The sequence below is a fragment of the Amphiprion ocellaris genome, chromosome 9 (genome assembly GCF_022539595.1).
Source record: "Amphiprion ocellaris isolate individual 3 ecotype Okinawa chromosome 9, ASM2253959v1, whole genome shotgun sequence".
Lineage (NCBI taxonomy): Eukaryota > Metazoa > Chordata > Actinopteri > Pomacentridae > Amphiprion > Amphiprion ocellaris.
In genome coordinates, this window is record NC_072774.1 from 21,745,741 (window position 1) to 21,806,719 (window position 60,979).

General features: G+C 38.4%; 8 protein-coding genes across 10 annotated transcripts; 4 read left to right on the forward strand and 4 right to left on the reverse strand.

Annotated features, from left to right (window-relative positions):
* The first annotated feature begins 1,691 nt into the window (after window positions 1-1,691).
* cxcr3.1 (chemokine (C-X-C motif) receptor 3, tandem duplicate 1) lies at window positions 1,692-4,492 on the forward strand. 2 transcript variants are annotated; one of them, XM_023261770.3, is made up of 3 exons: window positions 1,692-1,746; window positions 2,884-3,258; window positions 3,377-4,492. In XM_023261770.3, exons 1-3 carry the CDS (start codon window positions 1,726-1,728, stop codon window positions 4,112-4,114), a joined length of 1,134 nt encoding a protein of 377 aa, XP_023117538.2. In that variant the 5' UTR covers window positions 1,692-1,725; the 3' UTR covers window positions 4,115-4,492. The 2 variants fall into 2 exon arrangements, with proteins under 2 accessions (XP_023117538.2, XP_023117539.1); XM_023261771.3 differs by having other exon boundaries at window positions 1,721-1,831; window positions 3,377-4,491.
* Window positions 4,493-13,630: 9,138 nt separating this feature from the next.
* Window positions 13,631-19,107, reverse strand: LOC111562957 (C-X-C chemokine receptor type 3-like). The gene is made up of 3 exons (XM_023261773.3): window positions 18,551-19,107; window positions 17,726-18,073; window positions 13,631-17,417 (listed from the first exon to the last, which is right to left on the reverse strand). The coding sequence occupies exons 2-3, from the start codon at window positions 18,062-18,064 to the stop codon at window positions 16,650-16,652; spliced, it is 1,107 nt and encodes a 368-aa protein (XP_023117541.2). The 5' UTR covers window positions 18,065-18,073; window positions 18,551-19,107; the 3' UTR covers window positions 13,631-16,649.
* A 2,253-nt stretch (window positions 19,108-21,360) lies between these two features.
* On the reverse strand, window positions 21,361-23,867 carry cxcr3.2 (chemokine (C-X-C motif) receptor 3, tandem duplicate 2). Its single transcript, XM_023261772.3, has 2 exons — window positions 23,472-23,867; window positions 21,361-23,206 (listed from the first exon to the last, which is right to left on the reverse strand). The coding sequence occupies exons 1-2, from the start codon at window positions 23,574-23,576 to the stop codon at window positions 22,103-22,105; spliced, it is 1,209 nt and encodes a 402-aa protein (XP_023117540.1). The 5' UTR covers window positions 23,577-23,867; the 3' UTR covers window positions 21,361-22,102.
* Window positions 23,868-29,719: 5,852 nt separating this feature from the next.
* Window positions 29,720-31,671, forward strand: cnfn (cornifelin). Its single transcript, XM_023261755.3, has 4 exons — window positions 29,720-29,876; window positions 30,244-30,379; window positions 30,471-30,607; window positions 30,772-31,671. Exons 2-4 carry the CDS (start codon window positions 30,256-30,258, stop codon window positions 30,859-30,861), a joined length of 351 nt encoding a protein of 116 aa, XP_023117523.1. The 5' UTR covers window positions 29,720-29,876; window positions 30,244-30,255; the 3' UTR covers window positions 30,862-31,671.
* Window positions 31,672-31,808: 137 nt separating this feature from the next.
* Window positions 31,809-35,903, forward strand: tlr21 (toll-like receptor 21). Its single transcript, XM_023261756.3, has 2 exons — window positions 31,809-32,383; window positions 32,769-35,903. The coding sequence occupies exons 1-2, from the start codon at window positions 32,204-32,206 to the stop codon at window positions 35,859-35,861; spliced, it is 3,273 nt and encodes a 1,090-aa protein (XP_023117524.2). The 5' UTR covers window positions 31,809-32,203; the 3' UTR covers window positions 35,862-35,903.
* A 306-nt stretch (window positions 35,904-36,209) lies between these two features.
* Window positions 36,210-41,219, reverse strand: si:dkey-250k15.4 (uncharacterized). The gene is made up of 4 exons (XM_023261758.3): window positions 41,168-41,219; window positions 38,793-40,093; window positions 37,186-37,262; window positions 36,210-36,992 (listed from the first exon to the last, which is right to left on the reverse strand). The coding sequence occupies exons 2-4, from the start codon at window positions 40,078-40,080 to the stop codon at window positions 36,447-36,449; spliced, it is 1,911 nt and encodes a 636-aa protein (XP_023117526.2). The 5' UTR covers window positions 40,081-40,093; window positions 41,168-41,219; the 3' UTR covers window positions 36,210-36,446.
* A 41-nt stretch (window positions 41,220-41,260) lies between these two features.
* Window positions 41,261-46,994, forward strand: pafah1b3 (platelet-activating factor acetylhydrolase, isoform Ib, gamma subunit). 2 transcript variants are annotated; one of them, XM_023261760.3, is made up of 10 exons: window positions 41,261-41,299; window positions 41,829-41,922; window positions 42,417-42,506; window positions 42,645-42,761; window positions 42,915-43,037; window positions 43,446-45,974; window positions 46,083-46,133; window positions 46,282-46,362; window positions 46,461-46,535; window positions 46,759-46,994. In XM_023261760.3, exons 2-6 carry the CDS (start codon window positions 41,842-41,844, stop codon window positions 43,704-43,706), a joined length of 672 nt encoding a protein of 223 aa, XP_023117528.1. In that variant the 5' UTR covers window positions 41,261-41,299; window positions 41,829-41,841; the 3' UTR covers window positions 43,707-45,974; window positions 46,083-46,133; window positions 46,282-46,362; window positions 46,461-46,535; window positions 46,759-46,994. The 2 variants fall into 2 exon arrangements, with proteins under 2 accessions (XP_023117528.1, XP_023117527.1); XM_023261759.3 differs by lacking the exon at window positions 41,261-41,299 and adding an exon at window positions 41,472-41,539.
* On the reverse strand, window positions 46,990-59,523 carry ceacam1 (CEA cell adhesion molecule 1). Its single transcript, XM_023261761.3, has 16 exons — window positions 59,454-59,523; window positions 59,039-59,341; window positions 56,297-56,578; window positions 55,925-56,191; window positions 55,765-55,837; window positions 54,230-54,258; window positions 53,497-53,790; window positions 51,994-52,275; window positions 51,641-51,904; window positions 50,464-50,739; window positions 50,019-50,270; window positions 49,653-49,928; window positions 49,316-49,567; window positions 48,878-49,153; window positions 48,158-48,415; window positions 46,990-47,866 (listed from the first exon to the last, which is right to left on the reverse strand). The coding sequence occupies exons 1-16, from the start codon at window positions 59,506-59,508 to the stop codon at window positions 47,778-47,780; spliced, it is 3,528 nt and encodes a 1,175-aa protein (XP_023117529.3). The 5' UTR covers window positions 59,509-59,523; the 3' UTR covers window positions 46,990-47,777.
* Window positions 59,524-60,979: the final 1,456 nt, after the last annotated feature.

A 60,979-nucleotide genomic window follows, 5' to 3' on the forward strand; every position in this document is an offset into this window, starting at 1 on the left:
ACACTGTATTTCTCTTAAAGCACATCTTTCAAGCTAAATGAAACTGTTGTGGGATTTCAGATTCAGTACATGTAAACTCAGAGTATTATTAGTCATCACCCAGTTTCATGTGTGTCAGCATGCTCACATAACAAACATATGCTAACAACATCTCACATGTTTTTAGCATATTTATATCTTTATAATGGTGCAAATCTACACTAACAACATTAGACAAGAGAGAAAAAAATTGGAGTATTAAAACCAATTATTTACAGATGTACAGGAATTTATGAAGATGTCATTGAACTTCTGTGTTACCAGCATGGATCAGTCAAACATTAAAACCACCTACAGGTTGAGAAAACAAAACCTATCATGGGGTGGAATATATCAGACAGCAAACACACGCTTAACCCTCCTCTTGTCTTCATTTACGGGCACCAAAAAATATTGTTTCCTTGTCTGAAAAAAATCCAAAAATTTAGCAAAAAAAAATCCCCAAATTTCAGAAAATTTGCAAAAACTTTCAGGAAAAAAATTCCAATAATTCCTTAAAAGTTTCCCTTAACAAATTTATTTAAAAAATCCCCCAAATTTGGCAAGAAAATTCTTGTAAAAATTTTCAAAAAATGAGTAAAAATCTTCCAAAAAAACCCTAAAAATATCTAAAGTGATTACATATATATTAGTAAAACTTCTGATATTTTCTTTAAGAACATTCACATAAAAATCAACCAAAATCCAGCGAAATTCACTGGATATTGGTTAATTTTTTTGTGAATGTTCTTAAGAAACATTTTTAACATTTCTTTTTTTCCACCAAAAAATGTTCAGAGATTTCCCAAAAATATTGAAAATGTGGACATCAGAAGTTTCACTGTGAAAATATTTTTTTTTCCACATTTTCAGATTTTAAAACGGGTCAATTTTGACCCTCAGGACGACACGAGGGTTAATTCCTGAATGTGAAATGTTGAAAGCAAGAAAAATGGGTAAGTATACAGACATGAATGACCCGGACAAGTGCCAAATTGTGAAGGCTAGACAACTGGGTCAGAGCATCTCCAAAACAGTTAGTGTTGCAGTGGTTAGTAAGCACCAAAAGTGGACCAAAGATGACAACTGGTGAATCATTCATACTGTTCTTGATGCAAAAAGTAAACTGAATTTGTGACGTACACTGTCATAGTGTAATGACAATGTCTCATTGTATCACTTGTTAAGACTGTGACACACAGCTATTATGCCTTCTTTAATGATTGATTTACATCCAGTGCCTACATCTCGTTTCAATTCCCCTTCAGCTGCAATGTCTTCTGTTTCATTCCCTTCTATGGCAACATGAGCTGATACCCAAACAAACCCCCTCAAACTTTTAGTTTTTTCAGTTCTATACAAAAGGTACATTCAAGGTCTAGGACGTAAAGTCCACATCAATTTAACTTTATTTATAAGCTGGGGTTTTTTTTGAGAGGAAATACATAAAATACAAAAATGAAAGGTAATTTTGCATCACAAAAGCTCTTCATCAGAGCCATAGTAACAGCAGTTTCCCTATTTCCCCTAAAGATTTCAAATCCTGTACACGGTTATGTTGTTCTTCATTGAAAATTTCTGCACATACTTATATTATTAGTGTAAGTGTGGGCATGGGTGTGTGTTCAGGCTCTTCCTCATTGGTGGCTGAAGGTGCTTTTGTATGCAACTGCTAGATAGCAGAGCTCATTTCTGCTCAGCTGTACAATGTCAGAGGTTTACTCTTTGGTAAGTTAGTATTTTATTGCCCCTTTTTTTTAAAAAACTGATTTGTTTATCATCTTCAGCTGCAGAGATTTTATTTAACATGCATGTAAGTATTTGTTATATGAGAATTCATATAACACATTTTACATATTATATATCATACATTTTAAAGATTTGACCCATCTTTGTACACTTGTGTGTATGTACTGTGTATAAATTACATTAATATATTATTAAATGAACATACGTTTAATTTTTACACAGTATGGTTGCTATTGTAATATATACTTTGTTCACTCATTTTGCTGTTTGTTCTCACACACACACTGAGAGAGCAAGGGAGTTAAAGTCAATTCTGTCCTAAAGTAGGCTTTTGAACAATTGAATAATCTTTATTTTATAATATTATGTTACAGATACTAAGTATTATTATCAGTAATAATTGGAAATCCTATTGTAGTACCTCAAAATTCTTAACTTCCTGCAAACTGTGATTTTACACATTTTCTCTTCAGTGTGTACATCCATTTGTCATACCAATCTGCTCGCACACACACAAAAAAAGTACATCATCTGTATATGACTAAAATGGTATTAACTTTCTCCAAACAGGAAACTGAGATCATACTGACAGGAACAAAGTCGTACAGTTAATGAAACATAACATTAGAAGCTGTATAAAGCTTTTATTGCTACATCACAGTCAGCATGGCCAGGAATGATAGCATTTCACCCTGCATGTGTGTGGAAAATATTACAAGAAATAGCAATGCTATCCTTTCACCTTCAAAACAGTTCAAAAGTGCTGCAAAATTTTCTGTCCAAAAGGCACTGACTGTTTAATGCAAACTTAACACATTAGATTTACTTGTTCTTGTTGCTGTTATTATTATTATTATTATTATTATTATTATTATTATTATACATTTTAGAAAGGCATCCTTGAAGCATTTCTTGACTTTAACTTAAAATGGTTTTAACTGCATAGCACTTATGCTATCTAGATAGATAGATCGATAGATAGATAGATCGATAGATAGACAGACAGATAGATAGATAGATAGATCGATCGATAGATAGATAGAGAGATAGATAGAGAGATAGATAGATAGATAGACAGCACCACCATGTGGCTGAAACAATCTTCTATGTGTGCAGAGCTCACAGACAGTCGGTGACATGTTGAGTGACGCCTTGGATGACTTGGAGGACTACAATAGTTCTTATGACTACAGTCTCAGCAACTGGAGTGGTGTTTGTGACCTGAATGAAGGCATGAAGTTTGAGGTGGTGTTCATACCAATTCTTTACTGTGTGGCATTTATTGTGGGTATCCTTGGGAATGGAGTGCTGCTGGGAGTACTGTTTCACAGCAGAAAGATCTGGAGTGTGACAGACACCTTCATCCTCCATCTGGGTGTTGCAGACATACTGCTGTTGGTGACACTGCCCTTCTGGGCAACACAGTATGCTCAAGATGATGGATGGACATTTCGCACTCCCCTCTGCAAGATTGTCGGATCTGTTTTTGTGGTAAGAATTGTGTAAAAGAAAAGATACTCTGAAAATACTTAGGTTATAGAGGGGTTCATATAGTAGAGGTTGTGAATAGTTTCTCACTTCACTTTGGTTGATTTCTTGTTAATTTCAGATCAACTTCTACTGTGGGATCTTTCTCCTGGCCTGCATTAGTTTGGACCGCTACCTGTCAATAGTCCATGCCACCCAGATGTACTCCCGCAGGAAGCCCTGGGTTGTTCAGGCCAGTTGCTTGTCAGTGTGGTTCTTCTCCCTGCTCCTCTCTATCCCTGACTGGATCTTTTTTGAAGCTGTGCTGGATATCAGACGACAGAGAACGGAATGTATTCGCAACTATTTCATTTTTGGTGAAAGGGCTGTATTTGTCGGGCAGTGGGCATCACGTCTGCTTTATCACATAGTGGGCTTTCTGCTTCCTTCAGCCATCCTGATCTACTGCTACTCCTGCATTCTAGAGAGACTGCGATGTGGCACACAGGGCCTTCAAAAGCAAAAAGCTTTTAGGGTCATTGTCACTGTGGTGGTGGCTTTCTTTCTCTGCTGGACACCGTACAACATCACACTCATGGTGGACACACTTCATTCTGGCAATAGCACTGACACCTGTGGAAAGAGATCATCTCTGGATAAGGCGAAAACAGTGACCTTCACTTTGGGATGCCTCCACTGCTGCCTCAATCCCATCCTGTATGCCTTTGTGGGTGTAAAGTTCCGGCGTCAGCTCATGGACATCCTGAGGTCTCTGGGCTGCAAGCTGAAGACAAGTGCCAAATTCCAGTCTACTGTCAACAGCAGGAGAAGCTCCATTTGGTCTGAGTCTGCTGACACCTCCCACTCTACTGCCATCTGAGAAAGATACAAACATAAATCTATTCACAAATCTGAACTGATTTAAACTGACATAACAACCGCAACAATAACATGCAAAATATTTCTGTATATTTCCTGTATTGTATAACCTGTAACAGGCAATGTTTTCTTTCAGTTCTCAATAGTTCATCGTATATCGGCAGCTGAACATGACTATGAACATAGAACGAGTTACTTTGACCTTCAGGCACTGACATTTGCACTTTTCAGCAGCAAAGTTTTTCTTTTATAGCAGAAATATAACATTTATCATTGCTTATTCTCAGGGAGCTTTATAGCATAAGAGTTAACATTTCTTTTGTAGTCTTCTTATTGTCTTACTGTAGTGTGTGTGTGTGTATATATATATATATATATATATATATATATATATATTATGCCACAGTTATATTGTATATTGTATTATTGTTTTTTCTATGGAGTGTTTAAATGTAGAATAAAGTTTTCCCCCATAAACCAGTGTGATTTCAACATTACAGTGTACATCAACAGATAAGGAAACTTTAGATGGTTGCTTTTTTACTTTTACATCAGTGGCACTTATGCTAAACACCAAAAAACACGAGAAACCTTTGGGAACATCTATAAAAATGTAAGACAATTAAAACACATCCAACAGTTGATACAATCTTTTGACCAAAATTGCTGGTCTCCAGATATCTAAATAGAAACCTGTGGACTACTTTGTTCCTGTAGAGACTTGCAGCTGCATTTTGAAGGTGTTATAAGAAAACCCATGGAATATGGACCCACCCAGGACAGTGGGCCATTAAGAAGCCATTATTATTATTATTATTATTATTATTATTATTATTATTATTATTATTATTATTATTATTATTATTATTATTATTATTATTATTATTATTATTATTATTATTATTATTATTACACACATGACACAATGGAACTTCTGAGGCCAATTCATTTTTTTTTTTAGAGCACTAAGGACTGAACAGTCACATGAGAAACAGGAACAGGTTTACTTTTTTACAACTGGATTGAACATTACTCCTTTAAACATGCCAAAATTCAAATGAACGAAAATGATCATTTTGTAAACAAGTGGACCCTTTCAAGAGGTCAACCACCAGCACTCTACATAAAAATCCAGTTGACAAAACAAGACAACAGTTATCTGACCTAACAAAACAAAACATCAGTGAGGTATATATACAAGCTGATCGTGCCATTATATATACAGTACAAGGAAGAAAACAACATGGACAATAACCATAAATCAATACAAACAAGCCCTACCCCACAGCCTCTATCAATCCCCCACCCCCTCCACCTCAGTGCTGTCACAGCTCATGGTCTAGTCCTGTTCTTGGGCTTCTGTGATTTTGGCAGGCTCTATACTCAGTCACGTACTTTAATCAAACCATAGAGGAAGCTTGAGCCAGCAGATATGGTAACTCAAAGACAAATAAAAATTAAATATTACAAATTAGCTACAGTCATAATGGCAGCACATTGTCAAGAAAATGCACATACCTCTATTAGAATACAGTATTGTGTCAAAATGTGCCAAGAAAGACATTGTAATCAATGTTCCCTGTAATTTTTCCTGAGTCTGAGCAAACACACAAACTCCCTGAGCGTCCCTTGGACCACTGTGAGCAACATCAGACGTGTGCACTGTGGTCACACCAGCATCACATCCATTCAAGTTACATGGTTCATTAAAAGAATCAAATTACAGCATTTACATTTCTGTTAAAACACTTTGTCAACAGGAGCCAGTTGAAGGCTGCAGTGATTTTAGTGACACTACAATGTATAAGAGTGAAGTTATTGAATATTTGTCTCTCTTTACTGTTGCAGTGATTTTGCAAATTGCAGACGGACCCTGTTCACTCCATAGACACCAATGTTATTCCTGTAGCTTGAAAGACAGCTACTTTTGATAAAACTGGGCTTGTAGCACATTGTCTGCCTTGCAACAATGGGAAAGAGGCACCGTTTATGATTTGACAACCTATATCTAAATAGTTATTGATGCTGGAAGTCCGAATCTGTGAATATCTTTCCAACTTTACTGAACTTGGGGCCACTACCACCTAAGGAGTGATATATTTAATTCTGAAAAAAGCATTTAGCCATACTTAAAGCTTTAAGTGCTTTATTAACACGGAACTAAAAATTTTGTATTGTTTTATTATCACAGGTTCTGTCTGAAAAGAGGTGGCATCATTTTAAACAGTGAAATCAAACTAACAAAATGTAATGACCAACCAGTGAGCAATACTGGATTCTGCAAAAACATAAACAACTTTTTAAAAAAAAAATCTAAATCTTATCTTAACACAGTTAATGTATTAACTTATTTTTGTGTGTATGCATGTATTTATTGATTTATTTAGTACTGTTAACATACCAGAGTTCTAAGTGAATTTTTCTTAAGATAGACAAAGGCCATTTATTGATTACATATAGGCTGTTAAATGTTTATTAAAAACTAAAAAGCATTAAAAAAAAAACAAAAAAACAATTTAGGCATTTATTGAGTCACTAAAATACTGTAGAGTACAGACCACATCAGCATGATTATAAGCATCCTCTGGTAAATGAACAACCAGATACTGATGTCTCTCACCATATGGACTTCAGGAGATGACTGGGGGATGATAAACTGTGACCTACTGGTTGGGTTCTCTCTGTTCTCATGCTTCTTACATGTTTGTCTCTGACAGCCGGGTCCTAATGTTTTTTGAGCAACACACCATACTATGACGTTTTTACAATGATAGTTCTACTATGGAACCAGTTTGACATGTTCAGGTGTTCTTTGTGTGAAAACTCAGAGATTTCAGGTACCAGAAGGTGGTTTTCAACTTTCTTTGTTAACTTTCTGCTTCGACTTTAAATTAAATTTCCTTCACTAAGCCAGCCCTCTGGACTTCCAGTAAGCTGTGTTCCTATTGGCTGTCCAGGTGGCAGCTTGGTGTTATCAGGAACACCTGAGCAGCTCAGTGTTATCAGGAACACCTGAGCAGCTCAGTGTCTTCCTGCTTTATTTAGCTGCAGACAAACATTTCCTCTGCTTCTCTCCACCAGTGAACTGGGTTTGGCTCCATTGCTGTAGTTTGTTCTTTAGGCATTGGCTTGCAGCTTCCAGCAGTAAAATAGGCTTTAATGTGTTTCTTGGTGTGTTTTAGGGCTTTGTACTGGATAGTTGTCTTGGTAAATGTGGTTCTTTACCCACATGGTGCTAATGTTTGCAGTCATTAGTGGATTGGGTGCAGCTGAGTTGTGTCTTTATCTTGGCTGTAGTGAGTCTTTAGAGGTTTTTGGTCAGACACATTCTGTATTCTTGTTTGTGAATCAGTGTTAGTTGTCCAGAAGGTAAGAGTTCCTGTCCTGATTCTCTGTTCTCAGAGGTTCTCTGGTAGACTGCAGGAGACTTTAGCATTTGGGTTGTGCTAGTTTGGTTTTTGTACGGTTTCATTTGGATGACTATCTTGAGGCCCCTCCATGTGGTTTAGTGAGGTTTTCTGCAACAGTTCTACAAAGCAACCTGCAGCAGAAGAGACTTTGAGAGTTTTTAGGAATTTCTGGAGACCAGACTTTAGAGCAGCAGAAACATTTGTCAGCAGTTTGAGCAGGAGAAGGTGAGCTTCAGAGTAGAAATGAGACAGAAACCTTGTTGACCCGTGTGGTGAGGTCCTGTACCAAGAGTTTGAGCAGGTTGTGAAGAGTCTGTAGTTCTTTGGTCTGAAAGCACAAGAAGAGTCGACTCATTAAAGGAGAAAACAGGAGATATTGTTGGTTCTTCTGTCACTCTGCAGTTTCCAGTTTCCTTAGACTGAATATCAAGTTTATATTTTAAATGATTTCCCATGTGAGCCCAAGAAGACTTCAATAAACTCCCTCCATCCCCTGGACACAACATATTTTATTACCATGTTAAATGTTTTCTTTTTGTTGTTGTTTTTTTTTTTTTTAATGTTTTTGAGTTTTAATCATAGTTTTTTCTCTTTGCTTGTTTAGTTTTGTCATCTGTGTAAAAGGTGCTAAACAAATAAAGTTGAACTGATAAACTGAATAAATGACTAACTCATGATTTCGACAACAGAAGTATTTTCGTTGTGATTTAAGGGTTTATTTCATTTTTAAGGTTGGGGTTAAAATCTTGACAGAAAAAGAAGATTACAGAAATAAACTACATAACAAAAAGCAATTAAATCAAATGAAAAAAAATTAATACAATAAAACTTTTAAAAAGTTTTATTATTAAAAAGATTTAAGAAATTTAAGATGTAATTTTCTAATTAAATATTTTTTTTTATTAAATGTTTTGTCTTTTTAAAGGTTTAATAATCTAATTAAATGTTGCATTTTTTTTTTAAATGTTTAATATTCTTGTTTAATTTTATTTTTTAAATGTTTAATTATGGAAAATATTTTATCTGTAATTTTTAATATTTGTATTTTTAAAATTTTGTTTAATTTCATAATGACTTGTATTGTATGTTGTTGAATTATCTAATTCAATATTTTGTCTGTTTAATAGAGTTAAACATTAAATACAATTAAATTATATGTACATATACCACCCTTTAATGTTTAGTTTTCTTCTTAAATGCTTCATTGTATTTTGTTTAATTTCTATTTGAAGTTTTATTGTCCTTAAGATGTAATTTTCTAATTAAACATTTAATTTTTTTATTAAATGTTTTGTCTTTTTAAGGGTTTAATAATCTGATTAAATGTTTTGCATTTTTGAAAATGTTTAACATTCTTCTTGTTTAATTGTATTTTTTAAATGTTTAATGATGGAAAATACTTTATCTGTAATTTCTAATATTTGTATTTTAAAAATTTTGTTTAATTTCATAATGACATGTATTGTATCGTGTTGAATTATCTCATTCCATATTTTGTCTGTTTAATAGAGTTAAACATTAAATTACATTACATACTATTAAACAGACAAAATATGGAATGAGATAATTCAACACGATACAATACATGTCATTATGAAATTAAACAAAATTTTTAAAATACAAATATTAGAAATTACAGATAAAGTATTTTCCATCATTAAACATTTAAAAAATACAATTAAACAAGAAGAATGTTAAACATTTTCAAAAATGCAAAACATTTAATCAGATTATTAAACCCTTAAAAAGACAAAACACAGGTGCCCATATAGCTCAACGGGTTAAGCAGGTGACCCATGTACAGGGGCTGGTCCCTGACGCAGCGTCCCGGGTTCGAGTCCCGCTAGTGGCCCTTTGCTGCAAGTCTCCTCTCGACTCTCCTCTCCCGTTTCTTGCCTGTCTCTCACTACACCTATCCAATAAAAGACAAAACATTTAATTAAAAAATTAAATGTTTAATTAGAAAATTATATCTTAAAGACAATAAAAGTTCAAATAGGAATTACACAGAAAATACAATGAAGGATTTAAAAAGAAAATTAAACATTAAAAGGTGGTAAAACATTTAAAAAGAAAAACCTTAAAGATTTAATCGAAACATTAACAGACTGTCTGAAGGTTCAAACTAACAGAGAACTACTCAAGAACTTTTAAGATTTCAGTCCTCAGACTGTGTGAAGGTTCAAACTAACAGAGAAGTACTCAGGAACTTAGAAGATATCAGTCCTTGGACTGTCTGGAAGTTCAATCTAACAGAGAACTACTGTGGGACTCAGACTGTGTGAAAGCTCAGGTCCTGAGGACTCGGGAGGTCTGGAGGCTTTGAAAGTCTTGGAACTGAGGGTTCAACCCTCCAGCACAAAGGCTGAAGTCCAACCACCTGAGAAAAACGGTCGAGACGAGACTCAAGTTAAAAAAAACTCGAAAATGGCAAAAAAATAGATGACAAATGCGCAAAAAAAAAAAAAAGTATCTGAGTGAGTAGCTCAGGGGATAAGAAGAGAGACTACCAAGTGGAAGGTAGTAGGTTCAAGACCCACCACTGGCAATTTTCTGTGTCTTTGTCAGGATTTTGATAAAATTTAAGAAGGGTCTGGTCTTGAACCAGCGACCTGCAGTTCCATAGGCAAACCCTTAACTCACTGAGCTACAGATCAGATGAAAAGAAGTGATTTTGTCGTCCCTTTGGCATCGTAGTTAATAAAGTGACCACATGGGTGGAGCCAAGGCGGAGTCAGGGTAGAGAGTAGGCGGGGAGGTGGGTGGCAGCCTCCCCCCTCTATAGACCTGACCGTGAACACCGTTGACACCCACCTCAGGGAGACGCTGCTAAGATCTCAAGGCTGCTTGGTCGTGGTCTTTCTGGCACGTACTCTTCCAAGATGAGCCGGGAAGTTTAACACTGATGGAATGACACCAGGTCTAAACCGAAAAACTTCCAATTCCTCCTCAACCCATAGTCTATGGGAAACCTACATGGAGTAAGAAAAGTAGACAGAGAAGTAATTAAGTCTGTACACAACATATTAAAAAGAAATCATGCTAATAAATTAAGTACAAAGAACCGAATTCGCCAATATACTGGAGACCAGAGGTATTTAATTTGATAAGTATAACCTTGTTTATTAACATTTCAATTATTTGAGAGCAGTCCTAAAGAACTGCCTGTAATCCCAATCATAAAATGGGTTTGGAGGAAGAACATAGATGGTAATCTGGATATACATGAGTTAGGCTTTATAACTACTATTGGTAGTATTGGTGGTAGTAATAGCAATGTGACTACTACTAGTAGTAGTGATAATACATGAACTGCTGCTGCTGATACTGGCACTGCTACTACAACTTGTAATACTATTACAAATGCTGATACTACTTCTACGACTCTGACAGCTGTTTATACTACTACTGCTGTTTGTACTTTTAGTATTACTACTACTGCTTGTACAACTATACTACAGCTACTATTAATCGTCTGGTATTTGCTTGTCAAGCTGCTAGCTCGCCTTAGCGTTTTGCTAGTGGCTAACTAGTTAGCTCTCATAGAATGGAAGCTCTCAACAAGATTTCATAATGAAAAAAGAGCCAAAAACTATTCTTACCTATGAAAAGTCATTCCAAGTTTCCTTGTCTCAATCGTACGACGCAGTGTGTAACTGTATGCAGCACAGTGAGCCGGCATACTTGTTTCCGTTTTCACGCCGTCTACATCAACGGAATGCACTGAAACTTTGCCCCCACTAGCTTAGCCTGTAGCCGCAGCTCAAAGGGGCGTGTCCTATCTACTCATTCATATCTATGACAACAACGGTGGCTACACAAAGGACGCCTGACGTTTATTAGCTGCGTAAATACCATTATATACAGTCTATGGTAAATACGTATGTGAATCGCATCATTGGCTGCAGCAGCCAGTCACCGGTCACTCACTGACTCACATTGAAAAATAGCACAGAATGAATTGTTACGTGTTTATTTTATTTACAATTTAGGTTGGATTTTTTTTTGTGCGCAGCGCAGATTTTCTGTGCGCAGAGACCGTGTCAGCAGTGCGCAATTGCGCACGCGCGCAGCTTAGAGGGAACAGTGATTGTAACCCAAACAAATTACAACTGTGTTTTATGTAGAGATAAGATAAGATAAGATAAGATGAGATGAGATGAGATGAGATGAGATGAGATGAGATAAAATAAGATAAGCTGTAGTAACAACGTGGGACAATGTATGCTGATAGTAGTTAGATGGGATGAATATCACCATGTTACAATAAGGTGTAGCGGAACGTGTAGAAATGGTAGAAACTACACTTTATGATTAAAATTGCACTAAAATTTAGGGGCACCATCCTCAGCTTGCCTTAGGAAAATATCAATTTAAGTCACCTCCAGTTCCCAAAACACGGACATACACGGTAAAACCAATGATAATTATACATAAATATTTATTAACTAATTCTAAGAACAAACAATAAATAACAATGACATAACAACAACAGACTGAATAAATTAATGAATAAATACAGATAAACTAATGAACTGTGATCGTCACTGGAAGCAGTTGGTAGAAAAGGTGATGAATTTAGAATTTGGAACTGGAAAACAAATTATAATTTGTAATTCATCCATTTAGCAGAAGGAAAGTGATTCTTGCGTAGCCTTTGTGTTAGTGAGAAGGAGGCTGCTGCAGGATGTGGAGATGTGATGATCTCCTGGATGAGATGTTCAGGAACGCAGAGACAAGAAGGAACTTTGGCAGGTTTGCATTGCAATAGTGTGCCAAAGCAAAGACACTAAGAGCCAAAGCTCATAGTTACCAAGAAAATATTTGCGCTGTTGTAGTTCTTAAGTAATTGTTAAATCCAGTTGCATTCTTCTAAGAGTCAATTTTTCTAAGATTCTTTGTTACATGGCCATTCTTACAAGCCCAATTACAAACCCAAGTAGAATTTTTCTAAAAGCCCAAGTTACAGTCTTCATAAAAACAAGTTTAGTTTAAGACAAAATCAAGTAAACCCAGTTTTTTTAAAAAAAAAAAAGCCCAAAACAAAACTAAACTCAGAGTCTAGAAAGCCCACAAGAAAAGGTAAAACAAAGCTAAAAACTAAGTTGCATTCCAGTTACTTTGCTCTATATAGAAAGCTTTGGAGCCAAATGCAAATCAGCATCTAACCAATCATGGATGTGTTGCTCCCAGTGGGTGGTGTTGAGCTTCACTGTCCAGGAGAGGTCAGAGGCCAAATACCTTTAAAACTTACTCTTAGTTCATTTATTAAATGTACAAATCAATTGTTCAATATTTATGATGATCACAGATATGAAACGACACCTAATAAATGATTAAAATGACACCAAACACAACATGCTTATCTTGTATGGTTCCTGAGATAATAATAAAAGGTGTAAACATAAGAATAAACTTACAAATTGTAGAGTTTAGGCTACATTGAAGTAAACTCATAACATAGTTAAACATAAAAGCATATACTTTTGGTAATAATAAGAAAAAGAAGATATAGGGAGAGTATATTCTTAGAGTAAAATCTCTCTGTGTCTTTTATGGCTGTGGTCTGTGAGAGAGAGTGGGCAGACCCTTATCAGATTCTAGTGGAGGTAGGAGGCATCCTGTTGTCTCCAAAAGTGCCGTGAGTGGTCCTTTATTCGTAAAAATCCAATCAGCAGATGTTCTATTTGGAGGTGAATTTTGGGTTAGCTGTCTCCTGAAATGGTGTCTTACCAAATTTATAGCTTTGAGAGAGGGTCTTTGAACCTTTGTGTGCAGCTCTGGAATGTTCTGCTCCTTAGTACGCTACAACGGCCAGTACAACGTTGCACAATTTTCCACAGTTGCTCATAGATTTCTCAATAGTTCACTTTTTCAAAACTCTTCCTACAGTCAGGACAGCACGGCACAGGAACTGAATGTGAACTAAGCTTGAGAGCTGCCATTTCTTTAAGACAAAATACTTTAATTGACCACATCTTTCAAAATTACAATTTATCACTCAGTCAATTTCATGCATTTTTACATACAACTGTAAAAAAAAAAAAAAAAAAAAACGTTAAATGTATATTTAAGCCAAATACAATTACCAGCTGTGTTTGCAAGTATGGAATAAAATTGATATTTTTATTGTACACTAAAGTAAAATTTTATTTTTGCTCAACATAAAGGAGAATAACAACAGAGGAAACAGAAAGGTGATTAGAAATAAAAATAAAATAAAATAAACACACATTTAAAATAACATATGCATTAGGAACAGTTCATGGAAAGATCTGTGGTTCTAAATCTTATCAGTCAACCAGTAGGAATAAGAGTACTGATAAAGGAGTAAAATACATTTTTATTTGCCAGAGTGACTCTATAATTTTCTGCTCTGCTCTATTCAGAGGTTGATGCAATTATATATAGTCTCTCCCAGCCTCAGAGTGGTTCAATCCCAGACTCTTTTCTTCATGGTCTGAAAATTTTACCACTGTTTTGAGGTAAAAAAAAAAAAAAAAAACTACTAAAATCAAAGCAAAACACATATTTAGAGCAGGCTGAAATTTTGCAAAAGAATGAATTGAAACTGTTAAATGAGTAAATAAAATGCGCTATTTCTCAAGTGAATTTAGTTGCTGGCCATAGAAGTATTATTTAAAAGGGATTGTATACTGTAATGAGAATGTTCCTATTCTTTTTCTACATATTGTACCAAAACCAACTCACAATTTTGAATGATCTATAAGACATAGAAGTCCAACTGTATCTTTATTCTACGGTAGACAAAGAGCCAGGCAAGAAACAGTGGATGCACTTCATCCCCTGCCTGTTTTATGTGTTTCTTATTCAAAATGCACTGTGGAATGTAACATCAAGTTCATAGGTTTTCTGAATTGTGATCTTTTTGATCACATACTAGATTTTTGCACATTGTAAAGCTAAGATCATGGTTCTGAAAATGCAGTGTACACAATATATGTTAAGACTGAAGTGTGAGACAGAGGATCACAACTTAAATTTCAGGAGAAGTCAGATTGTACAACATTCATTTCTGCTCTCCCTCTGTCTTCTTTCTTTTTGCATTGAGCATTTGATGCATTATAAGATATACCCTGCACATGTAGAGAACTTTCTAACAGTTACTAGAATCATGTGCAGAATACATGTAGGAATAATTAAAAATAGAAACCCACAGGTAGCAGTTTCATTGGAAACAGTTTGCATCTTTTTGACAGGAAACGGAAGCAAAGTGACAAAAAGCTGACACACATCTTTCCGCATAATGATTTCAGCAGAAAACTGATAGGTGACAAGATTAAAAATGAACACACAGAAATAATGTGACTGAAGACAGGTTTATCCAGATCAACTAATACATATATAAAACACATGTGCCATTGCTGCTCAGCCTTACATGATGAACATACCAGGGTGAGCAATGGATAAACACTGCAGGCTGGTCGTGGCTCTTTACAGGATCATATTAGCAACAACCAGCGTGTCTAAACTATCAACATTTCAGTCCTGAAGCAGCAAGTAATACAGTGGATTGAAGAGCTTGGCTGCAAACCCATTCAAACACATTAAGCACAATGAGGCCAACATTAATGTTTCTTGTTGTTAATCATGCAGTCATGATGTTTTTTAAACTATAATAAAGCATTCTTGCCTAATTTTTTTGGAGGAATCTATACCGTTTTCCAACGTTTTTGTTTGTGCTGATAACACATTTGTTACTTATTAAAGAATCATGGTCAGCTGCTTGTGTATAACAGATCAGCTTGAACTGAAGCAGGAAATAAAACTTCAAGTTAATGTGATGCTCAAGAGTAATCACTACCAGTAATGTGATAAACATGATGGGATTCTGCTGTTACTGTCAACCGGTATTTCTCAGATTAGGTCACATTCTTAATGAGACTTAGGCTCTGAATAAACACATCATTCAGCTGTAAGAGGAAGGAAAAGAGCTGGTCTGAGAGGAGGAAATGGTTTATGTTTGTTGAGTGTGAAAATACTGTACATTAAGTTTCCAAATGAGCACCCAACTATGACAGTACTCTCTATTTAAAGTTACATTTGCAAAGATGAGTATCATTATTATGCCTTTAGCCCAGAAATGACGCTTGCCTGGCAGGTCACAACCTGTAGAGCAACGTAGCATTAAAAACCACAGGCTTTGTTGTTTGGCACAACATGTACTATGAATGTCACAACAAGATGTTGATCTCTAACTTCCCTTCTTTTGTCACCTACTCATTTCCTCAGTAACAGCAGAAAGTGTGCTGATGTCTTTCTGCCAAACAGCCAAGTCCTTTGATTAGAGTTTAACAGAGAGCTACGGAAAGACTGCAGCAACAACAACAGAGCTTTTTTTCCCTTCTTCCTCCTCCTCGGTCGTGCTCTGTCACCTGACTGATGATGTCATGATCTGTTTGTGTCATCTTGTGTAACCCACACAGTAATGTTGTAACAATGCAGTCAAAAAGAACAAAAACTGTGGGATTCACCGAAGGGAAATTCCATAAGTCCCCTGTAGTCACACACAGGCATGCACACACTCACTGTGCAATTGTGGAATTCACCATCTCTACTAAGAAAAAAAGTAAGCAAAAACTAGCTCACAAAATGAACAGTGAAGTATTCTCAGTGATAAAGTTCCAAACCGTGTCAGCCTGTTTAATGCCAGAACACAACAGCTTTGGCAAGAATAAAATATGTATTCTATTCAGTTTCAAATGTTATGGCATTAGCTTTATGATAATTGTAAAAAAGTTGAAAACACTTCACTGACATAATGATTTTTACTGTAGATAAAATAATGGAAACTGCTTGTTTTCAGTTAGAAGAATAACAATAACATTGCACAATAAAATACAGATATCTACAGTTCATGATTTAAAGTGGTAAGCTTAAAAAGTACAACAATTCATGACACGATGACGTGGCTCTGAAACCATCACATTAAAAGCGGAATGTGAGAGTCTTTTCTTTTTATAAATATCTATTTCTATCCATTACACAGAATATAGTCCTCCGCCCACTGAACCAATGACATGATGACCAAGGCCTCTAATTACCACTCAGGGGTGGATCATTATTCAGATCACTTCTGAGTCACAGCAAAACATTTTTTTCCAGTCATCTGCCCTGAACTGACTGCACCTGATGCTCTGCACTTGTCATCTGTTTCAGCTCTTCCCCCTCATGACTTTGGTCAGGCAGCACTTCCTCACCCACGTTCAGCTCCCACAGTGAACTCTTGGATTCAACTGTAGCACATTTCATCATGTCCAGCAACCGTTTCCTGAAGTTTCTACACAGGCCAAGATACAGCAGAGGCCTGAGGCAGGCATGCACACAGCCTAGGGCAGAGGTGGCCGCAAGAGCTGTTTCCAAGGAACCTTCAGGATTTCCAGATAAATCATTGTGAGACTCCTTAGAGCTCCTCCTGGAGGTGTCCACAAGGAGTGTGATGTTATATGGCATCCAGCAGAGAAAGAATACTACTATCAGAGGCAGGATGACCATGATGAACCTCTGGTTCTGGAGGCCTTTAGAGCTTCTCTGAAGCCGTAGTAAGATACAGGACCAGCAGATGATCAGGGCGCCTGCAGGCAGGACAAAGCCTACCATGTGGTGGAGCAAACGTGACAACAGCTGCCAGTCAGTTACAGACTGAGAGTAGCTGTGCACACAAAATGTTTTTTCTTTTACTGGATCTCTCTCTTCCACCAGGAAAATCCAGTCAGGGATGGTGAGGAGAAGGGAAACAAGCCAGACCAAGAGGCAGCTGATATGAACTAACCAGGGCTTCTTGTGAGAGTACAAGTGGGCGACATGGACGGCAGACAAGTAGTGGTCTAAACTGATGCAAACCAGCAGAAAGATCCCACAGTAGAAGTTGATCTAGAAAAAAGAAAAGGAGAACAGTTATGCATTATCTTTACAACTTAAATTTCGCCCCTCCCCGGCTGTAATCCCCTCCTCTTGCATCTTCCCAGAAACTTTGAAATGCCTGGAGAATGTCACTGGGGAAGTACATTTGCTCAAAAACAGTATCAAGTCCAACAACCCTGTTCTGCCAAGAAGCTTGATTAAACAATAATAAATGACAAAAAGGCCTACAGCCAAACACAACGTTCTCATAGCTTCACTGAAAAGATCTGACTTTCATTTTCAGTCTCAACCTTTCCTACACAACATTTAGCACTTACATTAAAAACAGCTCCACAGATCTTGCAGAAGATCCCAAAGCACCATTCACAATGCTGAGCTGCCTGTGCAGCCTGGAGGGGCAGCGTCACCAGAAGCAGGATGTCTGCAACACCCAAGTGGAGGATAAAGGTGTCTGACATGCTCCATGATTGCCTCTTCTGAGCCAGAAGTGCCAGGAGCAGTATATTCCCCAGGAGGCCTACAATCAGCACAAAAGAGTACAAAACCGGCATCCCCACTGTCTGACTGCTTGATTCAAAATCCCCTTTATATTCGTAGTTGTCATCATAGTCATATGTGGTGTTCTGACGAAATAATCCATCTAGATCCACGTCCATGTTCACCTGCTGTGGAGACAAAAAAGGTAAAACTCAGACAGAAATCAAAAACGTTGTGGTGGCTCAAGCTGGATGTCAAAAACACACTCTTCTCTCTGTGTGCAGCATCAGATGGGTGGCAGTGATGTAAAGGTTTTTAAAAATATCATCCTGGGAAGCCTGGCTGACACTTTATAAACACGCTCAGACTCATACTAAACTCACATGGTGCGATGTCACTGAATGAGGCAACTGTGGAGTGGGTTTAAATGGAAAACACAGTTCCCCTTGGTCATGCGCGCACACCCGCACGCCCGTGCACGCACACACACACACACACACGCGCACACACACACACACACACACACACACACACACACACACACACACACACACACACACACACATACTTGAAAACTAAAGGCTACACAGAAACAGAAAGCGAAATGAAGAATATATTTATAAGCATTTAAAGACAAAGAGGTTGACAAATACATGACGACTTACTGGCAGTGAAATCCAGGCTTCAGCTGCAGAGTCAGAGGATGATCTCTCAGCTCACTGTGGTCTGCTGATACTAAAACAGAACAAGTTCTGCAACCTGCGTATAAACCTTCACACCGACGGGCTTTAAACGGCAGCTACCGGGTGTTTTTGGAGGGAGGACAGATAAGATCCCGCAGCTGTCGTGCGCCCGTCAAGTCCAGCTGAAAAATGCACCACGGGCTTTCTCTTTCGACTTTGCGCTTAAACTTCAGGGATCATTAAAGTTGTAATCACACGAGAGTCGCATGTTTAAACTTGCTGAGCCCGATTTCAGAAAAAAAAAACAAAAAAACAAAACCACTGAGCAGAGTAAAGTGAAGAACAGGACGGTGAGAAAAACTGCGCTCCTCAGCCGGAAGTTTCACATCAGCGACGCATTTCTCACGCAGATTGGGAACTGAACGCCTCTGAGGCGCACAGAATGGACTTACATAGACTTTAGCTGCGGCATTAATGGCCTGTTTTGGTTCATCAAATGTCATCCCGCTCGCACAGTGTCACCGCTTTCAAATCTGCCAAGTCGCACGAAATGCAGTGTTACCCGAATAAGGATTTTCAAAATATTTTTTTCCCGCTGAAATTCACTGCAAAAAAATTAAGAGAAAAGAGACTGAAAAAGAATCTGCGCTCTTCGAAGCAGCGTAGGGTATAATTATACACTGAAATGAAACAGTACTCATGACAAATGCCTTTACTGTGGAAAACGGGCGTTTAGGTTTGAAAAATATATTGTTATACTTCCGTGTTGCTACTTTCTATGAGCGGCTTGACACGGAGCACCACGGCGTGCTGCACACAAAGCAGACAAAACGCCGCACAACGCACCGCTTCCCACTAGATGGGGCTGTTGTGTTTGTGTTTTTCAAAGTGAACAATAAAATCTGAGACCTGCTCTTATGTACAGGTCGTCAGAATCCATGCATCCAGTATCTATACATTGCTACATCCTCATTAGGGCTGCGGAGACGCTGGAGTCTCTCCCAGCTGATTTAGGACGAAGGAGGAGACACCCTGGACAGGTCACCAGTCTATCACAGTTCTACATAGAGACAAACAAACAATCATAATGACAATGTAGAATCGCCAGTTAACCTCAGCATGTTTTTGGACAGTGGGAGGAAGTACGCACAGGGAGAACATGCAAACTCCACGCAGAAAGATCCCAGGTCCAGGCCGGGACGCGAACCACAGATTTGGTTGTCGGGATGAATATGCTAAATGAAAACCACAATAAGCCATTATGATTTTATATCAGTGTTTAAAGTTGAATTATTTTTATTTGTATTATTTTTTGGAGAAAAAACACTCAACACTTTAACCTTGTAAAGTGTTTAACTTAGGTGTGCCCCCCTAAAAATCAAGTACTGCTGAGGAATGTAATACATTTACTCAAGAAAGCTACTGTTTATATTCTTTAAGTATTTTAAGATGCTTTAAATTCAAAGGGAAATGTTTCACTTATACACATTGACTTAAACTAAAACACAGTATTTAACTGTATATAAAGCAAGTTTTACATTGGTCTATAGCTGCATCATTTGTGCTGCCTGGTATGTCTTATTAGTCTCAGGGATCATGCCCTTTGGCAGTTTTACTACGGCATGTGAAGTACATTCTGCTGATTACTTTTATGCTTTTACTTAAGCAGGATTTTCAATGCAAGATTTTATGCAATGCAGCATTTTAGATTCCAGCTCCACTAATCTCACTACCAGATTTACTTGCCACATTTAAAATGTATAATGTAAAACATGTGGTCACTCATTTAAAAATGTTGTTATCCGACTGAAAATCCATCCATTATTTATACACCGCTCAATCCTCACTAGGAAGGCCGGGATGTAAACCAGTGATTAAGGCTGAACAGTAGAATATAAATAATTAAAATTATCTTCACCTGGTTCAGCTGCAACATGCTGCCTACATATCAAGACACCAAAATTAATTATGCTCAGTAATGACAGCAGTTAAGGGGACATTTTGAATGACCATTGTAGAGGATGGGAAAAAGCCTCTATTAAAAGTATTATAGAAAAACTGACACCCCACTTAAAAAAACAAAACACAGTAATACATTGTAGAGCTATTTTATTAATTGTTTTTAAATCAGATGAGAATGTCAAAAGGTCACTGTCATAACCTTTTTGTGACAGTAGGTGTCACCCAAGTGCCAGGACCAGTAAGGGAAACACCACTGAAGCGTACTGTCATGTAAGTGGCAGAATAAAATGACGCTTGCAGCGGTCACACACAGATAATTGTGTCTGTTCCTTACTGCTCCATAGTTTCTGAGAATTGTGAAGCAACAAAGCTACCGGCACAGGCACCCCTAGGCTGGAGGCCGGTAACACCATGAAACGTACTTTTGATGATACAGATACATTTTCCTTACAGTGCTTTTGTGTAATTGCCTCCTATAAAGTATATTTACCTTGCAGTATCACCTACAGGGTCTGAATACTCAACCATTGGCTGTGGTCTGTGACACTTCTATTCCTTAACATTAACGATAATCTAGGATAATCTGGAACTCCATGTGTTGCCTGTAGATGCTCTGAGAGGAAGTACTGCTAGACTGAGTTTTGTGGTGCTGCACCTCGGATAGTGTTGCTATGATGCAGAACCAGATGCATCATCCTTCCAAAGGGTGCATCGTGCCATCAATGCACCCAGTTCATTTTAGTTCCTGTACCTGTGTTCATTGCTATCAACCACAAGAAAGCTAACCTGAATAAACCTGCAGAGAAGTAATGTGACACTTTGACTCGTGGTGAACATGAGACTTTGTTTTTATTAAAAACATTCGATATAAAAATCTTTCAACTTCAACAAGAGGTTGGTTTTTAATGTCACATACAAAATTCAAAGTGAGTCATTCATTTCCTCTTTTGCAACACAGTGGACAATGTTGAAGCACACAGCTCTATATACATCATGGATAAAGTACTATAAAATGAATTTCAACATATACAGCTTTATACAGAAGATAAACAGAGTCATTGACACCGTTTTATGAGCTGAAACTTGTTTTATCGCAAACAATCTGAGAGAGAAATTTGACACAAAAAATACACTGAGTTACAGATGTGAGATATGAGTCTGAGCGCTGAGGCAGCAGTCTACCTCTTTAGTGCTGAACAAGCTTTTTTATTGGATGGTATGATGAAATGTGGATGTTTTACAAGATTTGACATATGGACACACAAATTAACAGGTTGTCATGAAATGTTTTGTTACCCCATCAGGATGTAGGCGTCTGTTCTACTCTGTGCTCCACCTCCACCTAAGGATTTTACCACAGCATTCTCTGAACCAACAACTAGAGATCAAAGCAACAATATAAGACATGCATAACAGGAGAAACATTATTCTTCTGAGAATATTTTTTATTTAAAGTATAAAATTTACTGACATGCAGTATATTTTCTCGTCACTCCACTCCAGTTCACTTTCTGCTATCTATCATGTCCACCCCACCTACGTCTTCCTTTTCCTTCACGTCACCAACAGATATCACACCATGACAGAGTAGGAGGTGTTTTCACTTTCTGCAGAACTGAATGATTGTGTGGTTCTTCGCAGCCTCCTCTCCCTCCAACCCTCCATCCCAAGCAAGCCTCTCTGTCCCAGCAGTCCCTTGCACATTCTGGCCAGCTCCCTCCTGAACTTCACCCCCACAAAGCCGTACAGCAGAGGGTTCAGGGCGCAGTGAGACAGACCTACACTTTCAGTGATCAGAGTCCCGATGTCCACCACACGGCCAAAGTGGCAACCTCCACTCACCACACCCAGCCTCTGCAGACTGTCTGCCAGCTGGAAGCAGTTGTATGGTGCCCAGCAGATAACAAACACAGACACTAAGGAGATAATGAGGCGAAGAGACTTGCGCCTTTGACGACGAGTGGCATTACACAGAGACCTGAAGATCTGGATGTAGCAGTAGAGCATGATCAGCAGGGGGACCCCAAACCCCAGAATCACACTGACCAACTGCAGGCCCACCTGCCACTGTGTTGAGTCACCAGTGTACCACATCTGGCACAAGGGCGGCCCCCGGTGGCCGACAGTGTGTACCTCTTCTACCTGTTTGAAGGCAATGTCTACTCCACTCAGGCCCAGGCAGACCACCCAGATAACAGCACATGCAAACTGGGCATGGCAGGTGTTGCGTTTCCAGCCTGAGCTGACAGCGTGAACGATGGCCAGGTATCGGTCAAAGCTGATGCAGGCCAGGAACAGGATGCCACTGTAGCGGTTCAGGGAGAAAAGGGCACCGGAGATCTTGCAAACAGCCAAGCCGAACACCCAGTGATGAGCCCACTGCACTGCAAACAGGGGCAGAGTGAAGGCCAGCAGGAGGTCAGAAATAGCCAGGTGAAGGAGGAAGGTATCCGTCAGAGAGAAGGCACAAGCTCCACCACTCTGAGAGTTTCTGTAGCGTCTGATCACACACAGCACCAGCACATTGCCTATAACAGCCAAGACAAACACCAGGCTGTATACAACAGGGGAGAACTTCTGTGCAAAACCATAGATGTCCTCCTGTAAACATGGGGCTGCAATAACTCCACTGGTTTCAGGGGGCAGCGTGTTATTGTCGTCATAATAAATATCCTCCTGTTGACAAGAAAGATAAAGAGGCTTCTGTCAAATATCTGAAGAACATGAGCAGGAAAAGCTTCCTTCACTGAAAGATTTCCATCCATCTTATAATTTTTTAAATTTAGCTCAAAATTGGAGGTATGGAGGAATGTAATTTATTTTTCATGGAAAATATCTTAGCGTAAAGTCTTATTTAGCCCTTTGTGTTTCCTGATAGCCAATGAAATAAATAAAATCCAAAATGAAATGAAAAATAAATATTTTTTAAAAATCCACTCACCCAGTAATCTGCTGTGGTTGTCATGACTTGATCCATATTTGCAGTGAAGTTGGAGGCAGCAGAACACTTGAATTTCACAAAGAGAGAAGAGAGCACACTGCTCATAAACACGTAGCTATCCTTTTCCACAGTTTCTTGTCCAGATGGTAGAGCATCAGAAAGAAGAAGTAAGCATTTCAGGAACTGAATCTTTGCACAGTTTAGACGGATACAAACATAGTGGGAATTGATGACTGTACAAGGGAAATTGTAACATATATTTTTAAAACAGGTCTGCAGTCATACACATCTGCCAGACAGACAGTGCATGACTGTTGTACTCCAAATGGAAAAATATTCAAAATTGTACACATGCATACAGCATGCTAAACATCCAGTTGATCTATGCAAACTGCTTACAGATCTTATGATCAAAAGTGAACATTTGTAGGTTCAGCCCTTAACAAACTGCTTTAACAAAACAATCCTCCACAATTAGAGGGGAAGTGAAAGTGCTTGGTTGGCAGCAATTTCAGTCTCCACTATGGTGCACCCGTGTGTTCAGCATAAATCTGAAGCATAGCACACGTCCAATGTTGTAGTAACGTGTTGATGACTTTTTAGAAGTATTTTTTTTCATCGTAGTGAGTTTCACAAAGCTCAGAATATCAAAATAAACATTTTTGATAGGATTACAACATATTTTCTGCTTTTGATTTCAACAACTTTTAAAGAAAAAAGGAGAACAGCCTCAGTGTAAATAAAATATACTGTAAAATCTGTAATGTTTTCATTGTATATCAAAAAAGGGACAAGACGAATTACCCTCTGAGATCTTATGACAGGATGCAAACTAAGAGGCTGGTACAGGACATACTGAGTACTATATAAAGAATAGGTACACGTAGAAGACAACAGGAAATGAAGTCTTTGCTTATCAATCTAGTTAAAGAAAAAACACACACTCCTGTGGGGAAACGTAAATCTTGTCTGAGTGCTTACATAGTGGTAAGGATTTCACAACTTTCTGTGAATGCCTAATATGAGGAAATGCTTCTTTGCTGCAGTGTCAAAGACCCCCCACAAAAAGTGGTATTCACTCAATATTATATTGTCATTTCAAACATTTGAGAGGGTTTTGATTTAAAAATTTGTTCAATAGAATAGACTAGAATGTCTTTATTGTCATTGAACACGTGCAATGAAACTGAAGGTGCAATCCTACCGTAGGTGTCGTGAAAAAGGTAAAAGGCTGGAATAAAGAACTTAAAGACTAGAATGAAATATAAAAGAAATAGAATTAAAATAACAAAGTGCCTAAAATGCCCTGGAGTGCAACTGAGAAATAAAAAGAATTAAAAAAACATTTTAACCACACATACACAATCATCAGTCATTTCACATCATCAGATTGTTGCACATGTATGATTGTTATTGCACTTATATTTTGTGTTAATATTTGATATTGTTTTGTATTGTGTAATTATGGCTCTTGCATAAAAAACATTTTTAATTTGTTGGTTCTGGCCTTTAATACTGATATATCTGACTGAGAGTAACAGTTCAGAGCGTGAATGACCAGGACGGGTTAGATCCCTGAGAATGGACTGTGCCCTCCTGACACAGTGGGAGCTGTAGAGTTCCTCCAGGGAATGGAGGAGGCAGCTGGTGATCCTCTGGGCCGTGGTGACAACTGTTTGGAGTGCCTTCCTGTCTGCTGCAGTGCATTTGGAAAACCACATGCAGATACAATATGTTAACTCTCTCAATTGAGAATTGATCAGAGGACACAAGCAAAAATAGAGTCTCTGCTGTACCTTTTTGATTATGGCTTTAGTGTTGGTGCTCGAGGTCAGGTTGTTCTCGATGTGCACCCTCAGGAACTGGAAGCTGGAGACCCTCTCCAATCCCCATCCCAATGTATAGGGGCTGAATATCCATTGTCCTCCTCCTGAAATCTAGGACGATCTTCTTCATCTTAGTGATGTTTAGGATGCAATTATTGTCTGTGCACCACACTGACAGCTGCTCTACTTCGTCCTGGTATTCAGACTCGTCCCCACCTGAGATGAGCCCCATCATGGTGGTATCATCAGCAAACTATATGATGTTGTTGCTAGGGTGTGTGGAGGCGCAGTCATGCATGTAGAAGGTGTAGAGTCGGGGGCTCAGCACACAGGCCTGAGGGGAGCCGGTGCTGAGGCTGATGGCTGGAGAGACACGGGGGCCTACTCTCACCCCCTGGGACTGATCACCCAAAAAATCCCTAATCCAGTGGCAGATGGAGTCAGACGGAGAAGGTACACTATATTGCCAAAAGTATTCGCTCACCCATCCAGATAATCAGAATCAGGTGTTCCAATCACTTCCATGGCCACAGGTGTATAAAATCAAGCACCTAGGCATGCAGACTGCTTTTACAAACATTTGTGAAAGAATGGGTCACTCTCAGGAGCTCAGTGAATTCCAGCATGGAACTGTGATAGGATGCCACCTGTGCAACAAATCCAGTCGTGACATTTTCTCGCTCCTAAATATTCCAATCAACTGTCAGCTGTATTATAAGAAAGTGGAAGTGTGTGGGAACGACAGCAACTCAGCCACCAAGTGGTAGGCCACGTAAACTGATGGAGTGGGGTCAGTGGATGCTGAGGCACATAGTGTGAAGAGGTCACCAACTTTCTGCAGAGTCAGTCACTACAGACCTTCAAACTTCATGTGGTCTTCAGATTAACTCAAGAACAGTGCTTCAGCAGAGAGCTTCATGGAATGGGTTTCCATGGCCGAGCAGCTGCATCCAAGCCATACATCACCAAGTGCAATGCAAAGCATTGGATGCAGTGGTGTAAAGCAGCCACCACTGGACTCTAGAGCAGTGGAGACGCCTTCTCTGGAGTGACGAATCGCGCTTCTCCATCTGGCAATCTGATGGACGAGTCTGGGTTTGGTGGTTGCCAGGAGAACATTACTTGTCAGACTGCATTGTGCCAAGTGTAAAGTTTGGTGGAGGGGGGATTATGGTGTGGGCTTGTTTTTCAGGAGCTGGGCTTGGCCCCTTACTTCCAGTGAAAGGAACTCTGAATGCTTCAGCATACCAAGACATTTTGGACAATTCCATGCTCCCAACTTAGTGGGAACAGTTTGGAGCTGGTCCCTTCCTCTTCCAACATGACTGTGCACCAGTGCACAAAGCAAGGTCCATAAAGACATGGATGACAGAGTCTGGTGTGGATGAACTTGACTGGCCTGCACGGAGTCCTGACCTCAACCTGATAGAACACCTTTGGGATGAATTAGAGCAGAGACTGAGAGCCAGGCCTTCTGGTCCAACATCAGTGTGTGACTTCACAAATGTGCTTCTGGAAGAATGGTCAAAAATTCCCATAAACACACTCCTAAACCTTGTGGACAACCTTCCCAGAAGAGCTGAAGCTGTTATAGCTGCAAAGGGTGGACCGACATCATATTGAACCCTATGGATTAGGAATGGGATGTCACTTACGTTCATATGCGAGTCAAGGCAGGTGAGCGAATACTTTTGGCAATATAGTGTATGTTTAAGAAATGTTTGACTGCAGAGTAACACGTACAGACTCTGCTGGTTGAGTTGAGCGATGAGTCACAAACACAGAGACTAGATGGAGAGGAGTCAAATCCCCTTTCGGTATTTGATATGTTTTCAAAAACAACTAATGTGTTACATTTGTGGGGAACTGAAAACTCTTGCGGTTCTGTCTGTCTGTACTGAGGGTCTTCTGGTAAATTATACTATTGTGCAACATTATCATAAATGTGTGCAATACAAACAACATTTTTAAACTTATGTGTCTGTACATTTGCTATACAATAGAGGTGTTGTAATTTAGATTTAAATCAAACCCTGCTTCAGACTAAAGCACTGTAAGATGAATAATTTATTTAAAGACACTTGAGATGTGTTCTAGAAAAATTTCTCAAGAAACATGTAAAATTATATGTTTGAGTCATGACAATAGAACCCAAATTTTCTGTTGTCTGGTTGGTGGGTGTCACTAAAATCTTAGGTTTGTTTATGATATTATCTGCTGGTTGAGTCTCTCATTACCAGCTGCAACCAGATCATAATTGTATTGCTCCTTTCCTGAAGAAGGAACACTTCCCCTTTTTCACAAACCAGGTTTGTAAATTAAAAGGAGACAAAGGAGAGAACTGACCATAAAAGCATTGTGTGACCACATAAGACAAAAGCATTCCAACTATATTAAGCAAACTTCAGCTGAGTTGTTTTGACTCAGTAAAAAAATTTTTTAAAAAATGAATAAAATCAACAAAATACAGATAAGTTACAATTTTTTAAAATTATTGTTAATACTTTAAATTTCAAGTTTGTTATTTGGCAAAAGGAAATAACACCACACAGAGTTAAACAAGCCATGTAGTTGATATACATTTTTAGGTGCCATAATTTACATTCTTTAACTTAAAAAAGCATGTAAAGTGCTGAAAATTACAACACCCCAGTTTCAGTTTACCTCAGTCTTCCATGTTATTCAATACAACTCAGTATTCAATCTCAAATCAGTCTTCTGTCCAAACTTTAAAGATGACTTTGAGCCAAAGTTATGACTAAATTCTTTGGCTGAACACAGCTGCAGCCAGATTGTGTCACCTGACTTTAATACCATGCACTGATGCACTGAATGAATATGTTTTATGAATAATAATAAATTATAAAACTCAAAGAACCATGATCTAATCAGACTGACTGAGTGTGTAGTGCTGCGTAGAAACTGCTGTCAACACCGATCAAGTGCATACAAAAACTACCATTTAGCCGTGTTTTCAAACAGGTGTCTTTAAGAATCCAAAAAGATGTACTTCTGAAAGATGTAATAAGTTTAAAATCATTAGAATAAAGTATTAAAAAGTTGGGAAAAGTCATTGTCACAATGATAAAACTGTATAAATTAAATACGCAGTTAAAGTGGACCCAGAGTCTGTCATGACCCGTCTCCCTTCCTCCTCCCTCGATCTCCCTCTTTTTTCTCTGTCTCTCTTTCTCTTGTCTTTCTCTCCTCTCTCACTCTTTTTCCTTTTGCCCTCCCTGTCTGTTCTGTGCTTCCTGCAGTCTGCTGATTGGAGACAGCTGCTGTGGTCAGCTCACCTGGAAACAGTCACACCTCATGCAGTTCTCCTGCCGATCCCTGCTTCACCCTCAGTCTGCCATAGCCCCAGATGGACCTGGTTACACCCCCTGTGTTCCTACCATTCCTGTTTTTATCACCAGCCTGCTGTGCTCTGAATCTGTCTTGTCTGCCCCCAGCCCCGCTCCAGCCTCTGCCAGCACTCAGATTCCAGATTTTAGTTGACTCCAGGCTTGATTTTACGTTCTGTTCGTTCCCCCCATTTAGTTTAGATTGGTTTAATTCTGTAGTATGCCTTCTGTTAATAAAACCTTTTTTATACTCCGCCTCTCTGCCTGTTGACTGTCTGCGATGGGGTTCTCCGACCACCCCTGTGACAGGGTCTCCAGGAACCCAGACAGGATACTGAAGTGAAGTGGTAATTATTTTCTACAGGATGGGCTGGTAAAGCAAGACTAAGGGGTGGACAGCAAGGCCACGTTTATAAATGTTTAAAGGACTAGGTAACTCAATGTTTACATGTGTTTGAGTATATGAATGAGTTGTATAGACATCAGACTAGGCAATGTCTGCACAGTATCATTAGTAAATCAAACTTTTTGAGGTTGTGGTACTAAGTAGGGCAGGGCAATAACTTTGTCTTCAACTGTATATGAACAATCTGGAGACTTAAAGAGTACAGTTAATGAGGAACCTTAAATCAACGAATGAAAAATAGGTGTTGTATTCAGGATAGTTAGGTCATATAACTCCAGCATGCACGTGTTGAGTGTCTTCTAGCACGTGTACTTATGGAGATACCATCTGTATTGCAGCATAAAAGCAGAGATCATTTTTGAAGTCAATCAGGTCTGTGCTTGAGGTCACAGCTCATTGTTTTACTCTTAGTTTTTGATGTATAAAAGCTGGGCCCATCTGTGTGTACACACACCACACCCACTCTAAAGGTAAAACCTCACTGATTAGTTGCTGGAACACAAATATGCAATATGTGGTTGCTTTGTCCTTCAGTTGTGCTTTGCTGATAAAGACTGCTTCAGGGTAAGTGCACCCTTTTGAAAGGTGTGATACGCCCCAAGTCTAAACATTAAAGTTCCTTCCTTTACATGATGTTTACACCTGCCCAAATGGTCATTGTTTGTCATGTTATAGCACCATACAAACTGGGCTCCAGTCCACAACTGATGTCACACTACATATAAGAGCTGTGGCCATAACCTGGAACCTCCTGTTTGTGGATAGAACTGGTAACCATCTTCAACTTCAGATCACACTTTAAGGAACCATACACTTACCTCCGCAGGTAAAATATGAAGAAACTTTTCTACTAAACCAAGGTTATCCAGTACTGTTATGTGGGGGTCTCTGAGTTTTCGTTTCAGTTAATTTCACTAAGTCATTCTACTAATTTAAAGCCACTCTATCCGGTTTGTTGTGCTATGTTAGTAAAGACTAAATTGTTGGTGTAAGATTTGCTTTTGGTTGGGATGAAGATCTTCAGAAGCTTTGATGATCCAGGCTGTATACAGAGAAGGATATTGGTTGGGAGGAAACAATAGCGCAAACACAGCTTAAAAATCCAACTAAATATGACAAGAACCGAGATTGTTCATATTTAATAATACTGTGACACACTTAATTTTCTGAATCTTCCTCATACTCCTTCTCAGCTACTTGCAGCCATGGCATTCCAGCCAACTGTGATCAACTCACAGCCTCAGGTCACAGTCACACAGTACACTGTGTCCTCTGGATCATCAGAATGGAGTTCAAATGTGTGCGATTGCTGTGAAGACTGCGGCATCTGTACGTGTCTACATGGGTTTGTGGAAGCGAGCTAAAGTTTACCAACAGTACAAAATGAATTCCAATATGACAATTTATCTCTCAACTCCAGGTCTTTGTGCAACATTTGTTCCTTGTATCCTGGCCTGTAAGGTGGCTCAGGATAGCGATGAGAGCTGCTGTTTGCCCTTTCTGCCCGGCGCCATGATTGCTTTAAGGACAAGTATCCGCAACAGATACCGCATTGGAGTAAGTGTGGTAAAATTGTCTAAACACTGATTAGACCACAAAATAAGTGATAAAACTGAGTCTGCACTGAAGAATGGTTCTGTAAAAAAATATATCATCCATTATTTTTTTTGAGAGTAATGATGTTTGTCACCAGTTTACTGTGTCTGTGCTTTTTCCTATAGGGCTCAGTGTGTGATGACTGGGTAGTCATGGCATGTCTGCCGCTGTGTGGACTGTGTCAAATGGCACGGGAGCAGAAGACGAGAGGATGAAAACAATGGACAAAGGAAGATGATATGTGGAAATTTGACACTTTACACAATTTCTGGTTATGAAATAAAACTTTTACATTTATTGGCATGGCCATAATTAGATATGTAATTGCCTAAAAAGTAAGAATAACAGCCTGATAATCAAACTTAGCTGCCAATTTATTTTGTTTCTTATCATATTCTGTTATTGTATACTCGTGAAGAATTCAAGAGGTTTATTGTCATATGCACAGAAAACTAGACAGCTACACTGTACAGTAAAATTCTTGCTTTGCTGATCCTTCCTTAACCAATTGTATACAATGTAGAAAAAAATGTTATATATACTTATATATAAATACATTATATTCATATTTTAAAATATTTGAAATGTGAGCAGCATGTTAGAGACTTGGAACCAGGCTAAATATTTGAGATCTTTCATCATAGGTTAAACAGCGACACACTGTGTTGAAACTGTGTTTATGCAAGGAACCAATAAAAAAAAAATAAATAAATAACTGAAGAAGGAACTGCTGAGGTTTACAGCAACAATGACTTTTCTTGTACAGTAAATCAACAAGTCAATAGTGATGAACTCACACAATGAAATACTGTTTTTTCATACAATATAATTGAGTAATATGTGTGTGTTATGTATGCATGTAATATTCTGTAAAAGTCTCATAGATGTTTAACTGACTGATGTCAATTCACTCAAGCGACAGTATTTCAGTAAAACCACATTCAATTGTTGTGCTGAGAACTTTTTCAACTTTTTCAAAATGCCTGGGCTGCAAAAAAACATTAAAATGAGAAGTATGGGTTGAACCGCTCTTTCTTTTTTGAATAAGTGTGTTTCTTAGCTGGTCAGAGCTATGTGAAGAGACAGGGTCACATGAACAACATTCATTTGAACAGGGAGCAGTGCTTTGGCAAAATATTGTTGTTAAGGTTAACTTTAAATATGGCAACATATTTAGCAACTTTCCTGATCTGACGAGAGCATGAAACTATGAGAAAGATTATTGAATTTATCACTGTTATTCTCAAACAATGTCTCAAGGAAAAGAACAAGCTTTTACAGCATAATACTTTCTTTTTGGAATCTTAAACGCACAATGGGATAGAAAAACAAACACGGATTAGTTCTGAATTACCCTGTATATAATAATGTTGCCATTCTATGTGTGGTTACTTTTTCATTTACAAAATAAAGCCCATTAATGTAGCAGTAAATTCCAAATTAGCAGCTGTTTATCCAACAATGTCAACTGTTTCATGGAATGTTTTTAACAGTATTGTGTCAACTATAATGAAATAACACAAATGTCAGGGGAAGGAGGAGGACCATAAACGCAGAATGAAAACGGAAATGAAAACATGGAAAAAGAGGAACCAAGTTATCCTAGGTTGTACAAGGTTCAAATTTCTTCTCAACTTCGAAGATAATGCAGAGTGCATGCAAACACGACAAGATCTCAGGATTCGAGGATGCTTTGAGACTATTTCTGGAAATTGGCGACACTGCAGTTTACTTCTGGTAAGATATTTTATATATTAATGCAAACTGTTTGAGTTGGTCATAAAAAAGTCATCATTAACATCGGTCTTCTTTTGGAGATCTATATTTGTCAGGTTTATTTTAAAGTAAGTAGCATGCCAAACTGTGCTTGTTAGACTTAAATCAGACTTGAAATGTTATTTAATCAATTTGCTGCTTTCACAATGTTTCAGTGTTACATCTCAGACTTTTGGAGAGCTTTACAACTGAAATACCATTCTTTAAATACCAAACAACCGACATATAAAGTATGAGTGGTGATAAAAACCTGAAGATTGCATTTGGTTTGTTCTGCTTAGAAATGAAGAATTTGCATTAATTCATTCACTCTCAGACTCATTTGAAACATGTTTTCTTTCCTCAGATTCTTGTACTGCTTTCAATTGACGAACAACCCAGAGAGTTTGCTAAGAGATGTTTTCAGCATAATAGTCAAACAAGCCCAATCAACAAAAACCCAGACGACAGTAATTTAAAGGGCTGTTTCTCTGGAGTGCAACAAGACAAAATGGCAACTCTCGTCCATCAGCTGTTGTCAGCTGCAGTTGCTCTTGCTGTTGTTCAACTCATCTGCAGTTACAGCTTTCACAACTGCATTGAAGATCCGTACTCAAACCGACAAAGTTTCCACTGCATCCGTCGAACCCAGACAAACATGAGTGCTTATACAAAAGACCTGCTGCCGTCTGCTCTCAATGTCACGATCTCCATTAGTCCTTTGTGGTACATTCCCGACAACAGCTTTGCTCATCTGTCAAACCTTCAGTACCTCAGTATAGATAATACTCAGTTGAGGACCATTGGTCAGTTAGCTTTCCAAAACCTGACTCAACTTAAGTCTCTAAATTTGTCCTTTAACAACATATCAGAACTCAACTGTTCTCTGTTTAAGTACCTGCACAACCTCACTTTCCTTTCGCTGACACACAATAAGTTAAAGCAGCTCCCCGAGGGCATTTTCTCTACTGTTCTCAGTCTAGACACCTTAATCATGAGGCAAAACCTTCTGACAAATTTCTCAGGGATTGCTAAGTCTGTGTCACATCTAACAAAACTGAAGAAATTAGACCTTTGCTTTAACGATTTCACTTCTCTCAGTCACTCAAATGAGTCACTGCCCAAAAATCTGAGTGTGCTCTATATATGTAAAAATGATCTGTATACATTCGGAAGTAACCATTCATTTCTCAGGTATATTAAAGTGCTAGATTTGTCATACAATTCTAGGCTTTCTACGCTGGCCTTTCACGGAGTGGATTTGGGACATATAAGCTATCTGCGTTTGCAATCAACAAGTGTCAAGGTAGTAGAGTTTTTAAAAATCAGTAATGTCAATGCAGGTCACGTTGATTTCTCTGGCACGGGTCTAAAGAATGACAGCATGCTCATTGAACTATGCAAAATGTTGAAGAGAAAGCAGAAAGAGATTAAAAATTTGAGGCTGGAAAATAATGGAATTAAACAACTAACAAACAACACACTGTACTACTGTCCAAAAATCACAGGGGCTTTGGATCTATCACGCAACAACCTGAAGAACATAAGATGTCTTGAATTTCTCAATAGACACAAACTAATAAATAGGTTTGATGCAGAACATAACCATCTCACCTCCCTCCCATCCTGTAAAACACAAAGTACAGTTCATTTTAAAAATCTGGAAGAACTGAGCTATCGTTACAATCGCATCCTCGTAGTTAAATATTATGCTTTCTATCATACACCAAATATCAAGACACTAAAACTCAACATAAATAATATTGCTTTTCTCCATCATCGTGCTCTCAAAGGCCTGAAAAAGCTTGAGACACTCCGTTTGGATAATAATCTCTTAACTGATTTGTTTAATGACACATTTGAAGACAATTTCAACCTGCAAGTCCTTAACTTACGCAACAATCGTATTTCTGTTATTTTCAACAGAACCTTCAGTAGCCTCAGAAATTTAACTATATTGGACTTGGGAGGCAATAAGATTACTTCTTTTCAGCCATCTGGCCTTGATGGGTTAAAAAACCTAGCTAAACTCTATCTAGATGGAAACAACCTCAAACAGATTGACGGTTCTCTCTATCGTGGTTTTCAAGATACACTCACCGTTCTGGACTTACAAAGAAATCAGATTCGCTTCCTCACCGAAAATATCAGTTCACCATTTCTGAATCTCAGTAAACTAAGTGACCTCAAACTGGATGGGCAGAGACCTTATGGCCTCACAGTCTTACCCCGAACTTTATTCCGTGGCCTCCACTCACTGAAATTTTTGTACCTTACCAACAATAACATCTTTTATCTATCTCCTGATGTCTTTGATGATCTGACAGGCTTACAGTTCCTCACATTGGATAACTGCTGTGTTGGGGTTACACAACTGCAACCAGGTGTCTTTAAAAATCTACATAATTTGACTAGATTGATTGTAGAAAATATGGGCATTCAGAATTTCTCAAAAGAGGTTTTTGGAAATCTTACAAAGTTACATACATTGCAGCTCAACCGCAATGTGATGCAGAGCATTCCTGTAGATGCACTTGAGAGTCTACCTGAACTCCGCTACCTTGACATACGTAATATGCCTTTAAGCTGCACGTGCAAGAACACCTTACTGCAAAACTACACACTGCAGAATAAAAATGTTCAGATTGTTTATCTATACCATCTGCCATGCCAACACGATGCTAAACAGAGATTTTACAACTTTGCTACAAATGTTTGTTACATAGATCTAGGGGAGTACCTGTTCTTTAGCACAGCAGCTGTGATTTTCCTGTTTACTGTCACTCCTTTACTTTATGTTAAACTCTACTGGAAAATGAAGTACAGTTACTATGTCTTCCATTCCTGGTTTAGTGAGCAGTGGAGCAGACTCAGAGAGGAGGAGGAAAAATGCAAATACGATGCATTTATTTCCTATAATTCTTTTGATGAACAATGGGTCATGGACCAGTTGCTGCCCAATCTGGAGGGAAATGGGTCATCTTTTAAACTGTGCCTACACCACCGGGACTTTGAGTTGGGCCGCTATATTGTGGATAACATCGTCTCTGCTGTGTATAGCAGCCGTAAAACTATCTGTGTGGTGAGCAGGAAATTCCTACAAAGCGAGTGGTGTTCACTGGAAATCCAACTGGCCAGCTACAGACTGTTTGATGAGCACCGGGATGTTCTACTGCTCGTGTTTCTGGAGCCAATACCTGAGAGGCAGCTGTCATCCTATCACCGCATGAGGAAAGTCATGTTAAAGAAGACTTATCTGCAGTGGCCTGGATCTGACTGTACCGACCCGGTGCAAGCCCAAGACCTTTTCTGGAATCAGTTACGGAGGGCAATTAGCACAGGGAGCAGGGTGAAAACAGAAGAAAATGATGTAAGCGTAGGTTCTGTTGCTCCTGAAAGGGAAGAAACTGAACATTCTGAGGAACACGCAGCAGAAGAAAACAGTTATTTGCTACCTTAATGAGACAGTGATACTTTAATTTGTGGTATTAATCAAAATAATCTGATCAGCATGTTAATAATTCAGTTTTTGCTGGGGGTCAAGACCTTTAAGATATGGTATGAATGCACAGTGCAATCAGCAATGTAATTTAAGATTTTGTGATTACTTAAGTTTAATATATAGCAACATTTGATATAGTATCTCTGAATTACAGAATTTCTACAAATGAACTTTCTTGCATGTAAATACAGCAATACAACAACAAAAAAACTGCTTTTACAACAGCACATTTTCAGCTAAAATTCTTAGAGAACAGTTCATTATAGCATCTGTGTTATTAATGTACACTTCTGCATAATAAAACTGTTCCAAAGATGCAAGTAATGCATAATTGTGTGTTTCTTTTTCTCAGCATGTGGTAAAAGAAGAGACAAATGAGAAGATAGCTATTGCTATTACATTACATGCTATTTTTCTAATAAAATATGAAAACACATTTTCTGTGAACAAAAAGTCTGGATGATTTGAATTAAGAGAAAATTGTTCTTTCGTTAGCCCTAAAAATGTCCACAGGCATTTCTGTATGGAAAGTTTTACCACATATTAGTATAGCCTCATAGCAGGGAAGGACCAGTGCACAGGGCTCAGTAGAGAAGAAAGAGGATTTGTGCTTCTTTCAAGCATTTGAGATGGGGGGTAATGCACCATGTCAGTGTGGTGGGATCTGGGAGGAGAGCAAGCTAAAGGGTGAAGGAACTGACTGAAAGGGAAGAGGGAATTGCTCTGATAAAAATTGGGAATTTTGGCAGGGAAAAGGGGAGAAAAAGAGTATCTGTTATCTGTAAGCGGGTCTTGCTTCTGGGGAAAGTATGTTGGCTCTGCTGGCTGTCCATCTGCCAGCTGTGCTTGGTGAGAAAAGAAGGGCTGGATGTTGGCACCACGACATTGCAGCCCAGGTCTCCTCTCTCTATCACTGGTGCAGTTCACAAAGCTATTTTCAAAGAAATCAAACATCACTGACTCTTTGCTGTTTGACCTGTTGAAACTATTTTCCTGGCGCTCAGAGGCTATTTCTTCTCTGCACAAGGTGAGAGAGGGGGTAAACCCTTCGCTTGCTGAAGGTCCTGATGGCTCAAAGTCCATGAAGAACTGGGGAGAGAAACTAGATCTGAGGACATGATCCAAAAGACTGAGAAGTAGTCACAGATCTTGTAAACCACCCACAAGTCTTCACATGAAACACCAGAAAGCATTATTTTTTGCAATTGAATTTTAAATTATCAAAGGGATAAGAGCCAAGCCATATGTGAAAAAGAGTGGCAGTGTAAACATAGGGTCTTACCTGTTCCTCATTGTGGTGCAGCTGTGGACTGAATTTCCAGTTAAAAGTCTTGCTTCCTTTCATTGTGAAAGACGTATCTACAAAGAACAAAGCAGAACTGAGCAACAGCCAATAAACTAAGCATTGCTCACAGCTGCTTTTTAAAAGAAGACACTGATGTAGATTTATTTATTATATATGTGCATTACATTAGATTTATGCTGTTCAGGCGTACTCATTCAACGACTTACAAAAACACTTAGTGAAACAATAGTCAGGTGCCCATATGAGCAGTTTTTTGTCATAATCCATCCATCCATTAGCTATACCTACTTATCCTGTGGAGAGTCACAGGAGGCTAGAGCTTGTTCTGGCTGACATTAAGAGGTTTCAACCCAGACAAGTCACCAGTTCATTGCAGGGCTAACAGTGTGAGACAGACAACTATACAGGCGCACATTCATGCCTATGGCCAGATTCACTGATTAACAATTTACAGCATGGGACTGTGGGAGGAAGCGGTAGAACACAGAGAAAAACCACACAGGCACTGAGAGAGAGGTCAAGCTACACACAGTAAGGCCACAGCTAACCAGAAGGTTCGAACGCAGAGATTTCTTGAGAGGAGACAGCACTACCACTACTCCACCGTGTTGTTCTTATATCTAAAACTGATATCACTTAAGATACATTTTTAGAAAACAGTAGAAATGTTTGTAGGAGCCTCATTTAACAGCAGATATACGTTTCAAAATATGTTGTACAGAGGACTAAAGCCTTGTATTAAGTCATAGTCGGACAAATTGAGTGGATATTACAGTCAGAAACACCTGTTTCAATGTTGGGCACCTCACTAGTATTTTAAGATGACCTGACAAACACTGAGATAATCTTTTATGTTATCATGAGTTTTAAAGGTTCCACAAGAAGCAGTGCAGAGTGGACCACAGTTTTGTCTGTATCATGCATGCACACAAGATGCACAAGCATGTGTGGAATGAGTTTTCATAAATAACACCAAAGGTGGAAACACAAGTAGCTTAAACTAAAACTATATACGACATATGATATCCATATCATTATGGTATTAGTATGGTATGTAAACAGCTGAGAATATGTTATCAATGTGAATATTTAAATTTCCAGAATAACATAATTGGTTATGTCTGTGGAAATGCACAGTCATCCAAGTTATGGTAATCCAAGAAGCTTCAGTAAAAAATAACTTGACTTCTTTTAGGATCTTGAAGGTGTTTTACCTCTTATTCAAGAGACTTCTTCAGTTCTCCAAGAGGCCTCTTAGATGAGAGGTGAAATGTTCTGAAAAACTTCGATAAGAAGTCCAATTGCATTTTACTGAAACTCCAAGGATCACGCAGTCCTGAATTTTATGATTTGAACATGTCATCTTTAATAATACTGGCCATATTGAACTTATTACTGATGATCACAGATTAAATTTGAGAACTGATATACACTACCAGTCAAAAGATTGGAGACATTTTCTCATTCATTTGAATGTAGTGTATATTTCTCAAAATAAAAATTACAAGATGGCAAAGCATAACATTTAGTTCTGATTTAATACAATTTGAGAATCCTACAGCACTTTGTATTTAAATGCCTACCTGGAGGGAAGACCTCATGTTCATCTGTCATGATTTCCTGATCCTGGACAGCGTTTGTGGGATCCATTCCAAAGCTAAAGCCTCTCTGCACCTCAAGGAGGTTTTCTTGAAGACAGGGTCCATGCTTCTCCCGCAGCGATTTCAACAGCACTTCCCTGCTCTCTGACAGAAGGTTTGCCCTTCCCAAAAGTCGGAATTCCAGACTGTCACACAAACGTACTGCCACTGCACTGACAGTCTTAGACACATTTTTGGGATTGTGTCTTCTGCACTGTACATCAAAGCTATCAGCAGCGAGTGAGCTTTGGAGTTGAAGCGGGCTTGGGTTCGGACCACTGGTTTGCTTCTGGTAGACAGGAGACTCCCGAGTCTTCGCCGTTAGTTCAAGAGTAGGCATCATTTTTCTCTTTACCTTCTTTTTTAATGTCTTCAGATTGTCTCTGTCAACAATGGGAGTCAGCTGTGACTCCATGTCCTTTTCAGACATGAAATTGCTGGTCTTAATGGTCTTGGTTGGTCCTACACTGAGGGAGCTGTGTTTAGATGAACGGACGCTTTTAAAACTTCCAAATGAACGATCAAGTTGTTGCTGTGGTCTCTGCCCTGGTGTAACATCTAATTCTTGACTATTAAACTGAAGGTTTTGACTTTCTTTCTCTTGGGAATCATAATGGGCCTTTGTAGAAGGGTCTGCTTTCTTTTTAGATGGCACAGCATCATCGGTATCAGCACCCAACAAAGGATCACAGGAGAATGGTGCAGGAATGCAAGATGATGAAGATAGATGTGAAGAAGCTTTGTATTTTTCTTTTACATGCTGTCCACTTTGCTTGAGTTTCCTCTGCTCACTCAGCAGGCGTTCAATATCAATAGACTTCACTTCATAGTTGAACAGGCCCTGGTGTCCTATCAGGCGCCTGTCTGTGATGATACTGGGCTCCAGTACAGCAGGAGCGACGCCTGGAAACTGTGTCTGTTTCTTTGAAGGACAATGACAGCTACTATGACAGCAGTTATGGAAATGTGCCATGTCTTTACTGCATTGGCGGCTGCAGTAATGGTGATGCGATTTGGTGTTTGAGGTCTCTTTCCAACCGCCTCTCATCAGACTCCTTTCCTTGCGGGTCTTCAGTCGCTTCATCTTCTGCTTCTCATCTCTCTTAGTGCAGTGATTCAATTTCTTGGAATCTGCTGTGAATCTGCTCAAGAAGCAATTTTTCTCGGATGTTTTCGATTGCTCGTTGATCTTGTCTTTATCTGGTAAAGGCCTGACACCTCCGTGTCTCATGCTGCACAGGATTCTGTAGAAATGTATCATAGTAAGTCATTTGTAAGCCTGCAGCAAATAGAAACAGAAAACCCTCTGCATGATGCTGTTGCACTCCAGTGACTACTAAAAACAAATCAAGCACTGAACTAATGTTTAAATGAGAGTGGCTGGATGAAAATTTCAAACAACTGGCAATGGGGACTTTGACCTTGAAGACTTGAATCATATAAAGTATGACATATCTAAAGTGCATGTAAAATGTATTTTTCTTAGCAGTTCATTGGCATGTTAGGGATGCATGAACGAGTCTGCTGCATTGTATAGCAAAGACAGATTATGTTAGTATACATGGCAAAACTTTCCCTTTTAATGAACATTAACACTGGTAATATGTACATTAAACCCTGAACTCAGGATCATTTCACATAGTGCAAATTATATTTACATATTTAGTGTATACTACTAAAGGCTAACCGTTTAAATCTTGAACACCTTCATACTACAAGTGAGCAGTCAAGAACAGGTCTCAGGTTATAATGTCTGACACAGAAAATGTGCCCCTAATATATCTGGACATGCAAAAACTACAATTAAAACTAACTAACCAACAAACCATTAAAGTATTAGTAAATTCACAATTTATCAAAAACTCAGTATTTCTCAGTGATATTAAGAAAAAAAAAGTCTACCAGAAAAATGAAGAATCATGATTTCACACAAAGAGGGGCTGAAAACGCGTCCATCACTGGACTTGAATATCTAAAAATATTGAGGCAAATATTGTCAGATTTTTCTCTCACTCCCTTCTAACAGTAAATACAGCAACAAACACCAGGATTGTGACAGCATCCGTGCAACTGCCTCCACTGCGGTTCCAGACATCTATCATTTTTACCAGTTAGCTTAGTAGGTGGCTGCGAAACAGGTAACGTCAACCAGGTGTAATTTAACTTCAAGCACAGGTGTTTTAAATTATAGCTGTGGCTGGTAAGAAACATAGAAACTGAACCGAACTTCAACAACTTGTAAAGCGAGACAAATGGTAACTCTAGAAAACGCAGTTGTAAACAAATGAGAAGACATTAACTGACAACCGGTTACTTACTAAAGTGGCCCACGGTCTTTTTTGTCGTACATTAATCTGTAGTTGCCCGGCAACACGCCGCAGCGCAGTCTCTCTGCGCAGCACTAACTCCCACGAACACGGCAGAGCGAATCCATTTACACAGACGAGGAGGTAACGCTGTGTCATCTTTTATCTATTTCTTCCCTTAATCAGTACTTCTTTTACTATTTATTCATACGGTATCTTCTTTAATTAATCGTCAACGACAATGTAATAATAGAACGGTTGGATAACTGTAAAATACGTGAAAACATATATATTGTTGTCCACGGAAGACAATGGTACATGCAAGTATAGCGAAAATTTACTTCCGGAAACTGAATCGGGACATAACGATATTTTGACTTAATGGTAACCTGTGTTCAGTAACGTTGCTTAATGTAGCTGCTATTTAATATTGACCCTTTTCTACCGCAGACAATATAGCCCTTTATTATTTAACATTTATATTACACGTGCATGACTGTTATCTCTGTTAAACCGCATCTATTTGTGTTTTCGCAAGGAGGCTAGCCATTGTGGCTAATTCTGTCAACATCCATTGATTTTGATGGCATTTATAACGATAGGCCTTTGGTTACGCGGTTAGTGTGCGTTATTACAAGTATCAAAAATTCTACGAGACTGCTTTCCAATACAGGTAGAGCCAAGACATGAGTGCAGAAGACTCAAACCCAGCCGCCACACCCACTCCCTGTGTAGACACCCAGGGAGATGGACGATGGATGTCTCTGGTGTGTGAAATAACCTTATTATCAGTTTTCGTTTACTTTATCCTTGAATTAAACAAAGCTGTGACATTAGATTCATTTCTAATGTCGCAAGGGTTGAGATATATGATGACTGATGATAAAGGGAGCCGTCATCAGCTGAAATTCAATTAATTTCAGAAATCTTTATTTGTCCTCTAGGAGCAATTTAAGGCAAGTAGAGCAGTTGGATCAACAAATACTTAATATAAGATGCATATATAGAAATATAGAGAAATAAGTTCGGTGCCATGTCCGTGGAACAAAACTAAACAGAAAATGGCCCGAGTTTCACACAGATCATTCAAAGCAGCTTAGAGAGAAAACAGAATACATTCTCACTGTCATTTATTTTTTTTCTGAAGATTTGTACTATTAGAATTTTGTACATAATGTATCAAATAGGAAAACACTGTTTCAAAGATACTTTTTTGGCAATGCATTCAAGTTCTGGTTTTTCCTTTTTTTTCTCTTTGTAGCATACCCGCTTTGTGTCTGACAGCAAAGACAAAGAACCTGATGTCCTGTTTGTTGGAGACTCTCTTGTTCAGCTCTTGCACCAGTTTGCGGTAAAACACAGATCACATTCATCTGTGTGTCTGATCTATACACAGTGTTTGATAGTTTGTCCTGTTCTTATAAATGTCTGTACATGCTGCTAAATTGTGTGAACATGTGGACACTTTATTGTTGCGGTTTGTCTACAGATATGGCGCCAGTTGTTCTCTCCTCTACATGCCCTTAATTTTGGAGTGGGTGGTGATGCAACACAGCATGTGCTGTGGAGACTGAGCAATGGTGAACTGGATAACATCAGCCCAAAGGTCCAAAACACTGCCAAAAATAGAGAACATGATCATGCTTGTTTATTCACACAATAAACTGATGGTGCTATCATTGAAATTCCAGTTATAATAACCCTGAACTGTCATTTGCATGTACATGATCATGTTTTCCTTTCTCTTTTGTTAATGTAGGTTGTCGTGCTATGGGTTGGCACTAACAATCATGGTCACACTGCTGAACAGATCTGTGGAGGCATCATGGCTATTGTCCAAGTCATCAAGAACAAGCTCCCCCAAGCCCACACGCTCGTACTTGTAGGTTTTTTTCAGATACATTCCTTAAGGGTAGTATTAATCAACTCACCTGCATGTTTGTTGAAAATAACAAATGAAGTTCATGCGACAGTGAAGCTGTACAGTGACCTCAACCCTGATCATGTTACCCCTTTTAGTTGAATCTTAGTTCAGCTGCAGAGTTCTGGATGCATCACAGTAGTTTAGCACTTAGATTACTGTGACCAGTTTCACTTTTTATATTTAAAAAAAAAAAAAAAATTGTAACTGATTTAAGATTCAGCTGACGTGCTGGTGAGTAAGTAATCTCATTGAACCTACTTTTCCTTTTGTGAAACACTTAAAAAAAAAGTTAACAGACTTAATAGGGGTCCATTTATTACTAAGGAGAGAAATGAAAATGCTAAAAACATTGTATCTGTTTTTCAGAGTATACTACCCAGAGGTAAAGCACCAAACCCTCTCCGGGAGCGAAATGCCAAGGTGAACAAGCTAGTCCAGGAGACTGTATCATCTCTTCCACATGCCTCTTTCCTCAATGTGGATCCTGGCTTTGTCCACTCCAATGGTAGCATCTCCCACCAAGACATGTATGACTACCTTCACCTGACCCCTCAGGGCTACCAGGCCGTGTGTGAACCCCTCCACGCTCATCTCAAGTCCATGCTAGATAAACCTGCTGAGAACTGAGCAGCCAGGTTACAAATGTACACTACCACAGTGGTCCTTGTCCCTGTTTCCACAGAGCATCACACTTTGCTCATTAAGACCTCAAGTGGTGGATAGAATCAGTTATTAAGGGCTAAGAGCTGCACAGATCATTGAAGTCCTTTCCACAGCGAGGGTTGGTGACCACTGTTACAGATAATGGGACCATACATTTTTTGTGTTAATAGTGCAGTCAAAATTTCAATGTGCTGTAGAGAGACAAAGTCCTGCCTGAATTCCCAGTTAGCACCTGTTCTACTAGCATTTACTTCCCAAAATGTTTTGTCATAGACAGATTATTTCATTTTTCTGCAGCATGATAGGAATGAAGGAATGAATATGACAGGCGATTCCAGGGTGTCTTTGCCAGTGACTCAGCAATCAAGGCAATAAAATAACATCTGAAGAGACATCCTTAAGAACACATAGATGAACGTAAACTAATCCAAGTGTTCAATGGTTAATAATAAAACTTAAAATTATGCACATTTTTATTTTTTAATGAAAACATTCTGTATGTTCAAATGTTATTGGTTGCCCCTTGTTAAAAGCTGCATTTATAACAATAGCCTGCAGATCTCATCTACTCGGCTACATTTGTAATGTATTTATCAAAGCTGATTTTACTTTAGAACATTTCATAAGTACTGATGTAGAAACCCACTATTGCAAAATACTTGGAAGAGGACCTGGTTCATTTTTGGAGTTATCTTTATTTGGCAGTACCATCAGTGTATTATCTAATGTTTTTTTGTACATGTTAATTTCAGTGTCCTAAGATTTCACTTTTGTTTGTTTACACATGCAAAAAACTGACCATTGCTGTGTACTTGCTTTTCATCATGTTTTGTTTTCTCATTAATGTCCTTCAACCTTTTCGCTTCTCCTGTTTTAACAGCAACTGTATTTCACTGTGAACAGAGATGTGTGTGAGTAGGTTGTGAAGTTGTATAGACACATCTAGTTTACTTTGCATCAGGTTCATTGTTCTCTGCAACTTACTGGCTCATTAGACCACTGAAAAGGCTTCACTTACATGCTTCTAAGAAACTTAGATAAGGATTGTGCTGCAGAACTCGCATTGTGGTCCAGAATGGATGATTGTGTAAGAGAGGAAAGAAATGCATTAAATATAAAAGCAAGATGGTTTCATTGTCCCTTGATTCGTGGATCAGATCTGTGCGCAGATACTGAGAAATTGATTGCCACTGGTGCAGAACTGTGTTTTTAGACTTCAAAAAAAGCAAAGTTCATTGAGAGTGCACATACACAGATTATGTCCAAGGGAGATTTATTGCTTTTGCATGACTGGTTTTAGGAAAATGTGGTTGTGAGCAGAGAGCTACATTTCTGAAACTTGAGGACGATGAACAAGTCTTGCTTTGCCCTCACCAGCCTCATTAATGTCAGTCCATAACTGGTATGTTTTTCAACAGTCATCACACGTAATACAATACACAAAGACCTAGAATTCTACCTCATAATAGCAAGCATAATCTTACATGTGACACTGGTATATTCTCTACTGTGGGGCTGACAGGACTGATGATGAGCACCACTTGAAATTTATGTTAAACCTGTCAGTATTGTATAGCAGTAAGTGCTTTTGCCAACAAAGATAAACTAGGTTTTGTACACAAGCCACAACCAATAAGTGAGATCAACATTAATATCTCTTCTCATTTCCTCATGTATTTAAGTGCCATATTTTAAATGACTGTAACAAATACTGAAAACAAAATATGATCACAATGGGGATCAGTAAATGAAAGCACAGTGAAAAAAAATGTGTATGACACTCTTCATCATTTAAAGTAATACAGTCATATAGTATCAGCGTTACGCACTGGAAACTCACAAACAAGGTGTCACCTGGCATTCAGATACCCTCATACTGCAGGTCAGTATCGTGTGAATCCCTCCCTTTTTTTCCCACAGAAATGAACCATTACATGACACCAAGGTTTGCTGGCAATCTTTTGTGTTATCCGCCACCACGTCTTTGGTTGGGCAAGACATGCATCATACAGTTGGCAGCTGATGAATACGCCACAGCTACAATTTCAGACATTGACACCATCCTTTATAAAGACCCAGACCGACAAACATTTCATTTCTTCACTGTGACTGCATACAGGCAGGATTTCTTTTTCTGGGCAAACAGCATTGTTCTCATTTACTACAGCATGGGACCAAGGAAGCATTTGCTGTTGATTCTTCTACTGCTAGTATTCACCGACCACAGTCAAGGTATTGTACACTTAATCAGAATAAAATGTTAATATTAATTACAAAAGTAATTTACTAATTAACCATCATGTGTATATTGTTCTGTAATGTTTTTTTTCTTTCATCAAGGTGTTCCTGAGACCTATGAACAATCCTTGATTGTCAACAAATTCACTGATTGTATGTAAAAGCTAAACTTAAAAAAATGAAAACACATTTCACAACCAGTGGTCAATCAATAAGAGTTAAATTGTTTTATTTTCATTTATTCTTTGAATTACTAATACCGGTAATTGTTTTCTTAACTTTAACATCAATTGTGTTGTAGCCACTGTTGTTGGAGAACTACTTACAACTCCACATCCGATTAACACCCCAAGATGGCACAACAGATCATGTAACTGCAAAGGTGAAATGAGAACTGACATATATTTATATGCATATATCTATAAGTGCATTATCCAAACCTGTTAAGTTCTTTTGTTCTTATGTATTTGGATCACCCAGGAAAGGAAAGAGAGATGGTGAGCACACACTGCCGCTGTCAGTCGTCTGCCAGACGCAATGGCAAGAACGGGAAATGTAAGTTACTTATACTGTCTGAGGTTTTTAAAGTGATAAAGTAAAACAACCTAAAATCAGTAAGATCAGTGAAAAGAAACGTTGTGTGTTAAGTATATTATCATGACTCAGACTGAAAGGTGATTATGAACTCAAAGACTCTTACAAAATGTTACTTACAGATATTTAGATGCTAACTCAGCCTATCTTTTCCTTATCTGTCTGAATTTACTTAAACCACAAGGGAAAAAACTGTGCCAGCTGGAAAAAAACAAGAATCTGCAGAAGTGCCACAAGTTTTCCAAACTGAAGACAAACAATAAATCCAAGTTCGGTCCCAGTGTGCCCATATGAGCAAGACAAGGAAACTCTCATATATACTCTGCCTATATATCAATATTTTGCAATTATCACTGTCACACATATTTCTTTGTAAGACTTACTGTTATATCCTCCTCAATAAAGTCCTCACACAAATGATTACAGTGTTTTTTATTGATAAAGAAATAATTACAGTGAATCGAGGTATAATAAAGCAAATTCATTATGCTTAACAAAAAAAACTGCAAGTGTTCAGAATGGAGATATGTAATTTGTATCATAGGAGCATGGATATATTATGTAGAAACACACATGTTTTACCCTTGTGAAAATAATGAAGGTAAAATGTTTATCTGAAGTTCAGTACCAGGACCACACCTCAAACTCTCCCCTTCCTGTCATACATCTATAAATGTTGACCAGCTCTGCATACCAGTCTGTTCTTGTTTGCCGTTGCTCCACTTCCCCTTGCCTTTCTTCTTGCTCTTTTCTTCCTCTTTTGTCCCTCTCTTAGGGAGCCAGCACCAGGACCTGCCTCTGATCCTCAGTAAAGCCTTTACCTACACTGCAGCTGCTTATCTTACCTCTGATCAACATTTCACTTATGATATCAGTTAATAAAAAATCACCTCATTGATGGTATGGTCCTTGATATTGAATGCAAGTTTACTGAAGTACTTTCACTAAAATGACTCCTGGGAAGTCCAAACAGTGACTAACACAGATACTTTTACTTGCTAATATTTATAGTATTTAACATAAAAAACAAAACAAGCATTGCAATAAATAAATAATTTGCCTTTTCACTGTTAGTGTTAATTTTACATTAAGAGTGTGGATTATACTTTGACTGTCTCAATCATTTTAAAGGAAGATTGTCATGAAAGACTGTAAAAGAAGCAGGAGGCCTTTTGGGCTGACTGGACTTTTCTGTGTGGAGGATCAGTTGAACAGCACAGAGGTGGAAAAAGCAAACAGAGCCATTAACATCAGACTGCTGTGGGATGAGAAGTGGATGGCAGAGGCATGACCTGGGAATGGAGAGAGAAATTTCAGTGATTCTGAGAGGAAAAGAAAGAATGTTACTGTATACCACATGGATCATCTACAGTTGTATAGCACCTACACCGGTAGTGTTTTAACCATACTGATGAAAATAATTTAGATGAATGCAATTATTCTATGAACCCTAAGAAAATAATTGGTCATGTTTCACTCATATTTTGCTTGTCAGTTCATCAGATATCACAAAGAATCTATTATGGAGATACTGTACTGACCACATCAAAAATAGACAGAGAGGAGTTGTAAGGTTCACTCACCGCTGACAGCAAATGTTTTACTTTGGTACATTGTGATGTTGGTCACAGGGTTCCTCGCCTTACAAATGTACGTCCCCTCACTTTCTTTTGTCACAGAGAATGTAATAACAGGTCCATTCGTTAGAGGGTTTGACTGATTGTTTAAGAACCAGTAGAAATGACACTCAGGCCGAGAATCAGCAGAACATGTCAGAGACATGCCAGAGGTGCCCAGTTCTGCTGAATCTGGACCAGAGATAGTCACACTCAGGGGCCCATCTGCAACCACACAGAAGAAGTTAGTCAAAATTAGAGTAAAATGACAATTGTTATGTACAAACATTTTTTAGAATTATTTGCGCACATCTAAAAGGGTAAATTCACATTTATTCTGTGTAGCATTTGAATGGCTTACAAAACTCATTTAGGTATTTCTGGTTAAATGCACTCTGCACATTATAATTACTGGTTTAAGTTTAGGTGCTGAAACGCTGAATGTAGAAAGCTTAATCTCAGAGCAACAGGGTACTCGTGTAACTTATCGCTGGTAAAGGAGCACAGTTATTGAGAGGTGATCTAAGTGTATTTTGCTTGATCGAACACACATTATTAAATAATAATACCAAATGTAACATGAGTGTATTAGATTTTATTAAAAATATTAATGTATTAATTAACTTAATAAAAATTAAGTACCTATTGTAACAGCAGGAAAGCAAGTTTTCACTCTACGATACTCACAATTCACCAGGAGTATGTACGGTACACTCTCATGCTGAGCAGCCTGATTGGTAGCAACACACTGATATGACCCATCATTGTAAGTTGTCACTGGGGTGAAGTGCAGCATGTTCTTTTCAATGTGGTACGATGAATGTGGGTTTGTCATGTTGAGTTTCATGTTGTCCTTCATCCAGTAGATCGTGTCATAGGGTCCACCAACATCACAGGTGAGAGTGAAGTTTTCATTGTTTATTGGAGTCGTGCTGTTTTGGACCATCACTGACTCTATGGCCTCTATAGACACAAAACACAGTGAGTCATATGGGCAAGACGTCTTGATTGCACGTCATGCTTTTAAACAGTTGTAGTCTAAGACACAATATAAACCAATATTCAATCAGTCGTGTTAAAAAAAAATGTGTCATTGATTTCCTTCCCATAGTCAAATTTTCATACCAATGACTGTGAGCATTGCAGAGTTTGTACTGTTCTTTCCTGTCACATTATTGTAGGCCATACAGGTGTATTCTCCAGTCATATTTAAAGACAAAGGACCAGCTTTAAACACTGAAGTATTGGCCACCATGGAGCCATTATACCACCAGCTAAAGTGGCTGGGCGGAACCGACATGGCAGAACAGTTGAAGACCGCATATCCTCCTGTCTCTGCAAAATCTGGCCCCTGAATGATGGGTGTTTCTGGTCCAACTGCAACAGCAAAGGAGATGGTTGACTTTGACTCCAAAAATCTAATAGTGTGTAGCAACATGTTGCATGAAAATGTCATACTCACAGTTGACAAGGAGCATGTGCAGAGGGCTGGTCATGTTTCCAACAGCGTTAACAGCCATACACTGGTAGTCGCCAGTATCATAATGATTCAGTGGGATGAAGCTGACTGTCTTGTTATCCATGGAGAAAACAGTTCTGTTGTTTTCATGCAGCAGCTCACCATTCTTCATCCAGTAAACATGATCAGCAGGTCCAGTAACATTGCATGTTAAATTATATGAATTACCTTCTGTGGCAAGATTATCTGGTGCTTCTACTTGCACATTTTCTATTGGATCTGAAAACGAAGCAAAACACAGAATTGTATAGTCCTTTTTCAGAAAACATTTTTGCATAAACATATAAGTAGCAAATATCCACATCTCACCTACAACAGTGAGCATGATGTAGGCACTGCTGTTTTGGCCAGTGACATTGTTAAAGGCCATGCAGATGTACTTCCTGACTGTTTCTTTGGGAAGATGAGGGGTAATGTACTCGGACATGTTGGAGACTAGAGAACCATTGAAGTACCATTTGTAGTGGCTTGGGGGGTTAGATGATGCATAGCAGCTGAATGTGACATTGTCTCCTGTCTTTACCGCGGTCGGTCCCGTGATAGTTGGCATCTCTGGTCCATCTAAATGCATGGACATTAATGTAAACCACAAGAAATATGTTCACATGACTTTCCAGACATTCACATAATGCAGAACAGTGCATGGGAGTAAAATTTGGTTGGTATTTTATGAATAATCTACTAGATATGTTCACATTTGCTAATATCTTATCAGATGGCTTGTTTAGTTAATGACTGTTAGAGCATAACTTACAGATAACGTTAACTGTGTAGGGACTGCTGGTCATGTTGCTCACAGAATTAAAAGCCTGACACTTGTAATGTCCATTGTCTGAAGGTTGGACTGAGTTTAATGTTAGTGTCTTGTTATTCATGCCAAAGACTGTTGCATTGTCAGCAGAAATAGGCTGGCCATTCATCCACCACAGAATGGTGTCAGCAGATCCAGCCACTTCACACTGAAGAGTGAATGGCTCATGAAGCATGGCTGGTCCACTGGTAGGTTTCACCACAACTGCTGTTATTGGATCTATAAGAAGAAAAGAGAAATGCATTGCTCAAATTCAGACATGGACGAGGCTTGAATGAATGTGGCACATGCTGCTAGAATTTCAAATAATGGTTCAGTATTTTGGAAAGTTTGCTCAATCGTTGTGAAAACAGTTAGGTGTGGACAATGGCACTACCCTTATTTAGGTAGCAGAACCACACCTGAAACATTCTGTTTTCAGTCATATGTCTAGAAATGCCTGCCTGCTCTGCACACCCGTGTCCTGCCCTCCCTCTCCTTCTGCCTCTCTGCTCTTTCTGAATTGTCAGTAAAGCTTTTTCCACACCACAGCTGCTTACCTTACCTCTCATCACACCTGTTGATGGGAGGTAAAAGCATGTGAATAACACGTCAGAAGGATAGCAGCCAGCAGCAAGGCTAGCTTAGCTTAGCATGAAGGTGGGAAACAGATACCCTGTGATGTGACTTGCTGTTTTTCACATGCTTTTTATTGACACCTAGCTAATACACTAACGCTAACACAGATTGGCTCTTTTACAAAATCTACCCATCAACACATATGATGATGAAGTGTCACAATATATTTTTAATCACAAACAACTACAATTACCACACTACTCCAGGAACCAGTCAGGCTGCAGTTTACATAACAAATTGTTAAACGTGTTGTCTCCCTTGCAATCTTATGACAACAAAATCTCATGACGCCACGACGTCTATAAGAACAAGAAATGTTATGGCTCATAAACCACAGCTCTTTCTTTTTCCTGAAGCTCTTTGCATGAAAGAATGTTTAACTGTCATCTTACTCTCAATAAGAAATAAATAGGCATGTTTCCTAAATGTATTATTTCTTCAGAATGATCAAATATCTAATAGAGGAAAGTCACCTTCGTAAATACTACAATTCCAACCTTACCTAAAACCTGAATCATTGCACTTGCGCTGCTGAACCTGGACGTGACTGTGTTGTGAAGTACGCATGTGTAATGTCCTGAGTTGCCCTGTGTAACATTCTCTAGTTGAAGCTGTGGGCCAGATTGGTTCAGGTACACTCCATCAACAATCCACTTGATCATCGCTGGAGGGCTGGACTCCGCTGAGCATGACAGTGTGATTTTAGATCCTGTTTTGTACGTGTCCTTCATGGGTGTGATCATCATCGTTGTGTTACTTGGACCATCTGATGATAAAACAACAGGGAAATTGTTTTAGGGATTAATGTTAGGGTTGCAGATGTCTATATATACAGATTTGTTGGTTGAAACTTACAGCTGATGTTCAGATGTACAGGGGCACTGATTTCATGGCTAATGCCATTAGACACTTTGCACCTGAACGGTCCCTGGTAATGGTGAGTCACATTGAGTATGGTGAGAGTGGCATTTCCATTGCTGAGAAGTACTTGTCCACCAGCTGTTACTGTAGAGTTGCCGTCCAGCCATTCAAAGGACAGAGATGAGCCGTTGGACACAGAGCACATGAGAACTGCTGTGTCATTATATTCAACCAGGTTGGTTTCTTTTGCCCACAGAGTCACATTTGAAATCGGCACTGCAGAGAATGACATAACAAGCCATTTGTTAGGTTTTACAGAAATGTGGAACTGTAGCAGACAATAAACCATGTTTTCTCTCTTAATAGAAGATAGACATGTAAGCTCATATGGTTTAAACTGAAATCTGATTCAAACCAACATTTCTATTAACCTTGCTAGTGCCTTGACTCCGTGGCTAGCACTGCTGTTCTGGTGGGTGACATTATAAAACAGAAAATAAGGGTAGTGAATAGTGTCAGATGCTCATGTAAAACGGACAAGATTTCAAACAATGGTGTGAACACATGTAACGGTAATCTCTGTGAACCAATAGCTCAGGGGTTTGCTCTGTTTCTATTTTCTGACAATTTCCATCAGCTCATGGATTTCTCTATACAGTCATCTATTACAGGCACAGCACAGCCTGAAGTACTGATAGTACAACTCACCAGCACTGGGTGCTGCCTATCGGCAGGGAAACCTGGCCATTCAGACTAAAGTGGGCTTTAAGGGAGAGGGGACTTAAAGAGACACAGCCTAAAATGACTTGTTTCAACTCTAAATAAGGATTTTTTGAACTATGAATCATGTGAAGCTGCCCAAGTGGAGTTCCAGAATAAAAACACAGAGCTGAAAATGAACATAATAGGTCCTGTTAAATTAGCAGAATCATGTCTCTTTGAGGATAAATTGTAATAACTTCGACCAAATAATAGATTAAGTGCTACTATTTAGTCAAAATTTTTGTTTGTTGGATGGCCATAGCTGCACTTTGTGTTTAGTGCAGCATTGTCTGTGTGAGCAGTACTTTGATTTTCAAAGTACTGCTCACAGTTGTTGTATTACTTGTTTTAATACATAAATAATAATTTATGTTTTAATACATTTTCATGTATGTCTCTCACTGTATATTTTATAAAATCAGTGCGAAATTATTCTATTTTCTCAACTGACAACTGAAACTAAGAACTGAGACTCATCGAAGTGTTGCTAAAGACAAAGAAATCGATTTTTTTTTGTTTATCGAATCAACATTTTACAAATACAGCAGCAAATAACTGAAAATACTATTTATTATTTGTAGTTTTTGAATGTTAGCAGATTTTCAATACAATACAGGATCAACATACAGGTTTGGAGAGGTCATTTCAGTGTTACTGCATATGCATATGGTGATATTTACTTAAAATGCATTGTATACTGTAGTTAGTAAACAGGAAAAGCAAGAACATCCTTACCTTGGACTGACAGTGTTAACTGTGCACGAAAAACATTCAAATCCTCTAATGTGTATATTCCTGAGTCATCGAGCGTCAGTGACCTTAAAGTCAGTGATGAAGTGGATGAATTGTATGTTACCCTGTCCCTCCAAGAGTTAGCTATGGCTTGAATTTGTGGGGATATGAACACAATGAGATTATTGTTGAATATCCATGTTCCTGTAGAGACGTGGACCGTGCTGGAAAGTGTTACGCTGCTGCCCACTGGTACAGGGTTCTGAGAGGCAGTAATGCTCTGACTGTACACATGATCTAGAAACGGAGAAGGAGGAAAAATATTCACAAACTGTTTAAATGTAAGGAATACAAGACAACTATTAAAACAGCGAAATGTACCCAAGTAGCACTAATTAAAAAACATTTTTGTAAAATGGTAATCAAGATCTATAAATTGACTAATGCAATGGGAATAAAATCATGGTAATTAAATGGATTAAAATATCAAAAATATTTCAGTTTTACCAGAAAAGGCAATCGTTGTCAGGATCAGGACGAACACCACTGGAGATTCCATTATATTCTTCAATTTCTACTTTCTTGCAGTTCTTTGTCAGCTAAATGGACTGGACTGAACTAATTCAAATCTGGCAATACTGTATTATCACAGCTCTGAAATCAGCTAATATTTGCTCTACATCACTCCAGCTCTCTGTTCTTGTGATGCAAATGCTTACCACTGGTCAGCCATCACCCTGCCACACCTTGTTTCGCCCTGATATACTGAGGTTTTAGTGGAGAACACCTAGGAGTGTCCATTTACTGTAAACGCAAACCTGGCATTTGGAAACTTCCAGAACTGCACGAGGATATTTTGTAAATATGCTGTCTGACTCAGAACTCTAACAAGAATGACAAATAACTCAGTGGAGGAAAGTGCTCTCGGCAAAAAATTATCAGCAATATTCTCGACAGTATCTCTGAACAAATCAGAGAATTTTTAAATACAATGCTTTAAATCTAGCTTGAAAAATGTTTGTCAAATGGCTCTAATGATTAATAATAACAAACAATAGACTTTTTATTGTTATGTTTTGTTGACAATAAATGATAATTAGATCAGCCACAACATATAAGATTCAAGGCAATGAACATTTCCTCATTTCTTAAGACGGCACAAAGTATATTCTAAGTGTTTTGCAGCACGTGGAAGAATGGAAGACCTCTAGCTAAAAATTTCTGCAACAACTATGTGCTCAATGATTTTAATCAAGGCTCACACACACACACACACACACACACACATATATATATCCCGTGTTTGATTAATGTGATTGCAGTTGTTAAGTTTTCTGCTGATTTTAAGTGCTTCTTATCACGCAGACTTCATTTGTTTGCTTTTGGTTTGGTTCGTTAATCGGTAAACATAACATGATAACATACAAGGACAAAAATATCTGACAACAGCAACACAAATCACACTCACTTGTAATAATAATGTGCATATATTTGTAATTTATTTGCAGAATCAAAACATACATACAGAAAAATTTATGACACTTTATGAAACAACAGACTCTCTCTCTCTCTCACACACACGTGATTATTCATTTCAAATGTTTCTTATATAAATGTAAACATTTAGTTAAGCATTTGATTAATTAGGGGCCCAAAAGTGGAATCATACAAAAGGTCTGACAGTAAAAAAAAGTCGACTGCCGTTTTTTCAGTCCTCTTTCTTGCCATGCCGACACATTCCACAGTGATTTTACTTTAAGTTTCATATGATCCCTTTTTATTCACTGGATCAAAGTCATCTGTGGGCTGTAAGAGTCACAAACGTCTGTGAAAGAGAAGCAGTTATTTAACATATTTGTCATTGCCATTAATAATCCTGCTGTAGGTGTGTCCATTGTGGCACTAAATCTTTTCTTCCCTCTTCTTTAGTTAAATTTTAACAATGATTGCATATTCATATTGTACACTCATTTACCTAGAAAATGTTTATGACAAAGAAAATGTAGAAGACATTCTATTAAAACAGGTTAACTAAACCAGAACTGATCTATCAAAAATCAAGTAAAATCTTTTACTATACTTAAATAATATATATTTTGGACTATTTAATTCACTTAATGACTTACTAACCCTTACAAATGATGTGAATTAATAATGGCACACCAGTTTGCTTTTCTGAGGGAAACATGGTAAGGAATGTATGCATAATGTCAGTCTAGAAATGAAAATATTTTCTGAAGTGTATATGCCGATACATACAACTTACCTGGCTATGAAAAGAGGAATCCAGCGAGTAACAGAGAAAGGAGTAGCATATTCACTGCATGCTGGTCAGATCCTGACTCTGTATAGAGATGAAAACAAACAAAGAATCAAGTACAGAACATATGGAGAATCATGGAAGTTGTTACCACTATAGTAACACACTCACTTGCTATTATGATGTGTGTGGTGATATTGTCATGCATGTTGGTATAGTTGTTAAAGGCCAGACAGGAATATGGACCACTTTGGTCTTCACCGACGTGTGACAGCTCCAACAGAGGACCTGTTACATTCACAAGCTCTCCCCTGAATGCCCACTGAAGCTGAGCTGGGGGATTGGACTGCGATGAACATAGTATGGTCAGATTAGATCCAGCTGAAAAGGAAGTTGTGTTCTGTCCGTTCACTGTGAGAGCCATGTTATCTGGGCCATCTGGGAAGCGAGACATACAGCGGAACAGACATTTGTACTTGAGCTGGACAATTGTAAGTGGAGATTTGCAGCAAATATTGATTAAATTGACACTGTCCTACTCACAGCTGATTGTGAAGTTGACCGAATCACTGCTGCTATTACTGACAGGATTGAACACACAACATCTGAATGGTCCCTGGTCGTAGCGAGTCACATTTACGACAGTGAGAGTAGAGCCTCCATCAGTGAGCTGGAGTCTGCCAGTGGCTGAAACCTCAGAGCTGCCATTCATCCAGAGATAAGAGAAGGAGGACCCAGAGGAGACAGAGCATGTGAGCTCGGCTGAACTGTTGAACTCCATCAGCTCGGTTTGATTCACATTGAGTGTCACATTTGAAATGGGCTCTGTGGGAGACAAGTGAATGCAACAAAGTGTTTATCAATGTACTGTACACTATGAAGCTTTGGCTCATTAGTATTAAATTATGCCTCAGCAAGCAACATTTAATGCAAAGGTTGTATTGGTCCCTTTATTTAGATAGACCTGTACAATGTAATGCAGTGTAATACATTAAAAATATAAAAACAGCCCTGTCATCACATCTTTGTTTACAAAGCTCAAAATATTTTTGCTGACATTGTTGAAAATGTGTTTGTTACTAAGGTCATTGTATCAAGACAAATTGTACATTTTCTTCCAATTTGCCTTTTTTGCTCCGCCAAGGAACACGGAGGAGTTGTGTGACGATCAGTGTACGTTTGTCTGTTTGTCTGTGTGAAACATTACTCAAAAACAGATTAACAGATTTGGATGAAATTTTAAGGGAAGGTCAGAAATGACACAAGGATCAACTGATTAGATCTTGGCAGTGATGCGGCTTATTGTCTGGATCCACGGATTTGTTAAAGATTTCTGTATCATTGCGAGATAGCGGCACAGCGATCCTGCTACAAATCCAGCACTGCAGACTTACTGGGACTTATCCTTCAGGAATCATACAATGACTGAGCAGCCTTGACAGTGTACTGCGCTCTCCATGCTTTTGTTGTTTCTTTTTACCACCACCATAACTAAGCAAGACATCTCATATAATGTAACAAAGAAGCAAACAAACAAGAATATTCTAAACATAATTAAAGCAGACTATAGCAGAGCAGTTGAATTGAACTTCATAGGTCAGTGTAGCATATATAGTAAACACTGAGTGTCTATACAGTTATACTGTCAGCCTAAGAAGATAGAATATTTTTATTATGGCCACTTACAGTGTTTTGTGGCAGCACATCTAAGGTATAACTGGAACGTCCCAAATTTCTGACCTGACATGTCAATAACATTATTGACTTCAAAATAAAAATTCAACAATAAAAGATGCCCCCACATAAAGTTTCATAGTCTGTCATTGCTGGTGTGTAATTCATCATGAATCTATTATTCTAGAATAATAATAAAACTCACAAATTGTCAGTTGCTTTTATTCTCATCTGACATGGATATTTAAACCACAATAAAATGATGATAATTAAAGAAATAACTACTTTCAACTTGTCAATCTTTGTTACTGAGAATGCTTTAAGAGAAAAAAAACATACTCTCTCTAACCGAAGATTGAAATGACTCATCAGATTTTAAGTGGTTCTAAATAATCTATGATAATCTTTTTTTTTTTTTTTTTTGGTTGTTGTTGTTGCATAGGAAAGAATAGAAATGTAGTTAGCGATGACACAGCAGGAATGGGCTCCGTAAAACTAAAGGATCAAGCAAGGATCAAGGAGATTGTTGTCAGACACACAGACTGACAGACACTAACCAGAGGACACCGTCATGTGAACTAAACTGCAGCAAACCAAAACACACATGGACTGCTACAGAGTTTCCTGGTTGTCAGTCCAAATATCACGAGGCAGAGACATAAATTCCTACAACTCTTTTCTGAATATTGTCTAGGGATCCTTTTTCATCACAACAGAAACCTGTTCCAGTAAAAAGGGTAGAGTAAACACGTCATCAGCACATTTTGTCCTCCCTCTTCCCCTTTATGTGCATAGCTGTATACGTGTTCAGTGTTCGTTACAAAATGTGAAACTGTGAAAATGCTCTTTTTATGCTTCCATTTGCTTGGTTTTATATACTTTAAGTGGTAGCCTCTTTCTTGATTGTGTATTTATTTGCTCTTAATAAGTGAGCATGTCTTGCCTTGTTTTCTCAGCCTACATCACTTAATTTATTACATTGTCCATTTGCCACTAGAACAACTAATTTATTTATGGCTATAAATCTATGTATATATATTCTCAATTTATTTGCTTGGGTCATTCAGGTTAAACTTATCAGACAAAATGTCAGACTACATTTTCAAGTAAGGAAAAAAAAATCAGGAAACAGATTTGGGGTTAAATGATATATGCCCCTCGGGCATTTAGACTTTATCTCAGTGTTTACTCAACATTAGTCACAGTTTATTCAAAACATTACTACCCAAAATAAATGCCAGTAATAAAACTGATAAAATTCATTATGCAGAATGAATAATGGCTGATGTCTGTGACAGCATTTGCTTCCTGAAATGCCCGTCAACAAATCATTTAGCAAATAATGCTACTAATAACAAAAATTAAACCTGGACTCTTGTAATGAGTTTCGAAAGATTCCCAAACATTTCACAAAGGCAGACAGGACAGCGATTATGACTAAGTGGCACTCAATCAAATGAAGCTACACTCTTTTGGTTTTGCATCATTGTCCTTTAAACAGGTCACATACACATGCTACCGAAATCTTTAGAACCTTGTGAAATGACCTATTATAGACTGTCAGTTATTACTCTAAATGTTGATTATCGGTGCTCATTTATTTAGGCTCACCTAGAACAGTGATGGAAGCATTGGCCTTAAGCTGGGGGTCACTGCTCTGCACCACATAGACTCCTGAGTCATCCACAGTGACAGAGCTCAGAGTGAGATCTCCTGTGTGGACATTGACTGACGCTCTGCCACTGTGGCTGGGGAAAACCGCCTGCTGGTTTCCAAGCCAGGTGAGGATGAGAGACTCTCCCACTGCCCAAGTGCCACTTCTGAGACTGGCAGACAGAGACAGTGTCACTGTTTGTCCGACTGCAGCAGGGTTGATGGAGGGCTGCACCTCAACAGCGCCAGAGGCCAGAAAACCTACAAAACAGAAAAATTTACAGTACTTGACTCAAAAGACTTACTGACACTTCCATTTTTAACCAATATAGTGAAGTTAAAATCACAAATCAATAAAACTAACAGGGCCTACCTTGTATTAAAGCTAGGAGTAGAATTGCTGAGATCCCATTGCTCTTCTTCTCCATTTTGTTTCAGTGGTCTGACAGTTTCTTTGCTATTTCTCTTCTAATATAGATGTTCATTGTATGTTCAGCCCCCAACCCATAGCAACCACAGGTCTTATCTGCAGGTGTTTCTCATTAGTTGGTGGTCACTCTTATCCAACTCACAAAAGGTGAATGCATTGTTGTTTACCATCCTGGGTGAATTTTTTGACAACGGCAAACCGGCAAAATGACAAATTATGACAGAAGGTATGTGGGGTGTGATTGGGGAGTAGGGGGTTGTGCTTGCTGTTATTTCCTTCATTTAAATTTTTTATTTACTTTTTTTCAGAGGGTTGTGGGGGGCTAAAAACTATACATTTTGTGGTAGGCTAAAGCTGTTTTTTTCTACATCATCGCCTTGTCCTGTACACCTACTTTTTCTTACATACTGAAAGGCAGGAGTTAGTAAAAAATGCAGAGCAGAGTTTCTTTACTTTCCACCCCTACGCCTGCAAGTTTCGGTGTACACACCTGCCATGTGACACTTTATTGGCTCAGTATTGTTTTTTAAGCTCTCTCTCTCTCTCTCTCTCTCTCTCTGTGTGTGTGTGTGTGTGTGTGTGTGTGTGTGTGTGTGTGTGTGTGTGTGTGTGTGTGTGTGTGTGTGTGTGTGTGTGTGTGTGTGAGAGAGAAACACTAAGACTTCCTATTAATACTCGCCATGTTTTCAGCAATTTTACACTCAAAATGAAATAAAACCTACAAATTGCCATTGCTCTTTGTGTTGCTTGTAAACCTGCTCTGTGCACAGAATCTTGGTCACAGCTGACTAGTTTTCATTGAAGAGGCAGTGAACAAAATATGCAGTATTAGATTTTAAGTCACCATGTTCCTGGACAAATATATCATTGTGTAACTTTTACAATTTAAGCAATGAATTTCATTTCTGTTTAAGACATTCAGAAATGCTCTCTCTTTACCATTACATGTTGAGTAGGCAAACAGCTCCATTACACAATGCAACTCAGTCAACAAATGTGACATTATTTGAGCTGTGGTGGAGCAAAGTTCAGTGTCTGAGCACACCTGTCTTGCACCTGACATACAAAAGAAATGATTCATGTCCAGGTGATTTGCAGAGCATACATATGAGTGTGAACAGCAGCCATAAACACCAGATATTCCAGAATTTAAACCTTAGTTTTCTAATTACTGGATCAAATGTATCGTCACCAGGTCTCAATAACTACATATTATATATTTCATAACGTGTGTGTGTGTGTGTGTGTGTGTGTGTGTGTGTGTGTGTGTGTGTGTGTGTGTGTGTGTGTGTGTGTGTGTGTGTGTGTGTGTGTGTGTGTGTGTGTGACAGAGAGAGCAAGAGAGAGATGAACATTAAATACCTCATATATACTGCATAGTATAATTAGTAATGCATTATATGAAACATCACTAACTTTTGAACTACTTTGTATACTACCCAGTAAGTTAATCTACAATATTACAACAC

Bases quoted from the DNA above. Each gene is read 5' to 3' on its own strand.
- cnfn (XM_023261755.3), top strand. From the start codon at position 30,256: ATGGCATTCCAGCCAACTGTGATCAACTCACAGCCTCAGGTCACAGTC. The intron at 30,380-30,470 runs GTACGTGTCTAC...TCTCAACTCCAG, and splicing joins CTGTGAAGACTGCGGCATCT to GTCTTTGTGCAACATTTGTT. The intron at 30,608-30,771 runs GTAAGTGTGGTA...TTTTTCCTATAG, and splicing joins GCAACAGATACCGCATTGGA to GGCTCAGTGTGTGATGACTG.
- LOC111562957 (XM_023261773.3), bottom strand. From the start codon at position 18,064: ATGGACGTGGATCTAGATGGATTATTTCGTCAGAACACCACATATGAC. The intron at 17,418-17,725 runs GTAAGTGCTAAA...TCTTTTTTCTAG, and splicing joins TCTGTGGAGCTGTTTTTAAT to ATCAACTTCTACTGTGGGAT.
- cxcr3.2 (XM_023261772.3), bottom strand. From the start codon at position 23,576: ATGAGCAGTGTGCTCTCTTCTCTCTTTGTGAAATTCAAGTGTTCTGCT. The intron at 23,207-23,471 runs GTGAGTGGATTT...TCTTGTCAACAG, and splicing joins CAACCACAGCAGATTACTGG to GAGGATATTTATTATGACGA.
- cxcr3.1 (XM_023261770.3), top strand. From the start codon at position 1,726: ATGTCAGAGGTTTACTCTTTG. The intron at 1,747-2,883 runs GTAAGTTAGTAT...CTATGTGTGCAG, and splicing joins TGTCAGAGGTTTACTCTTTG to AGCTCACAGACAGTCGGTGA. The intron at 3,259-3,376 runs GTAAGAATTGTG...TGTTAATTTCAG, and splicing joins TTGTCGGATCTGTTTTTGTG to ATCAACTTCTACTGTGGGAT.
- si:dkey-250k15.4 (XM_023261758.3), bottom strand. From the start codon at position 40,080: ATGAGACACGGAGGTGTCAGGCCTTTACCAGATAAAGACAAGATCAAC. The intron at 37,263-38,792 runs GTAGGCATTTAA...TGTTCTTTGTAG, and splicing joins ACATGAGGTCTTCCCTCCAG to ATACGTCTTTCACAATGAAA. The intron at 36,993-37,185 runs GTAAGACCCTAT...TTCTCTCCCCAG, and splicing joins TGCACCACAATGAGGAACAG to TTCTTCATGGACTTTGAGCC.
- tlr21 (XM_023261756.3), top strand. From the start codon at position 32,204: ATGAAAACGGAAATGAAAACATGGAAAAAGAGGAACCAAGTTATCCTA. The intron at 32,384-32,768 runs GTAAGATATTTT...TTCTTTCCTCAG, and splicing joins GACACTGCAGTTTACTTCTG to ATTCTTGTACTGCTTTCAAT.
- pafah1b3 (XM_023261760.3), top strand. From the start codon at position 41,842: ATGAGTGCAGAAGACTCAAACCCAGCCGCCACACCCACTCCCTGTGTA. The intron at 42,507-42,644 runs GTAAAACACAGA...GTTTGTCTACAG, and splicing joins AGCTCTTGCACCAGTTTGCG to ATATGGCGCCAGTTGTTCTC. The intron at 43,038-43,445 runs GTAGGTTTTTTT...TCTGTTTTTCAG, and splicing joins AAGCCCACACGCTCGTACTT to AGTATACTACCCAGAGGTAA.
- ceacam1 (XM_023261761.3), bottom strand. From the start codon at position 59,508: ATGGAGAAGAAGAGCAATGGGATCTCAGCAATTCTACTCCTAGCTTTA. The intron at 56,192-56,296 runs GTGAGTAGGACA...CTCGCTTCCCAG, and splicing joins GGTCAACTTCACAATCAGCT to ATGGCCCAGATAACATGGCT. The intron at 49,568-49,652 runs GTGAGTATGACA...TTGCTGTTGCAG, and splicing joins GCACATGCTCCTTGTCAACT to TTGGACCAGAAACACCCATC.